The following is a 60,948-nucleotide window of genomic DNA, read 5'->3' as shown; positions in this document are numbered from 1 at the left end:
GCACATCTGGTTTGGTCGTCAGTATCGTCTTGCCGTAGTCCTTTTGGTACTTGTAGTCCAAACTTCCTCAGGTGTGGGTATCTCGAGTATCTCGATTTATAATTTTATCGAACTTTAAATGAGAATTTATTCTCTATTTTATTTGTGAAAAAGGCTAGTTTAATTTTATTTTAAAGGCAGAAAAGAAAAATTATTTATTTTGAAAAGATCTGATTGAAGAGATCTGACTTGCTGCTTACTGAGCAAAATGAAACACTGGAGATTTCAGGCCAGTCCTTTTGCTCGTAAGCATAAACCGGCGGCTGATTCAATCTTTCATTATTCAGGTTTCACCTGCTCATTTGTTCTCCCTTTCTTATAAGGGAATTTTCAACTAGTTTTTATTTGATTTTTTCAAATCAAATATCTTTAACTTATTAGTCCCCTTTGATTAAAACCGCAGCCTTCAGTTTGTCTGATTAAAAATTCATATTACTCTCTCTGATGCATCATATTGCAGGTGCATCTCTGCGTAATCAAAGCAAGGAGAATTTCAGCGCAGCCGGCAAGACTGCTAAATATTTATCAATTGTGTTTCAAGTTAAAGTTAAAAGGGACGTGTTAATAATCGCCGCCCTTTTAAAATAGTGAGCATGAAAAAATGACAAAAATTGGACAAGTATTTAAAAAGGATTGGATTTTCAAAACAAGATTTTATAGTCCTAATAAGAGTAAATCAGTCAATATCTGATTTAGTGAAAAGAGGCTTTAATTTAAATGGCACGCTCCAAATTAGAATTGGGTCGTTAAATAAACAATTAAGACAATGGTTTTTTGTCTGTGTAGTATTTCTCAATACTACAACTGCTCGGGTCAAATTTGATTAAATTATTTGAAATAAATTAACCTGAAACTATTCAAACAAAAATGTTTAATTACCGAAACCCCATTATTGCTTTTCCTCTATTACTATTTCTGGGTTCAACAATAAGACATCCTTGCAGCAATTGACTACATAGCAGTTAATAAAAAAAAACTGAAATTATTGTGTAGCAACCTTTAATTTTGACCTCTTGGGTTGAGTCCTTGTAAAAATCATTGATGAAAACTTGCTAGCTAGTTTTATATAAAATTCAAAGAACTATTCCATGGCATTTCATAGATCCAAGAAATTGTATTTTTTTATCGAGAAACATAGATAAATTAGCGATAATTTATTGATAATTTGGAGAAGAAAAGTGAAAAATGTAGCAAAAAATTGCTGGTTCGATGCTGACACTTTTAATTTTTCTAGCTCCAAAGCGGTGCTAACTAAATAAAACATGAAACATTGGTCAAGCAAACATCATTTTATTCTCCTTCTAATCAAAATACCGATCAAAACATTACTTTTATTCAGCCCATTTCTTTTTGTTTTTACTTTTTTTCCACGCAAAATTAGGTGCCACTAGTAATAATCGAAATGAGTTGAGTGATATTTCTTATTTAAAATTTTTCAGTCGTGATTCGTCGTGATACAGTGTCAATGAAAAGCCATTTGTAGTTTTTGATTTATGTTTTAAGCGAATAAGGCGAGTGAGCAGGCTTAATTAGGCTTACTAAAAGCCGTTTAGAATAGCTTATTTGAGCTTAGATTTTGTTTTACTTGAGTACACTTCGTTTTTGGAAATTTTTAGCGCAAAGTTGTAATCAAAAAATATCAGCTAAAAATTTTGAAATTTTTTTTGAAAAACTTAGTTTTTTCCAGTCATTTTCTACAAAACGGTTTTTGAATCTGTCTATTTTACTATAATTGTCTACAGTAGCGTGCCGACGGGGGGGGGCTGACTGTCGAATATGCTTAAGTTCTGTTTTTTTGTTTAGATTTTTTCATTTTTCATCACACCACTCAGAAAAAAAACGAGACTAATTTCTAAAAAAAAAAAGAAGAAGATTTTTCTACTTTAATAGGACTTAAGACTATGGTCGGAACATTCCATACTTTAGGGAGTTGTTACCCTTCCGTAAAACTTACGTTAAGCTGGCCGAAAACAATTCATTTCGAAACAAGTCATTCCGATTATAACATAATCCGTTTAGTGAAAATCACCTTCAATCATGTGTAATTTTTAAACAACTCGCTTCTATGTATAACGTTTTATCTTTTGATCTATATTCAATTTGGATAAGTCGTTTGGTTATAAAAATCTACCATGAACAGCAGAATGTTGAATACCAACAATAACAAAGAACAACGCATGCGTTTTATAGATTAGTGAATTCACAAACAATACCGCGTGCACAAATGCATTACGTTTGGTTTTGAACGAAAATTATAAATAAAATGATATTATAACACTTGAACAATTTTTTAATCAGTTTTGTTCATAACCAATAAAAACTATAAGACCTGTTTTGTCGGCTATATATTTTTTATTGGAAACATATTTTTCTATTACCGTTGATCGTGACCTCTGACCAATTTTGGGGCCATGGAGCTGGAGCAGTACCGGGAGAGGGTGATGCCGCCTATGCCCATGAGTTTGGCCGGCGGAATGCAGTCGGGACGCCAACAGACTTCAACTCCAGGAGAAGTTCTCATCAAGGTAGGAAAAGAATGCCTCTTTTTTTTTGGGGGGGGGGGGGGGTTGTGGTTGTTGCGAGGTGAAAAATTCATTTATGCTGAGACATTGATTTTTTAAAGGGGTGATACTTGATACCATAGGGGGAATGGGGTTAGTTAACAAGATTTAAAATCTTCAAGAGTACTTTATATCGAGTGGTTATTATTTGAAAAACATCCGAGGGGAGTTCAGAAATTTTTTTCGAAAACCCTATCACGAAAAACGACTTGGGACAAAAAGTGAAAAGTTAGTGAACGTTTTGTACATACAAAAAGACCAAGTAATTATAATCTCTCATTCTAAAATCTATGCAATATTCAATTTAATAGGCTATAAGTCAATTTTGAATTTAAATCTGGATTCTGGACGAACTTCTGTCCTATTGAAGAGGTAAAAATTTTTTTTTTGTTAAAAGTTTTACTCGCCAAATTTTTAAATTTATAATGAAGCTTAACTCTGGCTTCATTTCAGGAATGTTTTTGGCAGTTTAGGTGCAAGAAGATTTGAAGCAGCTGAAAGAGCGTCTTCTTCTGACCGCCAATATCCAGGGCAGTGGCTCGGGTAGTTTCGGGGGAGGGCATGGAGGTCTGGATATCAGTACCCTAGAGAACGCCATCTCAAACACAGAAATGGCCATCATGGTAAGAATCTGGTCTTGCATAGTTTGTACCCATTTTCTGGATACATCCTTCCGGGTCAACCGAATCTGAACGAAGTTAGTCAACCTAAAACGACTCATTTTGTTATCGGAAATCAATTTTTCATTCAATTCATCAGGTAAAACGGTGTCGAATTATCGAATTAACCCAAAACCACGGATAGTTTTTTATCCGATTACGAAACTCAAGGTCGTTCTTTTTCTATCACATTCACGACGCGGCCTGAAAGTTTTAAATCTATACATTTTTAATGATTGACTGATTAAATACTTGAATCGATTGTTCCCAATTACAATAAATTGGAAAAATGAGGGTTGAAGGAAAAAAATTGTTCTATTTTCAGAAACAAAAAACATAGTAAAACAATGATTTTAATGAATTTTCAATGACAAATTTTTGAGACATCAAAAATATCTTTCCTATTAAGGCCCCTTGGCAAATTATAGTCCCCTCCCTCCCCCATAAGAATTAAAAAAAACAAGAAGAAGGTGGCTATAATTTTTTGTTACAAAGGCTGGGTTACTGTAATGGCAAAGACCCACTTTTTCCTGTTTTTCCTGAACAGTTACTTGAATTGGTGATTATAATATGCAGAGACATGGGGAAGAGTTGGTGGGGTACAGGAACCAGCAGTTGACTACTCTGCCCACCCTGGATCCCAACCTACACATGCCACAGTTCGACCAGCCATTCCCAGACAAACTCTACAGGTACACACTTCATATACTTTGTTCAATCTCAGCTATTGATGAACTTGAAAAACTTTTTTTTGTGACAGTTTTGTGAAGGAACCCGAGTCGAGATTTTTCACCTAAATTGAAGCAAGATTTGAGCAGTTTGAGCGGTTTTTGAACGGTTTGTCTAAAAAAAAACGCTCAAAAACCGCGCAAGATTTCAGCGGTTTATCTAGAAAAGTACGTTGTGTAATCTTTCTTTGTATACGATAAGATTTCACAATCTTTCTCTTGCTATATCGAGGTGAATAATCATTTTTTTTTGTTCATATAAGCATCAATTTTGCATTTCCTATTGTGTTTTCGTTAAATTGATGTCTATAAAGTTAATGGAAAAACAAGGTACAATTATCAATTAATACAGGGACAAACTCACCCAAGAAGCTCTAGGACATCGGAACACTCCAATGGACAAATCTAGGGCCCTAACTTCCTACGAGGAGGGACCAAAAATGGTCAAGCTACTAACCAAACGACCCATGGCCCCCAAATCAGGAGTTCATGACTTGATGGGAGCTAAGCAAGTGTCGTTCGAATCCCCGGGAATCAAAATGCAACATGACCAGGAGGCCATCAAGATATTGGATCCGACACATCCTGAAAATCGCGAGACACTGCATGCAATGTATGGGATCTCGCTGCCGCTGATTGTCCAGGAAAAAGATTATGTCCACGTGAGAACATATTTCATTCTAGAACTTTCCGGAATATCCAATAAGAAATTCTTAAAATAAGCTTGTTGCAGGCTGGAATGGACCGCATCCACAAAGGGTCAAACATTGAACCGGCAACAGTTTTGCCTCGAGTTAACCGAATTTACCCTCAGGTTCGTCTTCATTCATTTTTTTAAATCTCTTTAGCTTCCAGCCTTGTAAACTAGGAAAACAATTACTTTGAAGTGTTTCTCAAAACAAATTAGATTTGGAAAGACAGAAAACAGCATTTTGTGCTAACAAGTTGGAGATTCCACATAAAGTGCCTAAAAGGTGCCTAGAATTGGTGATCCCAGGTAGTGCAATCCGCGTCAACATTTTAGTTTATTTAATATTCTTTTTTGGGCAAAAGCATCTTTTACACTTTTAAAATGCAGCTGAACCCGCCAGGAATTTCTGAGGACGATCTGAACCGAGGTCTGCTGAGTCTGATCGAGCGGGGTTTGATTCCCCCCGCGGCCGAGATCACGATTGAGCCCTCCCCTATCCGACAGAGCAGGGCCCCCCTACACAGAATAGGGGAATTGAGGAACAGGAAACACACCCCCGAGGAGACTAAGAAAGCAGACTCTACCCTGACGGGTGTCAAGGTAAGTGAACAAAATCACAAAAAAAACTGAGTTCTTAACTCTTCTATAAGTAAAGCTAGAGTAAAAATTTAACTTTGTGCATGATCAAATTCATTCAGAAAAGAATGCTGGATATCTTGGTAAAATTTTTCAAAAGAGTGTGCTGTGTTAAAAGCCAATCTCTGAAAAATCGTAATGAATAGTTGAATTTTAATATTATTCTACCTCCGTGAAAATTGTTTACTATTTGGGTAGTTTCTAACAATTTTTTCTCATAATATTTTTTCCAAGGAGAAAAAGTAAGTTTTTCCTAGAAACATTAAAATCAGACTCAGGGAATAAAAGTAAAATGTTTTCAAGTTGGATCCGAACATCAAAACGGAAAGCGATCTCTGCTCCGAGAAGGGCGAGCGAGTGACCTCAAAGCCGATCAACCCGAAACGACCAGCTAAACTACTTCGTCCGTCGCAGCAGAAAGTGTCTTCGCTACAACTGGAACCTCCGAGTGGCGAGCCCACCACCCGAACTCCAAAAGGTAAGAAACATTTTTTATATCGAAAATTTTGGTAAATTTCGAAGTGTTTGCTGAATTTTTGTCAAGGAAAATATTGGAAGAATCAGATTATTTTTGCCCATTTTTAGTTATTTGCGTGGTCAGTTAAAACTAAAATAGATGCATATTTGAATTTGAAAGCTGTGGCTTTTTCTACAGCCCAAGAGGGCAATTTGAAAATTTCACTTGAAGAATTCCATTTTAGGAAAAAAAAAGTATTCAAAAAGTATTCAGATTTTCTCAGAAGAATTCGGTGTTTAGAAAATATCAGAAAAATAATACTTTCCCACAGAAATTTTGTGTTTGTTAGCCATTGGGTTCAGAATTTTTTGTACTGCTCGTTTTATTGAGTAAACTCTTAATTATTTTACAGTTGACTTGTTATTAGCATTCGGCATTTACCATAGTCTATCAAGAAAGAGCATGTACTATTTTTGAAGGTTTAGCGAGATTCTGACAAGATCTTGCGATATGATCTGTTTTCAATGTAGCCTTTTCCAGTGAGAGTTTTTAAAATATTTTTATGGAAAAACAATAAGTTTTCTGAGCTTTTTCTTTGAGCATAAACTCGTACTTAAAGTCTTTGTGACATATCAATTTTCACTTGCAATTTTCACTTGCCCTCAGTTGCAACGAACCATCATTTCCAAAAATCTAGCAAGACTTTGCAAGATAAACCTCCATGAATGACTAGGGTATCTACTCATGTTAGAAACAATTTAAAAAAAACATGTTTTTGAAACTTTTGAACTTAAATTATCTGCTTTTACACTGCCTCAAAAAAAATTTAACAATTATAAGGGCAATTTTTTGGGTTGAAACTATTCGAGATATTAAAATAAAACGAAACAACAATGGCACTTAATCGCATGCTTTTTTTCCACATCCATATTTTGTTGAATAACAATAAAAAAAATTTTTATGTCCTTGGCGCCAACAAATACTTGAACTAAAGAAAGAGTGCACGCCAGTAAGACACAAATTTTTTGGTCAACATTTGCCAATTAGTTAAGAACAAAAATCAGATTAGGAGGGTTATACGGCTTTATGGGGAGCTCAAAAGATGAATTTGGTCTACCCAAAAAAAATTGACAAAAAAATTCAACAGTTAAGACCTCCCCCTTCACACAAAATTTCTGTAAACGTCGTCACTGATTGCATTTCACAATTTGATCTAGTAATATTGTACAAAGGACAAAGAATAAAAAAACTTTGGAGGATTTTTAAAAATTGATGTTGTTTTAGGAAACTTGGCGAATGATGGTAGCGGGAGGAAAAAAGAGTCGATGGTTCTGAACCCGACAGTGATCGAGGCGAGTGAGGGAAACACCCCCACCACAACTGGTCCAACCGAGAGAAGATTGGAGGGGGAGATGGCACTGGTGCCCAGAGTTCCCAACTCACACCCATATGTGAGTAGGAAATGTTACACTCGAATAATCCAAAATAATTAATTATTTTTAAAGATACCGAGTAGTATTTATTATCGTTTCTTCCAGCCTCCGGTAAATTTTAAAGATACCTTGACTGGGTAAATTAACTGAATCAAAGACAGAGTGAAAAAAGGAATGAACATTTAGATGAAAGAAATAACGAAAAATTGAATGAATAAAAAATGACTAAAATATGGAATAAATAAATGGATGAATGATTGAGTAAAAAAATGAAGGAATAAATAAAAAACTGAATGAATGATTAAAATAAAAAATGAATGATTAATTGAATCAACAAAGGAACAAGACTGCTCGTATCAGAGCAAAGCTTCGAACGTTCCGACTTACCCTTAATATCCAAGAATAAGAGTTTTTTTTTAAAAACAAAGTGATGCAATGAGTGTATAGTGACAACTCAATTTTTATCTGACTAGTATCCCCTGTAAATCTATTTAAAAACATGACTCATTGTAACTTGAATTTTATTTAATAAATTTGAATTCAAAAACAAGACCAACCAACATGGATCACTGCGACTTTGAATTAACTAAGAATCATCATTTGAAACATTAAGTTTTTCCTAAAATTTTTCAACAATTCCCGCTGATTTCTAATTCTAATAAAATTTTGAACAATAAGTTAAGTCACAAAAAATGATTATATAAAAATGAGCAACAAAAACGGATCATAAGTCTACGTCTTAACTGAAAACGATGAAAAAAATTCAATTTTTTCTAGAGAATTTTCAAAAAAAATCTTAATTGTTTATAGTTTCTAATCTATCTTAGGCAATAAATATATCTGAGCAATTTAAATTAAAAACAAGAGCAACAGAATGAAGCTTTGTGACTAGAAGTGACTAATAAACGTCTTAAAAGCCCAATTGTTTCTAGAAGTTTTTCAAAAACTCCTGGTGAATTCATAATTGAAACATCTTTTCCTAGAAGTTTCTAGAATTTTTTTCCTATAAAACTCCGTATCATTTCAAGTTCGTAAATTATCAAGTGATTGGATTGAGTCATAGACAATTTTTTTAAATCTAAAATGAAAGAAACAAAATAGAGCTTTGTGACTAGAACTAACTAACCTAATTGAACTCAGTTTTCCAAGAAGTTTTTCAAAAACTCTTTGTGATTCCATGTTTGAAGACAATCAAGGCAATGAAATGAAGGTCAAGCAAGCACTGTTACTAAAATTCTCTTAAAATCACCAGGAAAAAAAACTAATGATTTTAACTTTCAAAAAATCTAATGCAATAAAATAAAGATTAAGCCATTAATTCAAATTATGAAAAAAGCATCAAAAACCGAGCATCGAGACTAGATTCAACAATAAACTTTGATTTGACTTTTTTTATGAAAGCCCCTAATGAGCACGAGTTTTAGAACAATCTAAGGCAAAAAAAATCAGCATGCTTGAAACAATCAAGGCAATAAAATCAGGCGTTAGCAAGCAAACAATTTTGAAAACCGGTGTAACACAAATACAGCATTATGGATGAAAGGAACTAAAATTTGTCTTTAAAAACTTCAGTTTTTGCTATAAGGTTATAAACATTCCAAAACAAAACAAGGATAGCCAGTTATTGTGTAAGTTGATCAGAAATTCCGACCATTATTGTCGTTTTCTTTTAAAGTGGCGGATTAAGTATATTAGGTACAAAAAACTGTGCATTAGTTATATTCGACAGCCATACTGAAATATGCAAATGGAAAGACAATTTTTGCAGAAAAATTACTAGAAAAAAAAATTAAAAACTTTTTCAGAATGTTTTTTTCAAGTTTCCTTCAGTTTTTTGAACTTTTGAAACTTATGATTTCAAAAATACGTTAAAGTATTCAAAGTAATTTAACGCTACCTAAAAAAACTAAAATTTTACGTTTTAAATTTAGATATTATAAGCTTTTAAGCCATAATAAAACTGCTCGCTCGCTTTATTCGCTCGAAATGAGACGAAAAGTTAATCATTTCATACCAGTTTTTCTCGACACTGGGGAATTTTTTTCAAACTTTTAAAATTTAGTTCGATCACAACTGTATGGTCTTCAATATGATATATCACTTAAACCCAAACCGATGATTATTTGTGGTACCTGATTTTGCGTGGAAAACAAAAAGAACAAAAAAAACTAAAACACACCGAATACAAAGTTCCTCACCATACGGCGGAAAATTGCGGAATGAATCCATCATTAATACAAATAGCGCAAATACGCCGAAGATAAAGATAAAGAGACGAAAAAAACTTAAATTCAGTTTGCTTAAATTTTGCATACTATTAATATTATCAAATCAAAAAGAAAATGAAGTTTTGTTTTAAAATATAAAGTCATGGTTAAAATTATCCCATATGTAAAATGGTTTTTCATATATGGGAACAGATTGATTCTTTTGTAATTTCATGATCAAGCAAATTATTGGGGCTATCTGGAGAAAAAATTTATATAAATTTCGATTTTATGGTGAGAAATATCCATTTTCTTGATTTTTACGGAGAAAAAAAATATTCTAACTGCAATATAAGTTGTTACAAAACAAAAAATTTAATGGATTTTTTTGACCATTTAATCTAGTATTTTTGTCTTCGAATTTGAAATTGTCATATAATTGATTATTAGAATGTTAAATTTTTTTTCGACCACGAAGTCGCAAGATAATTAATTATCAATGGAGAAATTCGGTGCGGGTAGGACGCCTCAAAAAGTGGACGCCCTTATAAACGATAAAAAATGATTGAATTAGAAAGATTGAAACCAATTCAGATTTTTTTCTCGATTGATTGCAATTAACTTTTTCTTAATAATTCCCAAGTCCTGCTTTCAAAACTGTGCTGAAAGCAAAACTTACCTACGTGTATTGTCAACTTTTACACCTTGAAGTTCTGGCTGATTATGATTGTAAAATCTCTAATACCATAAAAATTTAATGCCCAAAAATGAAATCAGCCAATCACAATTGAGTGAACAAAAAACAATGACTATTTTTGAGAGAGCTGCTTATGTTAAAAGGGTTAAACTCAACCAATTAACTCTTTCGAAAATACTTAACATTTTCGGGTATTTACACATTCTGTCCGTCTGTAACGAATAAATTCCCCAAAAGTTTAATTTTTGTTCAAACCCATCGTTTCTGTTCAGCCCCCTCCCGTGACCCCCCACTCGGCCGAGCACTTGAGGAGTCTGGATCACCGCTTCGCCATCCAGCTGGGCAAGAGCAAGACCTCCTCGCCAGAGTACGGGGCATTCAAACAGCACTACTGTCTCAATTGGGGAAGGTACGCAGCTTCATCCATTTGTTCTTTTTTTCCAATTTTGATCAATCAGGGAGTAAAGGGGGGTTGATTTCGGATTCCATATAAGCGGGCTCGTGTGAAAAAAGATCTACTACTTTTCTCAAAGCATTATTGACTCAATTTGTGCAACTATTGAAGCCACAAAAAATTATTAAAATTACTTAATGAAAAAAAAATTAATTTCTGAAAAATTACTTTGTGAGTGGCTTTCTCGAAGCCAGAGGACTTTTTTCTCTCGATATCCCTGTTTTGCAAGATTGCACGTACTCATTTTCTACGAATATTTGTCTCTTAAAACTGATTTATATTGTTAAAGGTTCATATATTATATATACTATAATGTTATATTATACATATATTATACGTAAATATATTATACATAGTATACAAGTTATAATATTAAAAATATTAAATATTAAATATTAAAATATAAAAAAAATTTTAGAAAATCTTTAAAAAATAAATGCATTCAGGGGCGGATCTAGGATTTTCTCGAGGGGGGCGGATTTTCAAAAAATTTTCCAAAATTTTGACGACCTTTTTTTTTTTTTTTAGGTCGGCCAAATTGATTTTTCGAGCTCTCCCAAAGCACTGTTTTGCCCTTACTTTGGCTAAATTTTCTGCGCCGGAGGCAAATTTTTAAAAACAGTCAAAAAAGCCGTTTTTGGGCAATTTTTGAAAAATTTTGACAAAAAGTCGCGTTTTTTTTTGCGCGCGCTCCCCCTCAAAGTTAGTATATATTGGCGCCAAAGGCGCCTTTAGAAAAATTTTAGGGTCGGTCGGCCAAAAATGGATTTCTGAAAAAGTATCAAAGGGGGGACCCTTTGGGTCGGCAGGGGGTCGAATCCCTGAGGGGGGGGGGCGTCCGCCCCCCCCCCTAAATCCGCCCCTGAATGCATTACAATTTTAACGACTGCATAATCTCATTTTATCGATTGTAATTGGCCATAAGCCGAAGGGAGATTGGACAAAATTGAGTGGCGAACAAAGGCTGTTGCAACGCAAAACGTAACTAATGCGTGAAACATAAATCGTTCAAATTTAAAACTACGACCTACAAAAGAGCAGTTTTTTTTTGCACTTTTGCAGTTTCTGCAAAAGTCAAGCTGGTTTTAATTGCTTCAAAAGTCAAACAGTTTCGGAAAAGGTCAAGCTGGCGTTGCGTCCGATATACGATGATGTAAGTAAAAAGTTTGAGTTATAGTCGTTTATGACTGATTATGTCCGTTTATACAAAAATTATGGATATATTCCGATTTATGACCAAACACGAGTATTTACCGAGAAATACGAATAAAATATTGATTTTAACTTTGTTTTGTAGAGATTAGCGCACATTTTTGGCGCCCCACAAGGGACAGATATTAGTTAATTCCCTTATAATAATCCGAGTTATTATTACAAAAACGGTTATACTGAAAAATTCATAATGGATGTGTCTGGGAGTTCAATAGCACTGACAGGGTAACCCATCCAGACGATAAGTCACTGACAGAGTTTCTGACTTGCAACAAGACGGTTTGGGCTATTCAGTGAGGCTGTTTGTGACCGACGATCTCATCGGTGCGCCCTATCTTCACAAAAACTGTAAGACCGAACCTAAACTTTTAATTTTGATAAATTACGGATACGATGTTTTATATTATAAATGTGAGACACAACGCCAGTACTCACCCCTAATTTTTCTCGATACCCGAAAATTTTTGGCCAGTTTGATTAAACTGAAATTAGAAAAATTGCTCTAAATCGTGTACTAGATAACCGGAACTAGATTTTTTGCTCGATAGCCAAAATGTTGGCTATTTTTTTGATGAATTGAAAATTTATAATATCGGAACATAGACTAACGGTTACTAGATATACAAAATTTTGTTTGAAAATTGAAAATTTTCTGAAAAATTAGTCCAAAACTCCGTTGAACCGTATAGTTAAAGTATGTTTAGTTGTCTCGGTAGTTAATATCAGGCAAGTTAAGTTAATTTTTTTCATCCTCAGGTTCACTCCGCGTGTGTTGTTGAGAGTTAACCGATTTGCCTGATTCTCCAACCCCATTGGTAAACTTAAGGTTTACAACGACTTGATACCTGTTTGCATTCTTTCGCTTTTCAAAACATTTGTTTCGCAACGACTGACTAAGTGGTCCGGGACGGTAAAATTAAGCAAGTTAAGTTGTTGTCTTTCATCCTCAGGTTTGCTCCGCGTGTGTTGTTGGTTTTCAACCGACTTGCTTAATTCCCAAACCTCTTGGTAACTCGTCCAGCTACTAGCCGATTAGTAGTGACGCACCATCGTACGACCGGTCCACAAATTTCGTACGCCGGAACATCATCCTAAGTGGTCAGGGAGGTGATATTAAGTAAGTTAAGTTGGTTTTATTCATCCTCAGGTTTTCTCCGTGTGTGTTGTTTGATATCAACCGACTTACTTAATCCCCAGCCCCATTGGTAACTTTACTCACCGAAAACCGTTCCGAATCGCCCCGCAAACGTCCGATAACCGTTAAGTATAGTTTGAGTTAAGTATAGACCCTAGAGCCATGGATGAGAACTTTCAGAAGAGGGTTCAAAGGTTATTTGCGAAGCGAACCAAGCTTGAAAATGAACTGTACAAGTGCCATGAAGTTATAATTGAGAACATTGAAAGTCAGAGTCGCTCATCAAAGATTGACACTCAGATTCAGAATTGCAAGAGCCTGATAGAGACTGCAGTTGAAATAAATGAGGAATTGATTAAGTTAGCTTCTAAAAGTGTTGATCCTGATAAATTGATACCAGCGCAGGATATGTGGCTTCATACGGTTACATCAAGAAACGATACAGTTTTACAGAAGGCTGCATCATATAAAGCTGGCTTAAACGTTGAACCCGAGGAAACAGAGCTTGACAATGTTGCAGAATCGTTAAGTACGATCGTAACAACACAACCACAAGATTCACATGAAGCAGATGCGCGCTCTAAGGTGTCGCGGTACAGTAGTCGACATCATAAATCAGGTTCGCATAAATCCAGTCGATATACCGTCGCGCAGTCAAAAACATCAACTGAGAAGAGGCGAGATTTGTTGGTTTTGAAGAAGCAGCAAGAGGAACTTCAGAGACAAGCAAAGGTGTCATTGAAGTTGAAAGCGCAGCAAAATAAAATAAAAGAACAGCAAGGAAGTTTAGAGTTGGAAGAACTATCTGAGGTACACCGCAGGAAACTGGCTGAAATTGAGTTAAAGGAATTCGAGTTGGAAGAAGAGCTTTCTGAAGCAAGTGAGAAGATAGGAAATGCTAGCGTAACACATGTTGACCCACAACGTACTGAACAATGGGTAGAAAACGTTGTCACTGAGCAAGAGCAAGCCGAAGTTGTTGCAAGCTCAGAGCAAAGTCATCCAGTAGTCGAGAGTTCCACTTTGATTGCTACTGATGTTTTGCAAGGGGTTGGTGCCGTCGTCAGCGGGGGTGCCTTTGTCAACGCTGGTCAAACCACATACAGTGAACCGGGAAGCCACAATAGGAATCGAATTCAGGCTCAGAGATCAAGTTTGGTCCAATCGCGTCTGTCATTGCACTCAATCGAGAACCCATCTAGTTTACCACAGTTCGTTGCCTCCAGCTCAAACTTTGTTACTCCACACTTAGCTTCAACACCTCATGCTGAAGTTTCGCAAAATCACAATATGATACCACAAGCAAGTGGTAGCATTCCCGCTTCAATGCCCTTTGGTAATCCCACCATTAATGTGGCACCGCCTTCTGTGTCGACCGTTACTAATCCAGTTTCGCTTCCGGCGAGTCACCCTTTTGTTCCTCCATTAACCGTTCCGATTCCCATTTCGCTTCCGATTATTCAACCATTTGTCCCGTCAACCGTTCCTATTCCCTCTTTGCTTCCGGTCAGTCAGCCACATTCCGGCCCCGTTTCAACTGGGTATCAGGCACCTGCAGCGCCATCCCATCAACCTATAAATGTTCCAAACAACCCAACAAGTTTCTCAAGTGAACACTATAACCCGTATAGCAGTTTGTGGAGACCTGCCGCGACTGCGCAAACGATGCCAGTTCCTCAATACTGCGCACCGCCCTCAAACGTTTTCTCAGTGACAACTCCTGTTGTTCCACCAAACACCGTAGTTCCTTATACAAAATCTGGGACTGTGTACTACACCCAGCCGCAAACTCATCCAGTTGTTGAAACAGCGCATCAAGGTGATCCACCTACATCTCCTGCGCCCACTACGGGCCCGTCTTACGTGCCTAATAGCGAACAACCCATCTCGGCGAGAGAGTTAGCAGATATCATTCTGCATAGCCGCAAAGACCGTCTACCGGAGTTGAACTTGGAAGTGTTTGATGGAGAACCACTTAACTGGTATGAATGGTTCGGGCAGTTCATAGCAACAGTTGATTCGGCTATGCTAACTGATGATGAAAAACTCAAATATCTGAAAACGCACGTTAAAGACAAAGCCAAGAGTGCAATTGCGGAATACGGCTACAGTGGAGTGTTGTATAAGGATGCTCTAGCAACTCTCCAGAGAAAGTTTGGGCAGCCTCATGTTGTAGTTGGTGCACATTTGGATAAGTTGAAGAATTTTCCCGCATTGAAGATGCACAACTCTGATCATGTTATAAGTTTTTCTGCGGTGATTTCTGGGCTCGTAGCTGTTTTTAGGTCTTTGTCGTTCAATGACGATTGAAAAGTGTGAACCTATTTAATCAAGCCGTCAGTAAGCTTCCCACAAATCTAAAAGAGGCATGGTCCATGCATACTGTTAGACAACATTGGCAGCGATTAACATTGCTAGACTTCAACGATTGGCTTAAGAATAAGGCAGAAGGCCATGAGCGATTGAAATCTTTAGTCAAAGTCGAGCAGCCAGTTAAACAAAAAGTAGTTACAAAAGTGCTTGCAGGTAACACTAAGGTAAGTTCTAAGGATGAGAAAAGTAGAGAAAAGACCAGGTTTCCTCCATGCTCGCTATGCAAAGGGCAGCATGCACTCTGGAACTGTTCCGTGTTCAAAGAGAAAAACGCAACACAAAGGGCTAAATATGTAGCAGAACAAAAGCTCTGTTTTTCTTGTTTACAAGGCAATCATACCTTCCGAAAGTGCCAAAGGGCAAGAAAATGCCCAAAACAGGACTGTGAGAGCACTCACAATGTGCTTCTTCATGGAGCCGAGAAAGTTTTCCCGCCCAAAGAGGCCGACCGATCACCATCGACTCAAACTAATACAAACACTACTTCTGCAAACAACGCAGCTTGTGTTAAACCTTGTGAGGAAACTGCAAAAGGTATTCTTCCCGTTGCGTTGGTAGATGTGTCCTCTGGTTCGGAAAATTCGAATGCACTAGCACTTTGTGACACCGGTTCCACTCATTCTTGGGTTTCCGCGGCACTCGTTGAACGTCTGAAATTAGTTGGCACGCCCGTAAATGTTACGACCGATGGTTTTAACTCAGCCAAGGTATCTAAAACTCAACGAGTTCACTTGAAAGTTTCCGCAAAGCCCAATGAAAGTGAATTTTCGTTTTCGTTTGTCGCTTTCGTTAAGCACAACATGTATATAGGACCCGATGTTTAAAACGTTTCCGAATTGCAGGTCAAATACCCGCAACTAGCCCCGTTAAAGACGACTGCGTATAATTACAAAGAGATTGAGATAGTTATAGGACAGGACTTCTATCATGCGATAAGACCCCTCGAACATGTCTTCGGAGATGAACTTGACTCACCGTGCGCCGTCCGACTTCCGATAGGTTGGGTCATTAGTGGTCCGTCTCCTGATCGTTCGTCCTTAAATTCTTCTTCCTTTAACTGCGTTACGGACGATACTTCTCTGACCGACCAAATCAAAACTTGGTATGAGTTAGAGTCGTATGGTGCGTTCAAGCAAGTAGATGCCCGTTCCGCCGCAGACAAGCGTGCTTTGTCGATCCTAAAAACTGAAACCGTTCACGATGGTGAGCGTTACACTGTACCGATGCCGTGGAGTGATAATGATGTTAGCTTTCCTAACAATTATTATTCTTCATTAGCCCAATTAAAGTCGTTAGAGAAAAGATTAGATAAAGATCCGTTACTTCGCGAGAAGTATACCGAAACAATCAGAGAAGATATAAGTAAAGGATATGTCATAACCGTCAACCCGCACGATCCCAGCTCACGAGCCGAACGTGAGTGGTATCTTCCACACCATCCGGTTTTGAACCCGAACAAACCCGGCAAGGTGCGCCGTGTGCTCAATGGAGCATCCAAATTTCATGGCACTTCCTTAAATAGATCTCTCTTGGTTGGCCCGGATCTCCTTCAAAACCTTATTTTTGAACTGTTGAGGTTCCGTCAACACAAGTACGCCGTCTCAGCGGACATAGAAGGTATGTTCTTACAAGTTGGAGTACTTGCGCGAGATCAACCGTCTCTCCGTTTTTTGTGGCGGGAGGACCCCACTTCAAGTGTGATGGTTCACCAATACACCCGTCATATTTTTGGCGCTCGTGATTCGCCAACTTGTGCGAATTTCGCGCTACAAAAAACTGCTTCTGATAATCAAGCTGAATACCCCGAAGCCGCTTCAGCCGTTGTCCAGAAGTTTTACATGGACGACTATCTTGACTCGTTCGAAAATACCGCTGACGCTCTTAGAGACTTAGTCGCAATGCTCAAATTAGGTGGGTTTAACCTGACAAAGTTTGTTAGCAATGTACCCGAAGTTACAACCGCTCTTAATCCGGACAACCGTGAGTCCAACCCGTCAGTTAAGGATATTTGTAAGAGTCCAGACCAATCGTCGCATGTTCTTGGTCTCAGGTGGGATCATGTAAAAGATACCCTAGTAGTAAGTAGAGGTGTTGATCGACCACTAGATAAAGCAATTACTCAACGCACCGTGTTGAGTTTTGTTTCCTCAGTTTTTGATCCAATAGTACTGGTAGCTCCATATACTGTGAAAGCGCGCCTTTTACTAAAAGACATATGGAGAATCAGTGGTCAAAAGTGGGATGATGATCTCCCAGAGGAAATTAAACAACAATTTCTAGATTGGCACTCAGGACTTCCACTATTAGGTACTCTGACGATACCTTGTAGCTACTTTACCGAACCGTTCGACCGCTGTGAACTTCACACGTTCGGTGATAGTTCGCAGGACGTTTTTTGCTCCGTATCGTTTCTCCGAGCCCGACTTGCTAAATCGCAAAAGACCGAGTTAGCTTTTGTATTTGGGAAAGCCCGTGTAGCGCCTATGAAGATGCTCTCCATACCCAAGTTAGAGCTTCAGGCTGCTCTGCTTGCGACTCGACTCAAAGAAGAGATTTTGAAAGCGCTTACTTTCAAAGTAAGCAATGTATTCATGTGGACTGATTCTACCTTCGTTCTCCAGTGGCTTAACTCGTGCAACAAACTTCCTGTGTTTGTTGGAAACCGCACTGGTGAAATCTTGGAGTCCACCACCATTGATCAATGGAATCATGTACTCAGTGGTGATAACCCAGCTGATACCGGCACACGAGGGATTTCTTCGGAAGCCCTCAAGGATAGCAGCTGGGTTAGAGGCCCTAGTATATTGAGGACATGTGATTGGCCATTCAAGCCGAACACTGATATCATCAAAAAGATCCAATTAAAAGGCCCACTCTGTGACATTGATACATGCCTTGAGACTGCATCTACGTTTGTTGATGATGCTTCATCTGAGAAAGCGCCTTCGATCCGTCTGTTTAAAAATTGGGATAAATTGAGCTCAATTGTAAAGTACAAACGTGTTTTAGCGTTTATGCTTCGTGTGCTACCATCGCATAAACACTTCCGTACAAAAACGCTTGAAATAACCGACCCGTCCGAGTTAGATATTGCCGAGCAGAAGCTCATTTATCTCGCTCAGTCCGAATCATTTCCTGCCGAAGTGAAAATACTTCAGTCCGATAAACTGATAACAAAGAAAAGTCGGATTGCTAAATATTCTCCGTTCATCGGCCCAGCTGGCATCCTGCGTTCAACTGGACGTATCAGCCGTCTTGTTGATACCGACTTTGATAGCAAACATCCAATAATACTGGATGGTCGACACCGAGTTGCTCATATGTTGATTTGGCATATGCACTTTCAACATGCACATCAGGGGTTGGATTACATGCGTGCTGTAGTTCAGTTGAAATACATTGTTCTGAAGTTGCGCTGGTTACTTGGGAACATCGAAAATACTTGCATAACATGCCGTAAGCGCAAAGCAAAAACAGTTGTGCTCATTATGTCTGACCTACCGATTGAAAGACTGGGTTACAAGCAGCCTCCCTTCTCCAACACAGGTGTTGATTACTTTGGCCCGTTTCAAGTGCCAATACGCCGAAGTACCGAAAAGAGATGGGGTTTCCTATTTACCTGCCTCACGACTCGAGCAGTTCACATCGAGTTGGTTCCATCTCTCGATACTAGTTCCTGCGTCATGGGCGTAGAGCGATTTATTGCAAGGCGAGGTACCCCCAAAACCATTCTTTCTGACAATGGCACGACTTTTGTTGGTGCTCAAAAGGAGCTCCTATCCTGTGTCCAAAATTGGAACAAAGTCGCCCCGGCCGTTTTCGTCCACAAAGGCATTAAGTGGAAGTTTAACCCGCCCAGTGCCCCTCATCACGGTGGCGCCTGGGAGCGGCTAGTGAGAAGTGTTAAGCGAGTGTTGTACGACATATTAGGCAACAGGAGATTAACTGAGGAAGTTCTAGGAACAACGCTCTGCCTAGTTGAACAATTACTTAACGCAAGACCGATCACTCCGGTCAGTTCCGATCCGCACGACCTAGAGGCACTCACCCCGAATCACTTCATTCGCGGTCACAGCGCAGCTAGCTTCCCGTCGTTAAGTTTCGAAGATAACTTTGATTATAAAAAGCGTTACGCCAGAGCACAATCGTACGCTAACGCAGTTTGGTCACGCTGGCTGCGTGAATATGTACCATCTCTCAACAAGAGAGCAAAGTGGCATAATGATTCGGATGTCACACTGAAAACCGGCGACTTGGTTTGGGTAGTCGAACCCGACAGCCCACGTGGGCATTACCCACTCGCCCGTATTGCTAAACTACACTACGGCAAAGACGGATGCGCCCGATCCGCCGATATCAAAACTGTTACGAGCGAGCTGATACGACCGACCGTAAAACTCGCACCTGTTCTTCCGTCTTTAGGGGCGGAGGATGTTGCAGCGCAAAACGTAACTAATGCGTGAAACATAAATCGTTCAAATTTAAAACTACGACCTACAAAAGAGCAGTTTTTTTTTGCACTTTTGCAGTTTCTGCAAAAGTCAAGCTGGTTTTAATTGCTTCAAAAGTCAAACAGTTTCGGAAAAGGTCAAGCTGGCGTTGCGTCCGATATACGATGATGTAAGTAAAAAGTTTGAGTTATAGTCGTTTATGACTGATTATGTCAGTTTATACAAAAATTGTGGATATATTCCGATTTATGACCAAACACGAGTATTTACCGAGAAATACGAATAAAATATTGATTTTAACTTTGTTTTGTAGAGATTAGCGCACAAAGGCGGTTTTGGTCCTGAATAACAAAAAATCACATCGCCATCATAGAGAAATTTAGAAAAAAAGAGCAATTGAATTAGGCAACAAAACTAAAAAAAAATTGCCTAGCAGTTTCTAAAACAATCTATAAGGTGCAGATTGGTAGCGCAGTCTCGACAATCTCTCTCTGTGTATTTTTTTTAAAGTTTTTTTACCACCATTAAGGTGTTATCATGATATCACACTTCCACCTTTCAAGCTTCCCGCTGAGAATTTTAATGGGCAAAAAACGACTATAATGCATTTTTGTTGATTAACATATTTTCTAAAAAACTGATAATCTTGGCTAATTTAGACCTCTAAACCTTGTAATGGCTTTTTATTCCATCATAAAGGATTGCATTGGCAAATTAAATTTTATTATAATCCATTATAATCGATTATAAAACATTTTTGTTTTCGATAAAACCGATTATTTTTAGTTCAAAAAACCATCAAATTCTTTCATTTTTTGTAGATGTGAATTGTTTGCTGTTTTGTTGCAGCTTTTTGTCAAAGTCAAACCCGAACGAACTTGTTCATATCATATTCACCTTTTCCCTACATTTTACCAGCCCAAAATCCCTCCCTCCAATAACCTCTTTACCCCTCGCCTCCCCATCAACCCAACCCCTAATTCATTTTAGATAAAAAATTAGAGTCAAAGAATGACAAAAAAACTGCAAGTTACCATGAAACGAGATTGAGTTTAATAAAATGTGAAACTGAATGAAACATTGCATTAGTTAATTTAAGTTTAAAACAATTATGAACAAACGAAAGTAGCAAAAATTTAAATCACTTTAATCGAATGAAAAGGTTTCTGTTGGAATAAAAAGGCTGAAAAAATCTATCATAATTGCCCCAGTTCTTTTTAGTTAGTTTATGTGGTTTCGAAGAAAAAAGCTAATTTCATTTATATGTTTTCTAGTTTCAACGCCCTAAACAATTTGGATTTCGCAGAAACATCAGTAGCAAAGCAAAAAAAAAACATTTTTGCAGGATAAAAATGATGCTAATGTAAAAAAATTATTATGAGTTTATTTTACGCAAAGTTTGGCCCTTTTCCTATACTTTTGAACTTTGACTTTGAAAAAAAAAATTGGCATGTTATTATACTGCATTAAAAACTGGCATGGGTAACAGTTTAACAACTTAACAACTGTGTACAATTTTTTTTTCATAGTTTTTATCATAACATTATCCATTTACCTGTTCAAACACGCAAAACTATTAACAATTAACTATAAACAAATAAAACAACACATATTTTGATATATTTGATTTGTAGGGCTTAAAAAGAGCTCAAAATTTCATTAAAAATTATTATTATAAATTTTGAATGGCTTTTTTTGCTGTGGGACAAATCAAATAAAGCGAATCGTTTGATCCATCAAACGCTCTAAATTTCAAAATAATTGAACATATGGAAGACGAAAAATTATTAAATACAATTTTAACCATGAAACTAAAACTCAATCACTATGAGTCTTTAATCTTACTGTTTAGTATCATCCGGACTCTGGGTGATTTGGAAGCTCTCCTATCTAAGTTCAAGATCACAGTGGCCCTTGTGAATGGGGACAAGCTGGCCGATCTGGCCATGAAGTATGAACTGGAGACTTCTCCCTCCAGGGACGAGTTGTTGTCTGTTGTAGTCAATCTGGACACGGTCATGAATGAGATGAACACGCCTGTAAGTACAGAAGCTTCCAGAGTAATCATAGAGGTATTAATTATAGAGGTATTTAAGGGTAATCAAAAAAAAGGAGGGGGAGGGGAGATATTGAAGGATAGGGTTCTGCGGGCAGCAGGCAGATAGCTTTCATTTTGTACTTAAGTGAACATATTACCATAAATTTAACAGAAGAAATGATACAGAAATTACTCGCACGTTGTCAAACGTTCTATATCATTTCTCCCATAAAATTAACGGGAGAAATGATACAGAAATTACTCGCACTAGACGGCAAAAAAAAAACAAATTTTTGGCTTGATAGCTAAAATGACCTGTTCTGAAGCTAAGAAAAAAGCCACAGTAACAGTGGAGTTCAGTTCAATGTGAACAATTTATATAATGCATGCGCTAAGATTACAAAAATCGTGCTTTTCAATTGCAAAAAAGTTGTACCACAGTGAGTTAATTAAAATCAGGGAGCTAAATAATCCCTTGTACACTGTTTTATAATTTTTCTCACTCGCAGACATTGTTTTGCGTACTTTTGCTCCAGATAATTCAAAATTATAGGAAAAGGAAAAATTCATACCCAAAAAGCCCCCAACTTTGAACGTTATATCTATAGACATGTGCAAATTCTGCATTGCTTGGATTAGCAAACATCCATTTCAGTCCTTCGAAAAGCTTTTGAATGCTTTTTGTTTTCCAACAGCTACATACAGCTCAAAAGTTTATTATAAACCCATATTATCGAACTCTGACAAAAAACTGGATTTTTATCAAGGAACTAGTGACAAAAAATTATATATAGTCTTGCGTGGTTGATTATGGTCGAGACTTATAAGGTTCGATCGAATTTTGTCGAAACAATTGTTTCTAGCGCCAGACGAAACATATCGGAATTGGTCGAACTTCGCCGAAACATCGGGTTTTATCCCCCGGTCGAAATCGCGTCGGTCAAAAAAACAGGCGTGTTTGGTCGTGTCGGTCATGGGTGGCGGACGCCCCTCTTCAGGAATTCTATCCTCTGCCGATCCAAACGTGTCCCCCTTTGTACTGTTTTGAGATATCCATTTTTGGCTGACGGACACTAAAAAATTTCTTGGGTGCCTTTGGTGACAATATTGACTCAATTTGAGGGGAAAGCGCGCCAAAAAAATACGCAATTAATTGGACAAAATTTTCCAAAAGTGTCTGCAAATACCTATTTTGGACTAATTTTTTTCAAAAATTTGGCTAAAACAGTTTTTTCTAGCGCTTTATGCTCGGAAAATCAATTTGGTTGACCTAGAAAAAGGTCGAAAAAATTTTCGAAAATCACGCTCACTGATAGAAAAGTGCAAATAGCGAGTGAGAACATACAATCTTCTTGTTTCGTTTGATGTGGATTTTAATTTTAAAAATTCACAGCTGAATTAAGAATTTTATCAATTCAGTTTTCTTATATTGGGTTGCTTGTATAAAAAAAGCCAAAAAAAAACTATTCTTGAAATTTGACGATCTTCAAGGTGTTAATTTTTTTTCACTGAATTTTGAAAATTAACAAATGTTCTAAGATTTCATGACAAATGTTGAACAAAATTATCGATTACCAGAGCCAATTCTAAAAGACTTTTTTTCAATGGATTATTATCATTTCGTAAATAACAATCCATTTTGATCCATTATTCATTAGAAAATGACTCTTTTCCAATAAATCCTTGAAAATTGATTTTTTTTCAATATATTTTAAATCATGCATGATTTCTGCAAAACTATGAAACATGAGAAATATTCACCCGACGTTATCAACTTTTTTCGCGGAATCGGATTCTGTCATTGCATTTGCCTGCACCCCATTTAACACGCCACCCTTTGACACCCTTTCGCATACCCTTTTGAGTGTGTGTGCGAAAGGGGCAATAGGGATTCCATGATCTTCTCGGTGGGAGGGGGTTTGAATTACTGAAAATTTCTCGACGTTGAAAAATGAAAAGTTTTTTGACAGTTTTCACCAAAATATTCTTTTTTCCGGTCGAGTTATTCAGGAGTGCTCAGGCGGGTGAAGGGGTCAAATATTTGGGGAACAGTCGTCATCGGGGAAGGTAATTAAATGGCAACAAAAAAAAAGAAACTGAAAAAAAAAAACATTTATATGAGAAAGAAGTGAAAAAACTCCATAACAAAAAAAAAGCAAAAAAATTTCTTCCTTTAATAAATTTCATTTTTGATATAACGTATCGTGTGGTTTAAGACAAAAACTCTTCATTTTGATTTTTTTGAACAAAAATGAAAATGTCAGAATTTTGAAAACAAAAAATAATTTATTGATAGTTTTTTTGCTGAGATAGAATCACAACGCTATTTTTTTCTAATTTAATCCAAACCTAATATAGTTAGGTTATTGAGAAAAAATTGTGCCGACCCTTGAAGATGGGGAGGAATTTTGTATTCGAGTGTGTCTTATATCTTTTTTTTTTTAAGTTTTTGTTTTTCACGCAAAAACAAGTACCTCAAATAATCCTTTGAATTGTCGATTGTTTTATTATATGAAAAACCTTTGCAGTCGTGATTCTATTGACTTTAAAACATTAGTTTTCGGAGCTGTTTAACGCTATTTTGGGAATCAAAAATTCAAAATTTTCAACACAGTTAGTTATTTTTGTTTTGTTTTTTTTCGTTTTTTTTTCTAGTCAATTTTCTACAAAAAAATGTTTCTAATTTTTCACATTTTTACTATGACTCTCATATATGACTAAAATCTATTTTTTTCGTTCAGATCTTTTTTATCACACCGCGCAGAAAAAAAACGAGACTAATTTGAAAAAAAAATGGTCGGAACATACTGTGTTACTTGCAGTAGCCGGCTATCTTTGTAAAAATTTGAGATCACAGCGCTGAAACCACCAATAGAAACCATTTTGATTTGTAATACACGTAGTGTGCTTTTAGGACTTATCCCGCCTTTTGTACTTTTTTCCTCAGTTTTACAGGTAAATAAACTAAAACGTGCGTATTGATAAAATGTGGTTGCAGAAAATAAAACGGTTTTTGGACGTTTTTATAGTGCAAAAAACTCGTCTGGCGAATCTTAAAACACCATTTAGAGCATATAAAAAAGATAAAACGATTTACCCGAGCATCTTTATTGGCTTTTCATTAAAAATTGAGAAATTTGAAGCAGGCGTGTTATTAAAAAAAACTGCCAAATGCAAACAAAAAATAGTTACTTGTTTTATCCACTGAATACAGACAATAAACTTTTTGATCGGGTCTTGACATCCGCCCTTGACTATTCTGACCGGTCTTTTAGAACTCCGAAGCACGGAGTTGTGTTGCAACTTTCGTCGAGACCAAAATCAGTCCAGCTTGATTCTGGAAAAAGCGTTAAAAGTTTTTGGAATGAAGCAGAAAAGACTTCAACTGAAATTAAGTCAAAATTATCAAGAAGACGAAACACTTTGCCTGATTTTTATCCCGCTGAATTTTCTAGCCGTGAAAGTTTGAATAATCCGATTCTTATTGTGACTTCGAGGCCTCAAAAAGTTAAATTCAAGTTTCCTCCAGAAGTTCAAACTTGTATACCGACTCCAAACCGATTATTTTTACCAAAATCCAAAGCGAAGTTAGAATGGAAACGCGCCCAAAAATTGAGCTCTTTTACAGACCCAGAAGTCCATCAGCTTGTGAACCATTTCAGACCTAAAATTATTGCCTCAGCTGAAACCGAAAATACACGTAGTTCTCGGAAAACAGCACGAAGTGTAAGTTACCTGTTTATCGACGGAAGTTTCATTTAGACCGATCTTCCATTATACTCTGTTATCAAGCTCTTTCAGTTTTTTAAAGAACTTGGCTCTAGCTTCAGGTCTTCCACAACCTGATTCATGGTTCTGTTGCAAAACTTTCATCGAATTTCGATCACAAAATTAATGTAGGCGGGAGCAACAGAAAAAAAAGCTTTATATATCAGAAAAGTGATGAAGAAATAAAAAATGTTTTAGTTTTTTTTAAATGCATGAAACTAAAAAAAATGCTTGAAAATAAAAAAAAAAGCTTCAGAGTTCTTAGTTTGATAAATCAACAATTTTGTTTCTATCTTTCTAAAATGATAAATTTCAACCAGCTATTTACAATTTCAAAACCTTATAACTTTCTTAGAACATAACATAGGCACTTAGCATAAGGGTAAGGCGTTCACATCGCAATCTTTAGAGCGATAAATCGATCCCCTACCATGATAATGATATAGTGTGAGGACGAGCTCTCACTTGACCTCCAGCTTCAGGTCTACCACCAGCCTGGCCGAATTCGGCTGCAAAAGCGGCACCACGTGAAAGTTCTAAACGCAAGAAAAACGGCCTTGAGCCGCACAAAAAGGGCATCGCTCAAAAAAATAATAACTCAGTCTGGAATGTGGGGAAATAAGGGAAACGGACTATGCTTTGACAGACCGCAAAGGCTTTTATAGATCCTCTGCGAATCGCAGAACCGGCAATTTTAATTAATTTTTATTTTGATACAGTTTACTGATGGGCTTGTATTTTCATAATTACAGGGTCAGAGGTTCAAAACCAGCCAGGGCAAACACCAGGCGGCCACTCTCATCCAAAGCATGTGGCGAATGCACGTCAAGAGAAGTGCCTATCTCCACTACAGGTTCGAACTACATCTACTATAAATAAATAACTTAACTATTATTATCCCCCCCCCCCCCCCACACATCCTGCTAATTTTTACAAGTAAAATGTTTGTTCGCATTGTCCAATTGTTATGAAAATTGACACATGGACAAATGAAGCCACGACAAAGGCCAAGTGAACAATTTCCACCCTGGCTAAATCAATTTTAGAGAGGAGATTGTTTACTAGGTTAAAAGCATTTTTTTCGCACCAATCAGATTTGCGCATATCACATGTAGACCATACTGGTTGAATTTTCAGTTGGTCTATAGAGGGAGGAGATTGTTTACATGGGCGCCATGACAAACATATTTTTGTGTCATACTTAATCTTGTTAAACCACAAGTTACACGATGAAATTGATGCTCATGAGAGGTTGGGAGGGGGGGCTTTAAAGTTTCTAATGAAGAATTTAATGAAGGATAATCCATGGATACAGTTTCAATTTTTTTTGTCAAAAGTTCATAGCATTTCATGAACACTAAATGAAGACTTTGAACTTCATCTTCAAGATAATGATAAAATAATGCACCGGGAAAACATTTTACTTCTGTCGCAATTTTTTATGCTGCAATGATTTGTCTGCAAAAACAATGTTTGCGCATTAAATTTCAAAATTTCATGTTAGTTTTTTAATCCTTATTTTTTTCCTTATGTTCACACCATAGGAAGCAGAAATGGGCGGCTGGAATGATTGCGATCTCGTGGATAATGAATGCGAAGCTGAGCAAGATCAGGAAACAATTAGTCAACACCAACAGAAGTCTCATCGACTCCTACAGACTCAGAATGAAGGTATTCATTCAGTCAGCAGTGGTTTGGGGAGGGGGAAGGGATTTGGGGGGGGGGGGGGGGGGGTGGGGGGGAGGGAGTTGGGGATTGTCTATTATGGGTTTTAATGGGTTATTACATCGAACTATATGTTATTATGGGTTATTACATCAAATGAAGGCGTTTCAAAGACTTTTAAAAAAGGTAGTTGGAAAATGTGTTCAATATTTAATTTTTTTTTGCGCCAAAAATGAATAGTTCTATCAAAGAAAGAGGAATATATGTGTTCGGTGTGTTTTTCTGTTGACACCAATTTTAAAAGAATGTTTCCAGGGGATAGAACCGGTGATATTCATGGCACCGGCCGGGTGCGCACACCACTATATTAACCAGACACGAGGCTGCTTACTCTGGTAACTTCATATTTTGATGCTGAAAGTGTAACAAAATTATTTATGTGTGGCGACTTACCCAGCACTACTAAATTGATCAGAAATGAATTGAGGCAATATAATTGGCCTTACCCGCAACTAGTTTCAACCAGTCTTACAAAAAATGAGAAAAAAAAAGATTTCAACCAATTGATAATCGATTATAATCTCTCTTTTTGAAATCAATTATAATCAGATTATAAAATTATGTTACCATATAACCAATTACAACCGATTAACTTTATCCAAGTTACTATTTTATTTGTGTTGCAAAAAAAATCAATTATAATCGTTATAATCGATTATAATTGTTTATAAACATTTTTATTTTCCCATTTTGTCTCCGACTTTCCACCTGAAATGCTTAGATTTTATGCTTTTTGTAGACGTTCGAAAAATGTTTTAATGGTTTTCGAATCAATTCAAATTTATAACGCTTTCTTTTTCTTTTCTCCTTGATTATAGCTGTTTCATGATACACATTTTAAGATTTTTTGACCACCAAAGTATCAGCACACTGCTTTAGTTTCTTGATTTATATAGAATAATTGTATTTCTCCCACCGTGGGATTCTTTCATCTAATATGAAGGGATCTCTATGAAACTTTTTTTTGTGGTAAAACTTTGTGTTCAGATGAACCAAAGAGTGATAATACATCTCAATTTAAGAGATTTTTGACAGAAAAAAGGATTCTAATCTATCATAATTGATTATCATTGATTATAAAAGATTATGAGAGTATAAGAGATTATATGAGATTATAGGAGATTTTCGGAAAAATTATAATCAACTATAGTTGATTAATTTTTCTTATAATTTCACACTAAATTTTTTCATTATAACACTCTAAATTTAATAATTTCGGAAAAGTTATAATCAATTATAGTTGATTATTTTTTCTTAAAATTTCACATTAAATTTTTTCATTATAACACTCTATAACACGCCAAATAACAGTCTAAATTTGGCGCTTATAATTAATTATAATTTTGATAAAAGTACAATTATAATTGTTTTATAATTGATTATGTTCCCGTTTTACTTCAATTCGTTATCAATTCCATATACTACTCAAACTTTTAACACTTAAATTTTGATCTTATCAGGCTAAAACTGGAAAATTTTGTGAATATTTCAATTAAGTTGTCAAATTGAATTAAAGCATGCAATTTTTTCTTATTATTTTATTATTTTATGCCAAACTTATCACTTTGTTTTTAAATAGCTTTAAAAAAACTTCAACTTTTTTGTTTTCGCCTAGCTTAAAAACAAAAATTCATAACAAAACATCGCCTAGAACTAAGGGAGCGGTGATGAAGTGGTTGCGTCTCCGCTTCTCAATCGAAATGTCGGATGTTTTGGGCCAAGCATGATCCGTGCTCGTTGCTTGAGAGTGAGGCAACATTACCCAGCCCAGGAAAATAAAGCAAAAAATGCATTTAGTTTTTAAGCAGATGCACAACAGCGGTTCGCCAGCTCGTATCTTGATCCTTGTCCTCATGATTGAATGGTCTGTTTTAAGTTTGATAACAAAAAATTCCACACAAATGAAAATCACATTTCACGACCCCACAAATTTGACATAAAATTTTTATATCTTCGCGAGATCCCTCAGATTTTTAAAACTCACAGTTGATTCCCTTAAACTCATTTTTTTGCGGTAATTAATTCTTCTCGAGTGACTTTGGAGAAAAAAGTGTTTCTCAAGAAAAATTTTAATCAGAGCTACAGAGAGCTAGAGCCAGCCAAAAAGATTTTTTTACCACAAACTATTGAGCTTAAGGTATTTGCTTTTGAGTTTTGCAACCCTAACGGTTCCCGCGGCGATGAAACGTAAAGTTATATAATATTTTGTCAAATTTCATTATGATTATGAACGGTATCGATTTGCACTGCATATCGGGAATTCGAGTTTGATTAAAGGCAAAAAATGTTTTAATGTTTTATGCGTTTTTTTAATCAAATAATCTATGTCAACAACTAATTAAGATTCCTAAAATGACAGTTAAGAAAATGAATTTTTGCCCTGATACAATCAGTCTTGTTTCAGTTACTATCGTCAACTTGGGATGAAATGAAGGCGAATCAAAGAATTATCATTCACATACCGTCACTTGGTGAGTTTCCGAAAGAAAATATTGAACAAGCCGAAAATTTTACTTCTTAGATGCAAAGGCTCGTATTTTTTCTTTGTTTCTGCGCCTTTGTGTGAAGCGAGAATTATATAGAAAAAATTTCACAGCTAACATCACTGTTTTTGTGAGGCGATTGTTACAAATTATACTCTCGAACTTAATAAGTGAACGATTAAATCCACATTTTTTCATCGGCTAATTGAACGTTTTCAGGCCACAGTGCGCGTGTGCGCTACACCCTCGAAGATATGGCACTAGAGCAGAGTCGTCAAATGGGCCGATTGTGTGACTTAGCCGACCCGAATGTGAAAATAATCTACATATCACCTGTGCCTGTTAGTGAGGAGTTCCAGCAATACTTCTCAAAACTGTTGGGTTTGAAGCCAGCTGTCCTTTCTGGAGATGTGGAACATCAGACCCAGATGGACGAAAGATTCACCATTATCGTTCCAGACGCATTGGAGAGTTTTCCCGTAAGAGGGCTACTTAATACTTTTTGGCTCTTCTTGCTAATTCCGCCCAAACAGCAAACACTAAAACCAGAAATGACAAAGCTCAAATCTGATTGGTTAAATCCGCTTTAAAATATAATTAGAACAACTCGTGAAGTTAGTTTTTAATGGGTTATAAACTATTTTGGGTGGAGTAAGTACAAATAACGCCCTCTTTTTCGAACAAAAAATTGAATTAAGTGAGCTAATCGGTTTTATGAATACCAATGGAATCTGCGCCCTGCGGGAACAAAATTTGAGAGAAGTGTTGAATTAAATTAATGGGGCTATTTGCATGACAGACGTATCGAATAGGCTAAATATCTCGTCCAACCAGCGCTTTTTAAACCGTTGAAAACTGATTGATTATCTCGCTTACTTCTGTCCAAATTTTGAATTAGGCCTAATTGGCTGAAAAAAAAATCGGGTATTCGGTCCTTCTTTTAAGACGGATCCCACCTGAAACGCACGTTTATGTATGTCTCAGGTCTTCCCTCAGCATATTTTGATTTAAAAAACCAAATACTTTATAAGTTGGTTTTCAAAAACTATCAACTTATCTTCAACTTTGATGGAGAATTTTGGAAAAGTCTGACTTGAATGTTGTTTTAGAACCACAGCATGTGTCTGACCTCCCTGATCAAGTACAGTCCACTAACTGTGAAGAGAATCCAGAACCTGGTGGCCGGAAACTCCGCCTACATAGTGCCAGGAGTAATCCACAGGGACGAACTGCACCTGTCCGACTTATTAGGTGGGGGTTCTCACTAATAAAAAGAAGCGATAAGAGTTCCAGAAGGGATAAAAGTTCTCATTGTAATGATGATGATGATTAGAATGAGAGCAATAATTACTTCTAGCGGCGAAAGAGGATGTTATAGAATGTAGATCTGTTATATTTCAATATAGATTGGTTATATTGTAAAATTTACCTATATAATTACCTAGGATTATTTTGCAAGATAACCATCCTCTATTGATGGATCTTCTGTAACCACAAGAAATTATCGTAGTTCTCATTCCATTTATTACGACGAAATCATCCACGAAGACTATCTTTGGAACTGGAAACCAAAAAATTAGCAAAATCACAGTCGACATAAAATTTCGTACAATGTTGCAAGCAAGAGTCTGTTCATTTTAGATGTACCAGTACTTGGCCCTGAACCCGACGTGGCTAACAGTTACGCTACAAAGTCTGGCCTGAAACGAATATTTGTTGCTGCAAAGGTAAAATTAATTTGGTTAAACCACCGAAACTATTAAAGAAAACGAAGAATCATTTAAAAAATTTACTCAGAGGGCTGTATTTCCAATCTACTCACTAAAACAAAATTGCAAAAAAATCTGCGTCGAGAAAAAATTTATGGCATTCAAAATAAAAACTAGAAGAAATAGATCAAAACTTTTTAGGTCAGCCATTTGATTTTTCGAACCCTGCCGAAACGCCAGAAAGAACATTTTGGCAAAACTTGTAAAACTTGCAACAATTTTTTTGAAAAACATGCCGTTTCAAAGCATTTATTTAAAAAATTTTGAAAATTTCGAACAAAAATTGGGTGTTGGTTGTTATTGTGGCGAGGCTTGGTTGGTCAAAAACGGCTGTCGTAATATAGTAATAATAAGAGGGCCCTTCGGAGAAGTTAGGCCATTTGAAATTACCCCCCCCCCCGCCGCCCAATCTCGCACCCTCCCATCTCGACGGCGCGCCAATGAACTAAATAAAACTAAATAAAACGAATTTTTTTTTTGAGCAAACTGTCACTAAGTAAAACTGATCAACGCGAACCTTCATCTAAAATCACTTCTGGTTGGTTTTTAAAAAATGTTTGTTCAGGTAGACCAACCTCCCTGTGAGTTTGACATCCATTCACTGGACCAACTGACGGAGTCGCTGGCACAACTAGTGACAGAACACCTGGACAACAAACTCTGGCTACTCAAGATAGACGACGAGTTCAACGGACGGGGCATCGCTGTGTGTCCTGTGAACGAACACTTGAAGTGCTTCCAGTGGGCTAAGAAACAGCAGATGCGATATGGGGACAAATGGAACAAGAAATGGGCACATGTTAGTTCAGAAACTGTATAATAGTCAAATTTAGAGCAATTCATTCATGAGTTATTTGTCTATTATACTTCGGCAGGGGTGGATTCAGGATTTTCGATCTAGGATTTAAAAAAAGGAGGGGGATTTTGTAGTTTTGTCGATCTTTTTGTAGTAATTTGAGGAGGGGGTTGCTGAGTTTTTGTCGATCTGGTGCTTGAAAACCTTTTTCATCGTTTTGAGAACTGTTTCAAAAATGAGAGCACCGCTTCGAACATTCCCTTTCGTCCCTCTCCTGGTCCAGAATTAGTTTAACTTGGCGACAAAGGCGCATTTAAACTTTGGATTGATCGGCCCAAAATGGGTGGCGTACAGTTTACACCGGCGGTGAAGACGTCAAAATAAGATATATCGGATGCAGCGTCCTTAATTGTAATCTGAAAGTTGCGAGTTTTTCAAAAAAAAACAAGTCAGTCCGTGTTCTTTTCTGCTTAGTTGCATTCATTGTCTCTTTTGCAACTGCATGTTGACTATGTTTATTTTGGCGAGAGCTCAGCCCTCAAAAAGAACTCCCACTCTCGAAGTTATAGATTAAAATGCTAGCAACAAATTAGCATATAACTTTTTTACTACTACATATATGTAAGTTGATCTTATAAACATACGTATTTTTTCAGGAGCCCGCTTTCCAGAAGATTCTAGAAGAAATTCCAGAAATTCTAGCAACCCACACCAAGCCAGCCAACACTGACGCGTACCCCACCTGGGAAAAATTCCTGGACGCTTTTCTGGAAAAGGGGGGCGTTATTGAAGCGTACCCTTCGTCTGAAAACACAACTGCTATCAGAGTTGACGTTTTAATTGAACCGACTGGAACCATTCAAATTGTGTCACAAGGTAGTGATTTTATTTCATCTTCAATTTGTCAACAAATATACATTTTTTATTTTCAATTCAACAAAAAAAAATCATTCTCGTTTGTTTTTCAGCAGGCATACATGGATTGAAAATCCGTGATTTTTCTCGGAGCAACTGTTTTAGTGGACTTCATATTTTACTCATTTATAAAATGTGGTCGGATAATTCATAAATAGTCTCTCGATGTTTTTTTATTTTGCCTAGCTATAAAAATCAAACTCGCTCCAAAATGAAGTAAAAATAATTCCAAAGATAATTGGGCGTTACGTCTCATTTTTGAGGTAAAATTCAGGTTTCATTGTAAAAATTCAGCTCATCATTGTAAAAATCAGGTTTTATTGTATAAGCAGCACCATTGGCTGTATCATACACAGAAAACAAGTGTCTGATTTGTAGGAGATCAAATTCACGCCGAGACTCAATTTTCATGTTGGGGCACTACAGTTCCCCAGTGTTCAATCGAATCGAAACAACTGAACGAGGCCACAATGAAGATAGCCGAGACATGTAAGAATTACGCAATCATCGGTTACGTCACCATCGACTTCGTCACCTTCATTGACCCTGTAAATGACATGCAGCAGTTGTGGGCGATTGACCTGAACCTTGGCTTCAGTGACCAGCTGTCGTTGACTAATCTGACCAAGTATGTGTCCAATGCAGTGTTTGATCCCGACAACTCTCTGTTGACAGTGAGTGCACCGCCCAACAGAGTTGCCAGCAAGCATCGCAGACGAAGGCGAGAAGAGAAGGCGAGTCACTAATTCTGTTACTATTTTTTACCTAGAAATATATTCATTAAACAAAAAAGTTCATTTCGCGCTAAAATGTTGCAATTGTTTATCAGAAATTTCTTTTTTTTTCAGTTTTGTCAGAAATGTCAGCAAACAAAATTAAATTTACTCGCGAAGAAAAAAATGTTCACAAAGCTTAATTCTGCTGCGATGGTTTTAACCAAAAAAAGAAAGATATAAATTTTTGTGATGCCTATAAAGCTGACGGAAAAGTAGATCCAAAAGGAAATCTTAGAGCTTTTACTCAGATTATGCAATTTCAATGTAGCTTTTAATTCATCTTCGGTTCTCTTCTCTGACTCGTGACTTGTTGCAGGAGTTCAGTCCGAATAGATATGCAGTGTTGAGCACCCGCCTCTTCCACTCGAACATGAGTGTCATTCACTACTCCGTCTTCTTCCAGATGTGCAGGGCACAGGGCATAGGCTACGACCTCAAAGAACGACAGGTGAGAACTGGCTGCTGCTGTTATTAGTGATTAATTCTTGAGTACAGAACTGATTTTGCGATAGAAAAAATTGGTAACATTTTTAGGGTTTTTTTTTTAATTTTAATTTTTTTGAATTTTTTTCTTGTTGTCCGAAAAAACGCTTGTCATACAGTTTTCATAGTATGCGAGTTGTATGATTAACATTTTTTCTATAGAAAAACTGCACTGAATTGTACCAGATTTCCCCGTAACTGTTGTTCATCCTAGTCCATCAAAGAAGGTTAGCTTACAAGATCTTGCAAGAACTGCGCAAAAATCTTTAAAAGAAGATGCATCTCATTTTAAGATCTTACAAGACAATCGCTTTTCATAACTGTTATTTTAGCAAAAACTTTGAAGATATGATATTTTATGGGGGAAAGCTTTACGGGCGAAGACATTTTATAGCGTTTGAGGAAGAAGGAAGCAGTACCTGTAACGTTCAAATGCTTGAATAAATCACCAAAAGAACAGAGAAATAACAACACTGCTCGTATCAGGGCAAAGCTCTGAATGTTCCGACTCCCATTTAAGGTTTATGGAGCAGTAATAACTTTTTTTAAAAAAAATGTAATAAGAAAATGAATTTTTTTTTCTAAAAGTTTTTTCTATTAAAATCATCCCCCCACGCCATATAAACCCCAAAAGAATAAATTTCGCTCCTTGTAACAAATGAATTATGGCAAATAAGCTTCTTTCAACCAACTTGGAACGGTTTCTAAGAGGATTAAATCTCCGTCGCGCGTTAATAGCGCGAAATGTATCTCGAGTTAATTGTCCCAAATTGGCAAAAATGGCAATCTTAAACCCCCATAACTTTACGAAAAATGATCTCAGATGAAACATTTTTCAAATTTAAGCTCAGGACAACAATAGTTTTTGATTGATTTGAAGAAACTCCGTCAAAAATGCTAGTTAAAAAGTCCAACTTTGTCTGAAGAAAAAAAACCCACACCGACCACAAATATTCCGTTACTTTCGTGTCGAAAGTCGGAACAACAAACTGCTCGTATCAGGGCGAAGCCTTGAATGTGTCGACTGCCTTCTAAGGTTTATGGAGCAGTAATAACTTGGATATCATTAACAAATTAAACGTCAAAAAAACGAGCAAATTTTTCTAAATTTTGAAATTTTTTTCGGTAAAAAAGATCCCGCTACACGCCATATGAACTACAAAAGAATAAATTTTGCTCCTTGTACCAAATCAATTATGGCTAAAAAGCTTCATTAAACCAATTTGGAACGATTTCTAAGACAGATTAAATCTCTGTCACGCGTTAATAGCGCGAAATATATCGTGCGTTAATAGTCCTAAATTGGCCAAATTGACAATGTTCAAACTCCTATAACTTTACGAAAAAAAAATCACAGGTGAAATATATTTCCAAACTTAGGTTCAGGACAACATTAGCTTTCGATGGATAAAAAAAATCCGTCGAAAATGGCTAGTTAAAAAGTCGAAAGTTGTCTGAAGAAAAAAAAAACCACCCCGAGCACAAATATTCCGTTACTTTCGTTAAGAAAGTCGGAACAACAAGACTGCTCGTATCAGGGCGAAACTCTGAATGTAAAGACCACCTTTTAAGGTCTATAGAGCAGTTATAACATGAAAAAATTAAATGTAATAAAAAAAGATGAATTATATGTTAATTTCATATTTTATGTGAAAATCATCCCCCTACACACCATATAAAGTACAAAGTGATAAAATTCGATGAAATGCCATAATTGATTTGATAATAACAAATCAAATATGGCAAATAAGCTTCCTTCAACCAATTTAGAACGATTTTAAGACAAACTTTATTTGTAAATTTCATTGCATCAACAACATACAAGACATCTCAAGCTAAGTGATTCTTTTGCTCAAAAATATTACGTAAGTAACCAAAACATAATTCTTAACATCTATAGAAGTGCGAAAACAGAAAAATTTGGAGTAACATTGCAAGAAAAATCAAAAAAAAAGTTTTTAAAAGTTTCAATTTGAACTGCATAAATTATAGCCACAGACTGAAACTTTTTACTTCAGAAAAATTAAATTTTTGCATTCAAGTTGAAGTTTATTGAATTTGTTCAAACCGAACATTGTTTGCAAGTTCAAATGACAACTTTTTTAGACTTAAGTCAAAAAAAATCGCAATAGCTTTTTTTCTGGCGGCTATTAAAATTTTTTAATTTAGTTATATTGCAAGAACTTGCAAGATTCTTACAAGACAACAACTCTTTTTCAAGATTCTTGCAAGGTAATCGCTATCTTGCAGTATCTTGCAAAATCTTGCAGGATAACCATCGTTGATCAACTCGGGCAGTCTGCTGTTGGTTGGTGAGAGCGAAACAAAAAGAAAAGGTACACCCCCAAAAGGATCCAAAACAATGAAGCGAACAAACTGAAAGCAGAGTGATGTTTCATTTTTCGAAAACAGGAGGAAACAATTCAGTATAAATATTGTTAAATTCTCTTGAATTGCAGCAATATCTCTTTGAGCTAATTCATTCTTCTACACACTATTAACTTCAAAATTGGGTAATTATCAATTGGGAGAGTTTGAACCAAAAACAGTTTCTATTTTTGATAGCTTTGTGTCTCAAAAGCGATAAATATAAGGCCAAGAGAAAAAGTTTTCACCTTGGTCGACCTAAAAAGTACCATTGAAGGGTACCAAAAGGAAATTCTATTAAATGGCCAATTTGGTATCCTTGGTAATGTATTTTCAATTATTGTAAAATTTTGCGATAGTTTTAGGTTAGAAAATTTCCCAACTTGTTCACGCTTGCATACTTTGTTGAAGTTAAGACCATCAAAAGCGTTTTCGTAAGTGGATTTTCAGAACAAAAATTCGAAAATAGGACTGGCACAAATGCATGAGTTCAGTATACACATGCTTTAGGGCTGTGTGTTCACTCTGCTTGACAGCTACAGCAGACAGAGTGTGGGCATGTTGTGTCTGCATGAACAACTTCCCTCCGCCCTCGCCACCTTCGCCAGGAACCTCCACGTGCTCCACCACGAACTCTCCTCTCCCGCCATGCAGGGACACACCAACTTCCACGTCAGCTATATTACTATTACGTCATAACGGAAACTTCCAGCTTCTATTGTTTATGCTAAATTGTTGGCAATATCTTTTTGGTCAACGAATCTGAACGAAATTAGTTAGCCTGAAACTGCTCGTTTTGACGTAGTGTTTCATCTTATAGAGAGTTGCAAAAAGTTCGGACAGACAGAAATAATTAAAACGCGCAATCTGCCAATTTTGAGCAATTTTTGCATGCATTTTTGAATTTTCAGGTGACATAGAGACATACTTTCTGTCTGAAAAATTAGCTTTTGCATGTAAAAAATGTCTGAAAAAGGTAATTTGCTCTTTTTAATTGTTTTTGTCTCTCCGAACTTTTTGCTACTAATTAAACGTTATAACGGAAATTTCCAGCTTCTATTGTTAATGCCAAATTGCTGGCAATATGTTTTTGGTCAACGAATCTGAAAAAAAATTAGTTAACCTAAAACTGCTCAGTTTGACGTAGTACTTCATCTTATAACTGAATTCTACAGGTAAAAATGGTTTCCGAAAAATTAATTAACCTGGAATGTTTTTGACCTATTAAGACGGTCAAGGTCAGCAATATTGTCAACAATTTGGCATTAACTAAAAAAACTCAAAAAAAAAACGTAAATATATAGAGAGTTGCAAAAATTTGGAACAGACAGAAATAATTAAAAAAAGCAAATGACTTTTTTCTGCCAACTTCAGCATAAAACGCTAATTTTCCAGACAAAAAATATGCCTCAAGGTCACCTAATAATTAAATTGACATGCAAACATCCTCGATAACTGACAGATTGCTCTTTTTAGTTATTTCTGTCCGTTCCAGTTGTTGCAATTTGTTGTTCTATTTGTATTTGAGGCTCGCCGAAAAGTCATTAGTGATTGTTTTTTAATTTAGGCTGTGATCAAGGATATCGAGGAGATTCTAGGAGTGGCTGTTGTGAACGAAGAGCTACAGAAACAGATAGTCGACAAAGATGAGAAAACAGCAAATAAGGCTGAAGATCTGAAAAAAGCAGACGCCAATAAGGCTGTTTCCATTCAGGAAAAATAAAGCAGTCAAACAACTAGAAGTAATTCGATCTTACCACTTGCAAATTTCGACAAAAAAACTTTCTATTCTAAGCGAAGATATGGAAGCATTCGAGCAAAACGGATAATTTCTGTTTATCTTGCATATTAAACTAATAGCATGATAAAAATTACACAATCCATTGTAAAATTTAGAATTACAAAAAAAGTATCGGATTGTAAATGCCAAAAAAGGAATGAAGTTATTTGCCATAATTATATGTTCTAAAATTTTTAGCTCTGATTTTTGCACTACAATTATGTCCTAACCTAACTAAAACTAAGGTACCTTAGTTTTAGTTAGGTTAGGACATAATTGTGGTGCAAAAATCAGAGCTAAAAATTCTAGAACTTGAAATACTGGCTATCGTTCCATTATACGTACAGCCATCATCTAATGGCAAAAATTAGATATCATTAATAATAATTGTTCCGACTTTTGTAACAAAAGTAACGTAATATTTCTGCTCGGGGTTGTTTTTTTCTTCAGACAAGTTCTGATTTTTTAACAGCCATTTATGACGGAGTTTATTTTATATCATTCAAAAAGTATTGTTTTCCTGAGCCTAAATTTGAAAAGATGTTTCACCTGAGATAATTTTTCGTAAAGTAATAGGGTTTTACAGATTTGGGTATGGAAATGGTAGATCAAAGTTGAACTATTTTTTTGGGTCGATAAAGTCAAACTATATCAAACTATATCAAACTATATCAAAATAGTCGCAACCCACCTTACATTGGTCAAGACGGTCGATAGAAACCAATGTTTGGTCGAGAAAGACTAGGTGAAAATCAAGAAGCTGAAAAAAAAGTAAAAATCAAAAAGCTGAACGGGTACACAAAGTGTTCATACTCAGCGTTGTTTTTTTTCAGATTTTTTCACACCAATTCCAGTTGAAGAAAAAACTCTTTGAATTCATTGTGAAAAAAACTAATATGCGATTTTCGTCAAACCAAATTGATGAAAATGACGTAAAATACACATTTTCAAACTCTTTCAGAATTCAAAAATAACAATATAGCATTTAATATTGCCTGCGGTGGCAGCCAAAAAAATTACAAAGTTTCTCAAATTACCTTTTATCAACTTTTCTGAAACCAAAAATAACAAAAAATGAAGCCAATTGAAGGGTAACAGGAAAATTTTTTTGCTCTAATACGAGCCGTTTTGTTGTTCCGACGATTTTTGGAGTAAGTGACGGAATATTTGAGCTACAAACACCCGTAAGCAATAGAGATATGAAAATTGTCAATTTAACTAATTCGCGACAAGTAGCGCGCTATATATTTCGCGCTGTTTAAGAGTGAACGGAGGTTTATAACCTCTTTGAAATTGTGTGGGCTATTTAATTTTTTGGCATATGCAAAATATAACTCTTTAAAGATTGCATAGCATAAGGGGGATGATTTTCAAAATAAATTACAAATAACTGAAGATTTTCCTTGACTTTTTCATGATTTTAAAACACTACTCCAAGGACCTTAGAAGCAGTCGAATTTTTCAGGGTTTCCTGGGTAGACGTCCATGCAAGAAAATATTTATCCTTCAATATCATATGTGGAGTCTATTTCAAAAATCCTTATCATTCAATTATCCTTGAAGAAAAATATTGACTAGCTTATTTTCAATCGGAAATTTTTCGAAAATTATCTTAACTTGGTTTAAAACTCAAGCAAAAAAAATGGTGGCAGTTTTGGTTAGATGAGAGCAACTGTGGCACCAAAAACAAATTCAGGGAAACCACTTATCACACAATTTCATTTATGAACATTGTATGATACGCATTTTTTCTACAAAAATTAACAATAGTTTTGAGAATAAAATGTTGAATCCCTTTTTTTATAGCACAATTACTTCTGTGCTAAAAACGCAAGTTTAAAACAAAGTTTTTGCATGCAAAGTTTGACATTTTGTGTCAATAACGTTGTCCAGCTTGAGATTTTTACCCAAAAAAATCCAAAAAGGACAGGTAAGGGATTTTTTTAAATAAAAACACCTATCTTTTTGCTTTCGTATGCTAAGATAAACAAATAAAAACTAGGCTTTTTTTCTCAACCACCAACGCACCGAAGTTTTCAAATAAAAGTTTTCTAGCTATATACAAACTTGTTACGTTTTCTAAATATAGTTCTTTGTAAACAGAACTTAATTCTGTCTGTCTGTCCAATATCACCAAATGCAATTTATCTGCGTGGTAAGTTCCGATAACACTCTGGGTTTTTTTTAATACAGAAAATCTTTGTTAGTGTGTCTAGGACGAAACACAAAAAATTTAAAATGAAAAACTTTATATAGAAAAAAAGCTTATCATACAATTTCATACTATGGAAAAATGCTTAACATATAATTTCATAGATCAAAAAATTGTTTTGCTCTTTTCATAAAATATTTTGATAAAAATATGACAAAATCTATTCTAAAATGTGGTTTATAAAATTTCATAATATGGAAAAAATGCATATTTAGCATATTTTCATAAAACTTTTTTAGTCCATGAACTTGTTTGAAACAGTACAAAAAGAATTTTGTCATAGAATAAACCTTTATGAAAAGCTTTTTCTGTCAATGTGGATTGACCTAGGTACAAGCGTCTTGTTTTTTCTCCAGACAATGTTCGATTTTTTAGCTAGCAATTTTCGACAAAATTTTTCTTATCATTCAATAATTATTGTTGTCCAGAAAATTTACAAATAGTCCAAAATATAATAGCTCAATTTAGAAAAGGTTTTTTTTTTATCTGTGATCATTTTGAAAAGAATCATGTTGGCTTAAAGATTGTCAATTTGGCGAATTTGAGACAATAGAGGCGCGATAGTTTTCGCACTTTTTTTGAAAATATTCATCATTTTTTTACACGAGCATTACTCCATAGACCTTTTAACATAAGTTTGCCCTGATGCGAGCACTCTTGTTACATAAATTAACTTATTTAAAAGTTTATTTGCTGGCAGACCATTTCACCGTGGGAATTTTTTCTAAAATTGATTCTTGAAAGCGGAGCTTAAGTCAAAAACTTATATCATTCTTAAAAAGGAGGCATTTGTTGTATACACCAGCTGAAATCTGAATTTTTAAAAAATTTTCAGTCCCAGTCAAAATACTGAGTAGTGAAATATCATACCACGCTTTGATTTAGTTTGCTTATATTAAGGAACAAAATAAATTGTTTTAATCAAAGAGTTTTTGTGTTTTGGATGTGATTCTTGAAAAAGCTTACGTTTTATAGTTTATGGAGGCTTGTTTTCAGATACATTTTAAACGCTGAACAAACTTATCAAATTGGATGGCTGATCCCAATTAAGTCGCTTCAAAACTGATATCAAACATGCTTTTTTAAGAATAGAAATGATGGTAGATAAACTGGAAGAGAAAAAATTGACAACAGCGTGGTTTCCCATGAAACCTCCATGGGCGGTTCTAGGAAATTCGAAGTGGGAGTCTCGAAATTTTTTTTATTGATTATTGACTTTTTCGCAGACTGATCAAATTATTTATTCAAGCTCTCTTGCGGTTCCATCAGCTTTCAGGCAAAAAACCCTAACTTAGTGGATCTTATTAATTTTTCAAGAAACTTTTTCTTTTTTTGCGGTTTTCTTACAAAAGTTTTTTTGTTTTGGGGCAACTAAACTACAAAAAACGCTTGAATCAATTATCAGAAGTTTGAGAAAATAGTTTCCCTTAAAATTGATAAAAGAAAAAAATGTTTTGAGCATTTCATTTTTGCAAAAATACTATTAAAATATGATTTTGCCCCAGATAATTCTTAATTCGTAAAACAAATATTTAAGGAAAATCAAAGAGCTTCCAAAGTCTCAATTTGGAAAAAAATTTCAGCAAAGTTTTGAAAGTTGACTCGCCAAAAATGCCATTTTTGGTCACTATTTGATTTTTTTTTTAAATAATTGTGTTTTTTTTTGCCGCGCAAGCTCTCCGCTCAAACTTTGTGTTTTAAGCGATCATACAGATTTAGAAGAATTTATGGTTGCCCAAAAAAGTTGAGGCTAAATAGCACCACAACGAAGACCCTTTGGGTAATCATGTTGTCCAATAGTCCTGAGGCAGGTGGGGGGGTTACCCTCACACCACTCATCCTAAATCATTTCAAGGTAAAATCTCTGCTTTTTTGATGTAACAGGATTGAACGATCAAAAATCTAAAATTGTGTTAAAAGAAGGAGCCTTTGGGTATTCACGTCGTGTAATCCCAGTTTAAAACCACCACTCTTAGTCAAATCTATACTTTTTGAAGCAACATCTGAAATTTATCTTTGATTGTCGAACTTGCAGAATAAAAACAGCATTTTTTTTTGTCGAGATGACACAACAGAAGTGCTACTGGGTTTTCCACAAAATTTTCGCTAGCTAAAAAAAATAACGAAGGTAATCAAATTGAAATTTTTGTCTTTCGAATTGATCGTGATTCGGATTCCAGAAAAAAAACAATGAAAGTATTTTTCAGAGAACAAGTGTTTTGAAGTTCTCTGTTTTCCAGTGTTCTGATGTTTTACGCTAATGTGACGCGACATTTGCAAATGATCCAATCAGAGTCATAATCAAGAAACTTCCAATTTGAGTTTCCTGTAAAATTACATAATTTTACCAATTATATTGCCTCATTTAATTAATTCGATCGCCCACTAATCGATTTTTAAAATCGTTTTTTTTTCGTATAGTTTTTCATACTAAAAATTCGTCACTACAATAGAATTGGTGTTATTTGCAAAGCAATCAAGCTTTCTTTTTTCTTTGCTTTTTTTGTGTGTACGTGCACCAGCGCATTTAGGGTGGGGGGTAAGGCGGACTCTTCCCTCCTCAGGGATTCGACCCCCTTTGAAATAATTTGACCATCGGCGCCAATATATACTATTTTGAGGGGGAGTTCCAAAAAGTGTCTAAAAACGCCTTTCTTGGCCTGTTTTTTAAAAAGTTTGCCTGAGGCGTAGAAAATATGGTCGAGATGGGGTCTTTATAGTGATTTGGGAGAGCTCAGAAAATCAATTTGGTCAACCCAAAACAAAAGGTCGACCAAAACTTTTTTGAAAGTCCGCCCCTCCCCTCGAGAAAATCCTAGATCCGCCCCTGTGTACGTGGAACTTATTTACTTCAACTTTAGGTTTTTATATCAAGAAGAGCCAACCATTCATGCCATCACGTATTTGACGTTTGAGAGAAAACGTAGTAAAACTGCGCCGTTTGTTATGATGATACAAATTTTTTGACAGACATAAATTCCGTTAGATCTGTCAAAAAAAGCTTCATCTTGAACCCGACCAAAAAAAACGTGATCAAAAACAAAGCAAAAGTTAATCTAAACTCAGAAAGAAAAGTTGTAACGTTTTAAAGAGTAATTTTTTATAATATTCCAGAACAAAAACTCTGAGCTAATGGCTTTATCTGCCGTGACAAGGCCCTGATCTAGGAGTTTCTCGAGGGAGGGCGTTGAACTTTTGTTGAACTTCTTTTGGTCGACCTTTTTCAAAGAATAAATGATATGGCTGATTTTGAAGGTTTTCATTTAACTTAAACATCGACACTGCACAGGAAAAACTGATCACAGCGAATTAACTGTTAAAATTTTGTGTTCAAAAAACAAAATCTTATTCGATTTGAACGATGCTTGTATTTGCGACGCAATTATCAACATGCAAACTGTAAATTTGCTGGTTGTTGAATTTTCCTTTCAGAAGGGTGATAAAAAAAACTTTTATTTTTATTATTTTTGAGAAAAACTATCAAGGTTGGATGTCTTACAATTCTGGCGACAATTTTTGTTGTTTCATCAAACAAATTGTCGCAGATGCATATCGAAGTCTTATTAAATTGCTATCTTAGCTTTTTGAGGTCCTTGGTAGCCTATACAAAAAAAGCACTAAATATACAAACTACACAACTGCTATTGAGTCGTCTGTGCATGGAATCAAGCAGTGATTTTTCCGAAATAACTGCTGCAACAGTTTTTCTAATGGTTGCAATCCAGTGCAAACTTATTCATCAAATTTTTTTTACACCTTACCAAGTAACTCAAAGTTTAAGATCAAAGCTTCACAAAGTACTTACTTGAAGCCATATTATCATATTCTTTATAATGTTAGCTCTAAAGTCAAATCAGGATTTTTATCAAACTTTGGTCGTTTAAGCTCTTCAAATTGGCTTCATCTACCTTTTGTTACGATTTGAAACAGTTGCAGTTAAAACTAAAAAAACATCAATTTTTTGCTTGTTAACTAGCCGGATAAGGCAACATAAACCATTGGTGCTGGATGGCCATGACATGTCCTTCACGGTAGTTGCTAGATTCGTAAACCGTATGTTTTTTCTTTTTAAGCCTCAAGGCAAAATTTAACGGTCACGTTCGAAAGGTTCTTTAAATTCGAAAGTGTCTTTTGTCATGCGAACTAGGTTGTGATTGAGTTATGAGTTATATATGTTGTATGTTTATAAATCCAGAACTCCTTTTTAAAAACAAAATCAATTACTATATACTGTTAATTTATCCGACAAGCGAGATATTTTGGCGTTGCACAAACTCCTAGATTGTCGGTTCCGGTATTTAGGATAGCCTCCTTAAACCCCTCACTACATGGCGCATTGAGCAAAAGAAAGATGCCTATCGGAATCATCTTTTTTGGGAGCGATCATCACAGAAATCTCCGTTCAAATAAAAAAAAAATGGAGGCAACACGTTGCTTTGGCTATTATCAGCAAAGTGAACAGGGGTTTGGAGGAGCTACTCCCAGAAAAACCGACGGAAAAGTGTTATCAGAGAAATTAATCGAAGAATCGGAACACACAAACACGACTCAACAATCGACGCACGAACAAGCAAAACCCAACTTTGCACTCCTCAACAGGTAAGAAATTGATGCCAATGATTCAAGGCCATAGGCGTATGCATTAATAACATTTCCTGGGAAATAGTGGAGAGACGAGTAAAATCCTGCATCTTCCTGTCAGTAGGAGCGGAGTGAAGACAAAAACTCCACCAAAGTAATAACGACAACGTTGAAATAACGGAACACCGAGTGACGACGATGTCACTATGGGGAACTTTGGAAAAATTCTTCAAATCCCATCGTAATATCGCATTCGAGGTTTTCACCCTATTGTCCAGGAAGCAAGCACGTATTGAATCGTGCGAAAAATTCCACACTACACTATGGGATCCTGTCCAAGTGTGCAACCTGGGAACAACAGAAAACAGATGGCTATGGGATATCTTTCCGCTGAACCTAGCGAACAGCGATATCTAGAAAGATCTAATAAAAGAGACACTGGAGCCGGCGCAATGTATAAAATTAGCAATCAACTTCAAAAAACGAGAAATAAACTTGCGAAAGATACAAGATATAAACCGAAGTTCCTGGCCGAACAAAAGGTAGAATGATGCAACAAATCCTGCTGGAACCCCGGACCAATGTCAACCAGCAGTGAACAGCTACACTTATGGGTCATTTCAAACCTATGGGACGCTTCTGACGAACCTACCATCTGCAGGTTGAGGATGCATACATCCAGATCAAAGATAACGGATAGAAGCCGATCCTAGGAAGGGTCTACCTGAAGAAACTGGGATTCAAATGACCCAGTAAGATATGGCATAAAATCTTTGGGTAGGGTTATGCACTTATGTTTGGAAGAGGGCGACTTGAAATCAAAGTTGGTAATTAAACTCGCCGGTCCTTTCATCAGGGTGATATTTGCGAGAGACTTTCCAGTACGTTAAACATTCTATCGAAATTTTACAGCCCCACAACAAAAATGCAAACGCAATCCGATTCATCTATAGGACACAGTCGAGAAAGATTTGAAACAAGTTTTTGGTATGAATCTCAAAATTCAACCTGAAAAATGCATAATCCAAGCTACCATTGGATCCGACAGTTAAATCACATAGCAACTTCAGCATTGCGGGGGGAAGGCTACTGGAACATACCAGTTCCAAACAGGCTAGTATGGCTTGATGGATATACCAGCTATCAACCAACAGGTGTTAGAAAAACCCCTCTCTGGATTACGGGGTGAGTACTGTTTTCTAGATGATATCCTCAGTGTTACAAAAAGTGCAAAAAAAACTTGTATTGTCAGTAGAATCATGCCTCAGAAAATTAGATTCGGAACACTTCTCCGTTAAACTTGCTAATTGACAATTCATGAAACAAAATATTGAATGGCTAGGAATTACAATAAGGAAGAAGGATCGAAACGGTTAATTAGCAAAACATACGCGATCGCTAAATAAGGAATTTGTTAAACCCGAAAACAGTTACGATCATTCATGGGGTCAATCTAACATTTTCTGAAAACTCTGCCAAGCTTGGCAAAGACAGCACACCTCTTAGAACTCATCTGAAGTCCAAAGGAAAATTTCCATGGACAGAGAACCATGCCAAAACATCTGAATTGTTGAAATAAGAGGTTGGAAAAACCGTCTCGCAAAATCACTTCGACCACAATAAGGAAGAAAGGATCGTATGCGATACTTCGCACGACGTCTGAGATATTGTCTCCATATATAGCTGGTTCCAAAACACGGTTTGTTGATTATTAGTTGCGTAATACAGTACAAAAAGCTCCTAAGCCATCAAAATACGACGAGGAATTCGATGTAGCACAAGTTGAATGCATAAAAATCGCCATACGTGAAAAACTAGGCAAACATGCTCAAAAGAAAAATGCAGATTTTCGGAAAAATCTTGAAAAAATCATAAATGCGCACTTTATTGGCCAATCTAAGTCAAAGATTAGTCATTCTGGTCAATCTCGTAGATATATTTTAACTGTACAGATTAGCTGAAAAAAAAACAGAATTGAGAAACGTTCTCTTCGAATAAAGCAAAACTGATAAAGATTTTTTTAAAAAAATTATTGCAATGGCGATAAAATGGTTTTGATTAATCTGCAATGGCGATATAGAAGCTTAGAGAAATCAATAGATCAAAAGAAGGGAAAGAGAGGATCTGTAACCTGATAAACAAATACAATTGCAGATTCGACTGGATCGTCCAACGGTTAACTTGATTGCAGATTATCAAGATGCTGGCAAAAACTCAGAAGGGAAAAAAAATCGAGACTGGGATGTCTTATTAATCCCTTCAGAATCCGAGTCAGAAACACCAGAGGTGACATGGACAGATAAGCTAGAAATCAAGCTGTAACGGTTTTTCAACAGAAAACTGATAGCCGCGTTGACAAACAGAGACAGGACACTCCGAGATATTATAGGTTGTATCCTCGCCAAAGACGAAGATAAATGCAAGAAAATGGGCAAATACTATCACCAACACTCGAAAAACTACCACGTGGAAGGAAGTATAGTGTGCGTGGATGAAAAGGTGGCAATAACCGCGGTAGTACGAGACGGATACGTCGACGTATTCCACAAAGCACACCTGGGTCCACGCAACGAACATGGCAAAAATACAAGCCATGTTCCACAAGGGTCAAGAATCAAATATAGTAGGATGAAAACCATTACAGGAATTGAATGAAGAAATTCTAGTCGATTTTATGGGTCCTATAAAAAACGAAAAGGGTATTTAGGTGAATTTACTCCTAGCCTTAGATCGGTTCTCATAATTCCCGATGGGAAACATTTTCAACCACGCTAATGCTAGTAATGCAATAAACTTCATGAGACAATACCAGGAATTACACGGAACTCCACGGGCGATCCATGTCAATCAGGCAACTTGCTTAACGAAAAAAAAGAAGCAAAGACAGAACTTCGCGAAAATAAAAATATCGCTTTATTAGTAGCACCAGCCATCAATCACCGTAGCATAAAATTAGTTGAGCGTTTAGTCAAAACGGTTAAAAGCAGACTGGGTTGTATGACGAAAGAACGCAACAAATCCTTTCGCTTGGAACATCCATTTTACGAACTAATGGTAGCAATCAGGACTACTGTCCAATGTTCTATCGGAGTTACGCCATTCGAGGCACATTGCGGACGCAGACCGAACTCGCCAATATCAAGTATTAGCACTAAAGCTAACCGGGCTAATCTGAACTATAAAAAAATGATCAAATAATTTTAGGCAAACAGAGTGAAATATCATACCACGCTTTGATTTAGTTTGCTTATATTAAGGAACAAAATAAATTGTTTTAAACTAAGATTTTTTGTGTTTTGGATGTGATTCTTGAAAAAGCTTACGTTTTATAGTTTATAGAGGCTTGTTTTCAGATACATTTTAAACGCTGAACAAACTTATCAATTTGGATGGCTGATCCCAATTAAGTCGCTTCAAAACTGATATCAAACATGCTTTTCTAAGAATAGAAATGTTGGTAGATAAACTGGAAGAGAAAAAATTGACAACAGCGTGGTTTCCCATGCAATCTCCATGGACGGTTCTAAGAAATTCGAAGTGGGAGTCTCGATACTTTTATATTGATTATTGACTTTTTCGCAGACTGATCAAATTATTTATTTAAGCTCTCTTGCGGTTCCATCAGCTTTCAGGCAAAAAACCCTAACTTAGTGGATCTTATTAATTTTTCAAGAAACTTTCTCTTTTTTGCGATTTTCCTACCAAAGTTTTTTTGTTTTGAGGCAACTAAACTACAAAAAATGCTTGAATCAATTATCAGAAGTTTGAGAAAATAGTTTCCCTTAAAACTGATAAAAGAAAACATGTTTTGAGCATTTCATTTTTGGAAAAATACTTTTAAAATATGATTTTGCCTCAGATAATTCTTAATTCGTAAAAAAGTATTTAGGAAAATCAAAGAGCTTCCACAATCTCAATTTTGGAAAAAAATTTCAGCAAAGTTTTGAAAGTTAACTCGCCAAAAATGCAATTTTCGGTCACTATTTGATATTTTTTCAAAATAATTGTGTTTTTTTTGCGGCGCAAGCTTTCCGCTAAAACTTTGTGTTTTAAGCGATCATACAGTTTTAGAAGAACTTATGGTTGCACAAAAAAAGTTGAGGCTAAATAGCACCACAACGAAGACCCTTTGGGTAATCATGTTGTCCAATAGTCCTGAGGCAGGTGGGGGGGTTACCCTCACACCACTCATCCTAAATCATTTCAAGGTAAAATCTCTGTTTTTTTGATGTAACAGGATTGAACGATCAAAAATCTCCAATTGTGTTAAAAGAAGGAGCCTTTGGGTATTCACGTCGTGTAATTCCAGTTTAAAACCACCACTATTAGTCAAATCTATACTTTTTGAAGCAACATCTGAAATTTATCTTTCAGCAATTTTTGTCGAGATGGCACAACAGAAGTGCTACTGGGTTTTCCGCAAAAATTTCGATAGCTAAAAAAATTACGAAGGTAATCAAATTGAAGTTTTTGTCTTTCGAATTGATTGTGATTCGGATTCGAGAAAAAAAACAATGAAAGTATTTTTCAGAGAACAAGTGTTCTGAATTTCTCTGTTTTTCAGTGTTCTGATGTTTTACGCTAGTGTGACGCGACATTTGCAAATGATCTAATCAGAGTCATAATCAAAAAACTTCCAATTTGAGTTTCCTGTAAATTAAATAATTTTACCAATTAGATTGCCTCATTTAATTAATTCGATCGCCCACTAATCGATTTTTAAAATCGTTTTTTTTTTCGTATCGTTTTTCATACTAAAAATTCGTCACTACAATAGAATTGGTGTTATTTCCAAAGCAATCAAGCTTCCTTTTTTTTGCATTTTTTGTGTGTACGTGCACCAGCGCATTTAGGGTGGGGGTAATGTCGACTCTTCCCTCCTCAGGGATTCGACCCCTTTGAACTAATTTGACCATCGGCGCCAATGTATACTATTTTGAGGGGGAGTTCCAAAATGTGCCTAAAAACGCCTTTCTTGGCCTGTTTTTTAAAAAGTTTGCCTGAGGCGCAGAAAAAATGGTCCAGATGGGGTCTTTATAGTGATTTTGGAGGGCTCAGAAAATCAATTTGGTCAACCCAAAACAGAAGGTCGACCAAAACTTTTTTGAAAGTCCGCCCCTCCCCTCGAGAAAATCCTAGATCCGCCCCTGTGTAAGGTGGATTTTATTTGCTTCAAATTTAGGTTTTTATATCAAGAAAGAACAGCTCTATAGTCTCAATTTGGAAAAAAAATTCAGCGAAGTTTTGAAAATTAACTCGCCAAAAATGACATTTTCGGTCACTATTTGACTTTTTTCAAAATAATTGTGTTTTTTTTGCGGCGCAAGCTCTCCGCTCAAACTTTGTGTTATAAGCGATCATACAGTTTAGAAGATTTTATGGTCGCCCAAAAAAATGAGGGTATTCATGTCGTCCAATAGTCCTGAGGCAGGTGGGGGGGTTACCCTCACACCACTCATCCTAAATCATTTCAAGGTAAAATCTCTGCTTTTTTGATGTAACAGGATTGAACGATCAAAAATTTCAAATTGTGTTAAAAGAAGGAGCCTTTGCGTATTCACGTCGTGTAATTCCAGTTTAAAACCACCACTATTAGTCAAATCTATACTTTTTGAAGCAACATGTGAAATTTATCTTTCAGCAATTTTTTGTCGAGATGACACAACAGAAGTGCTACTGGGTTTTCCGCAAAATTTTCGATAGCTAAAAAAATTACGAAGGTAATCAAATTAAAGTTTTTGTCTTTCGAATTGATCGTGATTCGGATTCGAGAAAAAAACAATGAAAGTTTTTTTCAGAGAACAAATGTTCTGAATTTCTCTGTTTTTCAGTGTTCTGATGTTTTACGCTAATGTGACGCGACATTTGCAAATGATCTAATCAGAGTCATAATCAAGAAACTTCCAATTTGAGTTTCCTGTAAATTACATAATTTTACCAATTAGATTGCCTCATTTAATTAATTCGATCGCCCACTAATCGATTTTTAAAATCGTTTTTTTTTGGTATAGTTTTTCTTACTAATATTCGTCACTGCAATAGAATTGGTGCTATTTGCAAAGCAATCAAGCTTCCTTTTTTTTTGCATTTTTTGTGTGTACGTGCACCAGCACATTAAGGGTTGGGGGTAAGGCGGACTCTTCCCTCCTCAGGGATTCGACCCCCAACGAAATAATTTGACCATCGGCGCCAATTTATACTATTGTGAGTGGATGTTCCAAAAAGCGCCTAAAAACGGCTTTCTTGGCCTGTTTTTAAAAAAAATTGGTCGCAAATAATGGTCGAGGCGCAGAAAATATGGTCGAGATGGGGTCTTTATAGTGATTTGGGAGAGCTCAGAAAATCAATTTGGTCAACCCAAAATAAAAGGTCGACCAAAACTTTTTTGAAAGTCTGCCCCTCCCCTCAAGAAAATCCCCTTGCTTCATTTTTAGGTTTTTATATCAAGAAGAACCAACCATTCATGCCATCACATATTTGATTTTTGAGAGAAAACGGAGAGACAAAATTTTTTTTGGTCGACCTTTTTCACAGAATAAATGATATGGCAGATTTTGAAGGTTTCATTTAATTTAAACATCGACACTGCACCGGAAAAACTAATCACATCGAATTAACTGTTAAAATTTTGAGCTCTACAAACCAAAATCTTATTCGATTTGAATGATGCTTGTATTTGCGACGTAATGATCAACATGCAAACTGTAAATTTGCTGGTTGTTGAATTTTCCTTTCAGAAGGGTGAAAAAAAAACTTTATTTTTTTATTTTTGAGAAAAACTATCAAGGTTGGATGTCTTACAATTTTGCCGACAACTTTTGTGAACAAACTGTCGCAGATGCATATCAAAGTGTTATCAAATTTTTTCACTTAAGCTTTTTGAGGTCCTTATTAGCCTATACAAGAAAAAGCACTAAACATACAAACTACACAACTGCTATTGAGACGTCTGTGCATGGAATCAATCAGTAATTTTTCTGAAATAACTGCTACAACAGTTTTTCTAATGGCCGCATTCCGGTGAAAACTTTTTCAACAAATTTTTTTACACCTTACCAAGTAACTCAAAGTTTAAGATCAAAGCTTTACAAAATACTTACTTGAGCCCATATATTCATATTCCTTATACTGTTCGCGAGGTTTTTTCCGCAGCAAGAACAGCTCTATAACCAATAACAGTAAGCTGATTAAATAACTACTTCAAATAAAAAAATTTACCAAACTTTGGTCGGTTAAGCTCTTCAATTTGGCGTCATCTACCTTTTGTTACGATTTGAAAATGTTGCAGTTAAAACTAAAAAAAAACATTGAATTTTTGCTTGTGAACTAGCCGGATAAGGCAACATGAACCATTGGTGCTATTACTCTGGATCCTAACTGGATGACCATGACACGTCTTTGTTGGTAGTTGCTATATTCGCAAAGCTTATGTTATTTCATCTTAAGCCTCAAGGCAAAACTTAACCGGTCACGTTCGAAATGTTCTTTAACTTCAAAAGTGTCTTTTGTCATGCGAACTAGGTTATGATTGAGTTATGAGTTATATATGTTGTATGTTTATAAAGCCAGAACTTGTTATTGAAAACAATATTAATTACTATATACTTTTTACTTATCCGACAAGCGAGATACTTTGGAGTTGCACAAACTCCTAAATTGTCGGTTCCGGCATTTAGGATAGCCTCCCTAAACCCTTCACTACATGTCCCAATGAGCAAAAGAAAAACGTCACTCGGAATTATTTTTTTTGTGAGCGATCATCAAAGAAATCTCCGTTCAAATTGAAAAAATGGAGGCAACACGTTGCTTTGGCTATTATCAGCAAAGTGAACAGGGGTTTGGAGGAGCTACTCCCAGAAAATTTGACGGAAAAGTGTTACCAGACAAATCAATCGAAGAAACGGAACACACAAACCCGACTCAACAATCGACGCACGAACAAGCAAAACCCAACTTTGCACTCCTCAACAGGTCAAAAAATGAGTGCCAAAGATTCAAGGCCATAGGCGTATGCATGAATAACATCTCCTGGGAAATAGTGGAGAGACGAGTAAAATCCTGCATCTTCCTGTCATTAGGAGCGGAGTGAATACAAAAACTCTAAAGTAAAAATGCCAACGTGGAAACTACGGAACACCGGCTGACGACGATGTCACTATGGTGAACTTTGGAAAAATTCTTCAAATCCCATCGTAATATGATATTCGAGGTTTTCACCCTATTGTCAGGAAGCAAGCACGTATTGAATCGTGCGAAACATTCCTTACTACATTATGGCATCCTGTCCAAACGCGCAACCTGGGAACAATAGAAAACAGATGGCTATGGGATATCTTTACGCTGAACCTAGCGAACAGCGATATCTAGAAAGATCTACTAAAAGAGACACTGGAGCCGGCGGAATGTCTAAATTTATCAATCAACTTCAGAAAACCAGAAATAAACTAGCAAAAGATACAAGATACAAACCGAAGTTCCTTGATGGATGGCCGAACTAAAGGTAGAATAATGCAACAAAACCTCCTGGAACCCGGATCAAAGTCAACCAGCAGTGAACATCTGCAATTATGGGTCATTTCAAACCTATGGGACGCTGCTGACAAACCTACCATCTGCTGGGTTGCAGGTTGAGGATGCATACATCCAGGTCACAGACAACGGATAGAAGCCGATCCTAGGAAGGGACTACCTGACGAAACTGGGATTCGAATGACCCAGTAAGATATGACATAAAAACTTTGGGTAAGGTTATGCACTTATGTTTAGAAGAGGGCGATTTGAAAGTAAAAGTGGTAATTAAACTCGCCGGTCTTTTCATCAGGGTGGGATTCGCGAGAGACTTTCCAGTACGTTCAACAGTCTATCAAAATTTTACAGCCCCACAACAAAAATGCAGACGCAAGCCGATTCATCTATAGGACAAAGTCGAGAAAGGGTTAAAAACAAGTTTTCGGTATGGTTCTCAAAATTGAACCTGAAAAATGCATAATCCAAGCTACCATTGGATCTGACAGGTAAATCACATAGAAACCTCAGCCTTGCGGGGAGAAGGCAACTGGAACATAACAGTTCCAAACAGGCTATTATGGCTTGACGGATATACCAGCTATCAACCAACAGGTGTTAGACAAAACCCTCTCAGGATTACGGGATGCGTACCGTTTTCTATATGATATCCTCAGTGTTACAAAAAGGGCAATAAAAAACTTGTTTTGTCAGTAGAATCATGCCTCAGAAAGTTAGATTCGGAACACTTTTCCGTTAACCTTGCTAATAGACAATTCATGAAACAAAATATTCAATGGCTAGGAATTACAATAATAAAGAAGAATCGAAACATACGCGATCGCTAAATAAGGAATTTGTTAAACCCGAAAAGAGTTACGATCATTCATGGGGTCAATCCAACATTTTCTAAAAATTCTGCCAAACTTGGCAAAGGCAGCATACCCGGGTCGACGCAACGAACATGGCAAAAATGCAAGCCATGTTCCACAATCTTCATTAATCAAAAATATTAGGGTGGAAACCATTACAGGAATTGAGTGAAAACGTTCTAGTAGATTTTGCGGGTCCAATAAAAAACGAAAATGGTAACTAGGTGAATTTACTCCTAGCCATAGATCGGTTCTCAAAGTTCCCGATGGGAAAAAATTTTCAACCACGCTAATGCTAGAAATGCGATAAATTTCATTAGACAATACCAGGAATTACACGGAACTCCAGGGGCGATACGTGTCGATCACGCAACTTGCTTAACGAAGAAAGCAAAGAGAGAACTTTGCAAAAATAGTAATATCGTAGCACCAGCCATCGATCACTGTAGTATAAAATTAGTTGAGCGTTTAGTCAAAACGGTTAAAAGCAGACTGGGTTGTATGAAGAAAGAACCGAACAAATCCTTTCGCTTGGAACATCCATTTTACGAACTAATGGTACCAATCAGGACTTTTGTCCAATGTTCTATCGGAGTTATGCCATTCGAGGCGCATTGCGGACGCAGACCGAACTCACCACTATCAAGTATTAGCACTAAAGCTAACCGGGCTAATCTGAACTATAATAAATTGACCAAATACTTTTAGACAAAAAGATGCTGGAAACCCCTTTGATTTCCGAATAACAGCGAAGTGACACAAGCACAAGAAGCGTTGTCGGGCTAAAAGAAGAGAAAAAGTGGAGAAACGAACAGACCTAGAAGAAAATGGACAAGCTGCCTTTTGTGGTTCTGACACGGGATATCGATGATCCTTCCAATACTCCACGGAATCGCATTAGACAGTACAGCACAACCGATTATTTGAGTCAGCCAATCAACGCTCAACAAGGCTAGAACGAGCATGAAACGCCATCAAAAAAATATACTGGGCGAAATCATTTGTTCGACGAAAATTTGGCTCCGAAAAGAAGAAGACGAACTGCGAAAACGTCAATCGAGAGCGAGGAAGGGGAATCCGATGAATAAGCGACGCTGATTCCTGACCGAGGAGGACCAACTGTCCACATCAAAAAAACGGCTCGTGCAAAGATCCCAAATCACAGTATTTAATGGATCAATCGGCAGAATCCATCTCTCCAACGACGTTGAAAGTGAGTCCCAGCCCCATCCAAAAGTCAGATAAAAAATTCGATACGGAAAGCGATGACGGCACAAGACATCGACCTCGACCACAGTCGGGAAAAACAAGGGCACGCATAGCAAACACAGACCGGCGAACGAAACTCCATTGATATCAAATCCATTCGTTGCGGGCAACATTGAGGAAGATGCTTCACTAAACTCCATTGATTATGGGAAAAATCGCTTTGATGACGAAACACCAGCAGTGTCTACAAGAGTAACTACACCATGCAGTACAAGAAGCTATTTGTCAGGAACAAGCAGCTGAAGTGAGATGATTGTGCAACCTAGGTTGTGATTGACGTTTATAAATTATTGTTCATAAAACTAGAACTCCTTATTGAATTCAATAGCAATTACTGGGTGTTTTTTTTCTATCCGACAAGGGAGATACTTGGAGTTGCACGAACTCCTACATTGCAAGTTCCGATATTGTGATATCCCTCGAAAAAATTTGGTCCAAAGACTGTAGCATAAGTAAATTATAGGCCATAAAACTTTATCCATACTCACTTGAAACTTTCAAAGCTACTAGGAAGAACAAAAAAATGTAATAGTCGCAATGAATAACAAAGTTTTGTATACCATCTGATTACTACTGATTGCTAGCGTTGAATAGTTCTGCGTTGAAAAGTTTTGAAAAGTTGAAATGGATAATAATTGACTATAGTCGATTTTCTTATTCGAAACGTTTCATTAAAATCGATTACCATGATACTTTGCAAACACGAGCTGGTTACATTTCAATCCAACCATTTTTTCAGAGTTTTTGTATGTATTATCATCCATTCATAAAGCAAAAAATTCAATTAAAGTCTGGTTAAAGATTTTCAAACTTTCTACAATTTTGCAGTTTTTCTGCATTATGTACAGCCCAATCATTTTCCAAACGTACTGACATTCCTTTCAAGTTTTCAAAATGATATCTCTCACAAATTTAAAACCCCTGCATCCAATTATAAAAATTTCTGCGTACCTTTCAGTTGCCCCACTCCAACAGCAGATTTGCATTACCGTAATTTTTTTTTTTTTGGGGGGGGGGGGCTGGAATATTGTAGGGCGTATATCAATTCAAGCTGGTACGTGTAGGAGATAGAAAGAGATATTTGTCGAATTAGGAAATTTGAAAGTGAGTGTGGAAAAGAAGAAAAGATTATTAGAAAAAACAATAAATGTTTGATGTAGCCAAATAAAATTATATCATTGAACTATAGCAGCGTTTAGATTCTGAAAATATATACGAAAAATTTGGAATCTTTTATTATCCATTATAATCCACTATATGGATGGATTACAATAATTTCTTATTTGTTTGATTCATAATCGTTTGTTAATCCATTAGAATCGATTATTTCAGAATTTTGTGAAAACTTAATGTCATTAAAAGCCAAAAAGCCACTTTAATTGATTAATATCTGTGGAAATTTTCTACGGGTAGATTCGCGCTCTGTGTTGAAATGCTATGAGAGCTTTGCCTTGATATGAGCTGTCTTGTTTCCATTAAAAAGTCGTTTGGATTAAATTTTTCTAGTGCGTAGTGATTGACATTTCAGCTTTCGTTTTTTTAGTCAAATCAATTTATTTTGCTGAAGCAATTCCGCTTTCAGCCCTCAGACAACGTCAGTTGATTCGTTTTTGCCTTCCCTTTGATACTTTTAATTTTTCCAGGTTGTTAATAGAAAGCGCAAAATAAATATTATCCGAAAGCTTAATTACCCGAGTTGCTTTCTTATCGGGTTAAGTTTTTCATTTATTGATGACAAATTATAACGATTTTTTCATTATACTTTCGAACTGCCATGAAAGTTTTATTTGCATCATCATAAGGGTTGAAACATTGTGCCAAATAGTGTAAAAATTGTCCCATTTGTATTGTTAAATGCAACTTAACATTTATCATTAATAAAAATAAAATCGGTTTAAATTCTTTTCTGTACTGTTCGCAATCTGCAAGAAAATTCAACATTGATTTTGAAGCTCCTTCGCTGCTTCGAATGCAGTGACTGTTTCCTTTCATTTCAATCAATTAATTTGCTTCTTCTGTTTTCTGACGTCCAACGAGCATTATTGAAATCCACGAGCTGCCTTCTTTTTCATCTTTGAACAAATCACCTTGACTTCTAAGAACAATCTACAATTCAATCGAAAAAAATACTGTCTGATGGAAGTTAAAAAATTGAATGAAGTTGAAAAAATACAGACAGGAATAACTTCCGCCAATTTGTATGAAAGAAAGTAATTTCTATCAATTTTTTGTTCCGCTGTTGGATGAATATGATACAAAATGCGCAATTGCTATCTAATTAACGCTCATAAATTGAGCTCCTGCAAGATTTAAAACCTGGCGTTCTGAAAGTAATTTTTCGTAGAGTTCTTGGAAAATCATCCGTTTTTTCATGACCGTGTAAAAGTTTCATTGGTTGATCATGATAAAAATCAATTCGAGTGAATATCATTTAGCCAACACGATGAACTTTTCTATTGTTAATTTTAATAAATTGGTAATATACGCTCTTAAAATCCCCCCTCCTCAGGGATTCGACGCCCCCCCCCCCCTCAGGGATTCGACCCCCTGCCGACCCAAAGGGTCCCCTTTTGTACTATTTTGAGACATATATATTTGGTGACGGACTAAAAACTTTCTGAAGGCGCCTTCGGCGCCAATAAATTCTAATAAAAAGTGGCTAAAAACAGCTTTTTTGGCATGTTTTTTTTTTCAAATTTGACAGCGACGCAAAAAATTTTGCCAAAACAGCAGAATCTTTTTAGTGCTCTGGAAGAGCTCGGAAAATCAATATGTCGACCTAAAAAAGTCGACAAAATTTTCGAAAATTTGAAGAAAAAAAAATTGAAAATCCCACCCTCCCCCCCCCCCCCCCCCCCCCTGGAGAAAATCCTAGATCCGCCCCTATATATATATATATATATATATATATATATATATATATATATATATATATGGCACTTTTTCGTTCAAAATTTAATTGTTCCGACCACTGGAAATGGAAAACAACTTTGACATTAGCCGCGTGTTGTTTTTTTTTCTTCGTAAAGTCAGGTACCACCAAAAAATAGCAAAATGGGTAAAGTGATGCATCGCCTTAAGCCCTTTCACTGCCGAATTGAGAAATCACACAAAATTGAAAGACGTTGTCTAGCTGGTTATTATTTAGGCTAGTGACAAACAATACACTATCATTAGGAGTTATAATAGCCTAAAAAACTTTATTTAAGTCGTGAAATAAAAATATTTATGAAGTTTAATTCAGCGCTTCAACGGGTTGACCTCCATAGACCAAAAAAACTAATCATACAACTCCATAAATTAAATATGAACACATACTGATCATAAGAGTTTCATACAATTTGCTGAATTTGGCATAAAAATTGGTGCATCGTCATAAATAGTTTTTAAAAACTTGTCAAAAAATGAGAATTATACAATTTCCTCGACCACCATTATTGTATAAAAAATTGACTAAATGGCTAAAAATTGTATCACTAGCATTGTTTTGTTGGCGACAACAAAAATTTATCTCTGTAATTTTGAAAAACACAAAAGATTTTTTGTTTTTTTTTTCTAACAAAAGTAGTTTCGAAAATCCCAATAATTTTTTTAATTGCAAAACTAATTTTGTACTCGATCAAATATTTTCAAAAAACGTTCAATAACTAACATTGTTTTCAATAACTCGATCAAAGCTTTTCAATAACTAATTTTGTACTCGATCAAATATTTTCGATAAAAAATTTCCTGCAGACATTGCACTAAAATTGCAAAAATATTAAAACTTAGTATGTGGCTACAAAATGTTTCATTGAAGATTTTGGCAAAAGTTCAGAAGTTTCCAATCTGATTTCAAGGCTGAAAATCGTTTTCAAGCTATTTTCAGATACCTCAGATACCTCTTTGCTCAGTGCACAGCAACGAGATATTTTTCTTGTGACTATTGTGGCTATTGTGGTTGGAGAATGACATTAAACGCAAACTCAGGTAAAACTAAAAACAGCATAAAATTTTTTTTGGTTTAGGTACCAGAAAAAAAAGAACAATAGCATTCCCGAGAAAAAAAAACTGTTCCTATTTTCCAGTTTTAGATTCGACGAAATGACTCATCACCGACACCGATTCCACCAATTGCTTGTGAACTGGATCAAAACTAAGCCTCAACAATTGGTTCAATTAGTTTTGTGTTTCTGTTCACAAATGCAATATTTCTTCTCCGTCATTTAAAAACAACTTCTAGTGTGAGATTTTTGCAATTGTGTGTGTATAACTTTGCACGATTTTAGTAATTAACCGGTTTAATTTAATTTGGGCAAAAACTAATGTCTCAAATAGAAAAAAAACAATATGGAGACTTCGTTTTTGTTGCCCGTTTTTCCTTACATTTTAGAAGTTTGTTTTTTTCAACTTGAAAGAAATCATTTTTTCTCAAATTCTTATAATCTGAAAGATTTGTTAGGTAAAATAAAACTTCTCAATTTTATTTTATATCAATAAAATAAATAATCGGATTGCGAATTTTGCTTTAAAATGTTTTTTTGTTTTTCTAATAAAAATGTTTGTTTTTTTTTCAAAAAATATACCTTTTTTTTGCATTTAACCGTTTTTAATAGTTTTTCTGTCAAAGGTTAGGTTAGATTTGAATATTTTTTTTTTTCCAGATTTAGTTTTGTGACTACACATTAAGTTGAATTGAATGAATTTCTGAAAAATATCTGGTTTAAAATATCTGGTTTCCTCATAGTATGAAAGTTTTACAATTAACATTTATTATAACTAATAGCTAATTGACAGATTTTGCATACCATCTAAAAGATATTGATGTCAATAACTTTAATTTCAAAAAAAAATTCCGGGTTGAATTAATTGAGCTCAAAAAACTTCCTCCTCAGGG

The 60,948-nt window shown here is 36.0% G+C and overlaps 1 protein-coding gene across 2 annotated transcripts; it reads left to right on the top strand.

The window, feature by feature from the left end:
• The first annotated feature begins 2,177 nt into the window (after nucleotides 1–2,177).
• On the top strand, nucleotides 2,178–38,819 carry LOC134838933 (IQ domain-containing protein H-like). 2 transcript variants are annotated; one of them, XM_063854286.1, is made up of 23 exons: nucleotides 2,178–2,564; nucleotides 3,074–3,223; nucleotides 3,836–3,951; nucleotides 4,340–4,649; nucleotides 4,721–4,801; nucleotides 5,066–5,278; nucleotides 5,618–5,792; nucleotides 7,056–7,222; nucleotides 10,381–10,517; nucleotides 21,586–21,772; nucleotides 26,292–26,392; nucleotides 27,084–27,210; nucleotides 29,669–29,735; nucleotides 29,967–30,226; nucleotides 30,857–30,998; nucleotides 31,389–31,474; nucleotides 32,082–32,315; nucleotides 32,969–33,188; nucleotides 33,606–33,961; nucleotides 34,320–34,451; nucleotides 37,364–37,525; nucleotides 38,421–38,519; nucleotides 38,553–38,819. In XM_063854286.1, the coding sequence occupies exons 1-23, from the start codon at nucleotides 2,451–2,453 to the stop codon at nucleotides 38,574–38,576; spliced, it is 3,660 nt and encodes a 1,219-aa protein (XP_063710356.1). In that variant the 5' UTR covers nucleotides 2,178–2,450; the 3' UTR covers nucleotides 38,577–38,819. The 2 variants fall into 2 exon arrangements, with proteins under 2 accessions (XP_063710356.1, XP_063710355.1); XM_063854285.1 differs by having other exon boundaries at nucleotides 38,421–38,819.
• The last annotated feature ends 22,129 nt before the right edge of the window (nucleotides 38,820–60,948 follow it).

The sequence above is a fragment of the Symsagittifera roscoffensis genome, chromosome 2 (genome assembly GCF_963678635.1).
Source record: "Symsagittifera roscoffensis chromosome 2, txSymRosc1.1, whole genome shotgun sequence".
Lineage (NCBI taxonomy): Eukaryota > Metazoa > Xenacoelomorpha > Acoela > Convolutidae > Symsagittifera > Symsagittifera roscoffensis.
Note: the sequence above shows the minus strand (reverse complement) of the source record. Positions and strands in the feature narration are given on the sequence as shown.

Bases quoted from the DNA above. Each gene is read 5' to 3' on its own strand.
- LOC134838933 (XM_063854285.1), top strand. From the start codon at position 2,451: ATGGAGCTGGAGCAGTACCGGGAGAGGGTGATGCCGCCTATGCCCATG. The intron at 2,565-3,073 runs GTAGGAAAAGAA...TTGGCAGTTTAG, and splicing joins CAGGAGAAGTTCTCATCAAG to GTGCAAGAAGATTTGAAGCA. The intron at 7,223-10,380 runs GTGAGTAGGAAA...GTTTCTGTTCAG, and splicing joins TTCCCAACTCACACCCATAT to CCCCCTCCCGTGACCCCCCA.